The 72089-nt window shown below is 39.4% G+C and overlaps 2 protein-coding genes across 4 annotated transcripts in view; one reads left to right on the plus strand and one right to left on the minus strand.

The window, feature by feature from the left end:
* Positions 1-21795: 21795 nt before the first annotated feature.
* On the minus strand, positions 21796-49039 carry cep170ab (centrosomal protein 170Ab). Of its 3 annotated transcripts, XM_072916398.1 has the most exons (19): positions 48844-49037; positions 41069-41214; positions 40890-40979; positions 39004-39085; positions 38796-38851; positions 38378-38540; positions 35914-36042; positions 33381-33833; positions 31927-32297; positions 31719-31838; positions 31389-31518; positions 29687-31084; positions 29315-29549; positions 29003-29111; positions 28746-28907; positions 27677-27765; positions 27195-27288; positions 25957-26008; positions 21796-22367 (listed from the first exon to the last, which is right to left on the minus strand). In XM_072916398.1, the coding sequence occupies exons 2-19, from the start codon at positions 41171-41173 to the stop codon at positions 22156-22158; spliced, it is 4050 nt and encodes a 1349-aa protein (XP_072772499.1). In that variant the 5' UTR covers positions 41174-41214; positions 48844-49037; the 3' UTR covers positions 21796-22155. The 3 variants fall into 3 exon arrangements, with proteins under 3 accessions (XP_072772499.1, XP_072772500.1, XP_072772501.1); XM_072916399.1 differs by lacking the exon at positions 35914-36042 and having other exon boundaries at positions 48844-49036; XM_072916400.1 differs by lacking the exon at positions 25957-26008 and having other exon boundaries at positions 22216-22367; positions 48844-49039.
* A 9685-nt stretch (positions 49040-58724) lies between these two features.
* Positions 58725-72089, plus strand: part of LOC133624584 (B-cell lymphoma/leukemia 11A-like) — a 66215-nt gene continuing 52850 nt past the window's right edge. Inside the window, exons 1-2 of the mRNA XM_061988267.1 lie at positions 58725-59091; positions 61457-61843. Coding sequence (XP_061844251.1) covers positions 59037-59091; positions 61457-61843 — 442 coding nt within the window. The 5' untranslated portion in view covers positions 58725-59036. The remainder of the gene's footprint in view (positions 59092-61456; positions 61844-72089) is intronic.

Here is a 72089-nt window from a genome sequence, read left to right on the forward strand (position 1 = left end):
GCAACATCGCGTGGATATCGGGGGAGGTACCTCTGTATTGGCAGACCGGGGTGGTGGTTCCTCTCTTTAAGAAGGGGAACCGGAGGGTGTGTTCCAACTATCGTGGGATCACACGCCTCAGCCTTCCCGGTAAGGTATATTCAGGTGTACTGGAGAGGAGGCTACGCCGGATAGTCGAACCTCGGATTCAGGAGGAACAGTGTGGTTTTCGTCCTGGTCGTGGAACTGTGGACCAGCTTTATACTCTCAGCAGGGTCCTTGAGGGTGCATGGGAGTTTGCCCAACCAGTCTACATGTGCTTTGTGGACTTGGAGAAGGCATTCGACCGTGTCCCTTGGGAAGTCCTGTGAAGAGTGCTCAGAGAGTATGGGGTATCGGACTGTCTGATTGTGGCGGTCCGCTCCCTGTACGATCAGTGTCAGAGCTTGGTCCGCATTTTATAATTATTTTATTTTTAGTTTTGCCTTCTTGTAACTTTGAATTGCCTTGTGTACGAATTGTGCTTTATAAAGAAACTTGACTTGCCTTGAGATAAATCATCCCAAAATTATGCACAACCTCCCAACCTCCAATCCTTCCCTGCACATTTTGGCCAAATGTAATTTGATCAGTGGTGTACCGTCAGGGCCAGCAAGGCCTTCTCTGCTGGCCTAACATAACCAGAAATCATGATCATAATTAAAGATAAAAGTATTGTTTAATTTACTTTCCCTAAATATCTAAAAGTATTCATATTCTCTTCATGTCATATTATGACCCTTCCAGTGCTGTTGTTTTTAGTTTTAGTTTGTATCCAATCAGAATTCAGCTAGCTTATGTTGCCATGCTGTACCAAATCTGCCCGGGGCCTTCAGAATCAACGATGCAGGCGTCTTTGCACTGTAAGTGAACGGACACATACAGTTGATAGATAATTGCAATAGCCAATCAGATCACGAGTTGTTGTCAGTAAGGCCTTCTAGATGGCCTCACGTTGAACGTGACATTTACTCGTCCTCTGATTGGATACTCAGCAGGTCCGTTAGTGGTTGAATTTGAGAACACGTAGAGTTGATAGACTGTTGCGATAGCCAATCAGATCACAAGTTGTTGACAATAGCCTATCTAAGTAGCCTGATGTTAACGAGACTGTGATTGGATACTCACTTGTCATTCCAAAGTGAGTATCCATTCACAAGTTGCAATTTAGCAGGAAGCAGGAAGTGTTGCACCGTAGCCATACCGGGCTAGCAGAGAAATCACCGATACTCACTTTTTTAATCCACAAAGAAGGAGAACAAAACGTTGATTAGGTGGACATATATATATTTGCAAAGCCATTTTCAAGAAGGATATTTAAAGAGAAACTACATCTTGTGAGACGATGTTGGCCAACCCCGGAAGCTAGCTCAGCTGTCCCGGCGATGAAATGGGGAAATGCCTGCCATTTCCACTCGAATCAACCGACTACGAGCGGCCCCACTGGCTTATACGGTGTCGAATGGGTTCTACAAATTGAGAGTTCAAATATTTTATTTCTTTATTTTTTCACGTTTTATATATTTTTTGCAATTTTAATTTTGACAGTACCACATAAGATATGTTTTAAATGCTGACGCGGGTTTATTGATGTTTTAATGCGCCAGAAAATAACCTGTTTTGTACACTGTTGAGGTGGTTCAACTCCAAGTAGTGCGGAAATGTGTTCCTGTACAGTATTGCTCCAGCAATGGTCATGTGGTGACATCAATGATGGTATTTTGAGAGGTAATCTCTGAAGTGGGACATCACTGAAGGCCTAGGTGGGAAACGCACGGCCCGCCACTGAATTTAATGAACTCAAATAAACTAAACTTATCCTTATGTAGCTCGAACGCATGCATTAAACGGTCTAACCAATCACACGTGTCCACCCGTCCTCATTTTCTTGTTTACATTGACAAAGATTCCGACAACAAAAATCAACAGTTCTCAGCACTTTCAGAAAGTCTACAATCTGCACTGCGTTGAAAGTCGACAATTGATAAGCACTTTTCAACAACAAATGAAGAATGGACAATTTTTACTTTGTTCTCTATTTTTCTGTTTTGTATTATTTCCTGTTCTGGTGCTCCTATGTTGATTTTACTTTCTGTCGGATTCCTTGTTTTTATGTCACCTTCACTTTCTGTTCTGTTTCCTGCCAGCACACCTGCTTTCCATTAGTTAATCGAGCCTATTTACTTTCGTCTGCTGCTCCTCGCTGGTGCTCAATCATTGTGCTTTGTACCTTAACGAGTGTTTTGTCTACGGTGCACTTTCAAGCTGCACTAGATTTGTTTTGCAATACATGTGTTTTAATTAACCCTTGGATGCACAACCTACATTCTTCCACAAGTGGGGTCAAAAATGACCCGAAGCAGTTTCTATGGAATCTTCTATGAACCTTTCATTCAAAGCAACTCGGACTGTCTCCACTTACACATCTGATGTCATCAGAGGTGGGTAGAGTAGCCAGAAATTGTACTCAAGTAAGAGTACTGTTACTTTAGAGATTTATTACTCAAGTAAAAGTAAGGAGTAGTCACCCAAATATTTACTTGAGTAAAAGTAAAAAGTATGTTGTAAAAAAACTACTCAAGTACTGAGTAACTGATGAGTAACATACACACACATATCATATATATATATACACACACACACATATACATATATATACACACACATATATATATATATATATATATATATATATATATATATATATATATATACATATATACATATATATATATATATATATATATATATATATTTATATATACATACATTGATATATACAGTATATAATTTACTTTTTTTTTTTTTGCCGTTTTTGTTTACATGTTAATAGTGTTTTAATGAATGTTTAACACATATAGATTCCTTTCTTTCATGAAGACAAGAATATAAGTTGGTGTATTACCTGATTCTGATGACTTGCATTGATTGGAATCAGACAGTAGTGATGACAAACGGCCACGTTTTCAAATGGAGGAGAAAAAAAGTTCCTCCTTTCTGTCTAATACCACATGAAAGTGGTTGGTTTTTGGCATCTTATATGTCCAGCTTCCATATTCGTTTTTATACACTTTACAAGAAATACATTGGCGGCAAACTCCGTAGCTTGCTAGCTTGTTTGCGCAGGCTTTCGGAGATTCTTATTTTGAAAGCGCAGGCGCGATGGAGCGGCACTTTTATTGTGAAGACAGGAACTGTGCAGTCAGTCTTTAGGCTTTTGACGGGTTGTACGGTTGAAATAAAAAATGGTCTTTTTTCCTTCACACTTTTGATTGATTGATTGGAACTTGTATTAGTAGATTGCACAGTACAGTACATATTCCGTACAATTGACCACTAAATGGTAACACCCCAATAAGTTTTTCAACTTGTTTAAGTCAGGTCATGTGACCCCTGGCTCTGTTTGATTGGTCCAACGTCACCAGTGACTGCATCTGATTGGTGGAACGGAGTGAACGTCACCAGTGACTGTATTTGTTGAAACGCAGGCACTATGAAGGTCTGTCTGACAGACCAAAACAAACAAAGCGTGCATTAACAGATCGATAAAAATTAGTAGCGAGTAGCGAGCTGAATGTAGATAAAAGTAGCGGAGTAAAAGTAGCGGAGTAAAAGTAGCGTTTCTTCTCTATAAATATACTCAAGTAAAAGTAAAAGTATGTTGCATTAAAACTACTCTTAGAAGTACAATTTATCCCAAAAGTTACTCAAGTAGATGTAACGGAGTAAATGTAGCGCGTTACTACCCACCTCTGGATGTCATCTCTCACATCTGATGCAACTTTGACTGTCAATACTGTCCCACTTACACTGATGTGAGCAGTCTCACCACCTTGGAGGTCGTTTTTACCCAGCAACATACATGTAAGTAGGTGTTTGTGCATGTCAGCACTTCTTCTATTATATTATCAGACATGAACAGACATAAACAGCTTTCATGCATCTATTGGGGAGACAGTACTAAACCCAGGTGAAGGCCCTGGCCAACTACTTAGATATTGTGGCTCGGTAATTCAGCCTGGCTTGGAGGTAACGCTGCCCAGTAAGAGCCCTTGCGGCTTATTCTGTTGGATAGAATATCCTCTCAGACTCATCAGAGGACTCCTCTGTGTCTGACTGGCCTTGTTCAATGGGAGGAGGGGGGCACTAGTCTGGGTCCTCTACAACTGAGACCACAGATTCTGAGTCAATGCCTCCAATGGACTCCTCATCCTATCCGTTCTATATCATTTGTCGGGCAAGATCCACAGAAATACTAGCAGCCATGTTACTTCAGATAAATAAAACAAACCTTAGAAAGGAAAGTGTTTGAAATGCAGAGAAAACTATAAGTCATAAAAAAGCCAATATTACAGTCTACTTTTGAGTTAGCTAGGTCAGGTACAAAGTGCGAGTTTGTAAGCGTGCATGTGTATATTAGCTAACAATACTGTTAGCTTCTGTTAACCAACACAACACTGTTTTACCTACTGTTGCGTTCGGACCAGATGTTCCTCCCAGGGAATTTAAGTTGCTGGTCACTCCCAAGTTCTTTTGATGACACATAAGCTGAGTTCTTAGACCACCAGACAGAATGGGTATTTTGTGATTTATTTTCAAAGCTTTGAAAATAATTGTGAGACCAATCCAGTACAGAAGCATTCACTAGTGCAGCTAAATTAGTCTAATCTAAAATACGGAAAACTTCTCTTCTATAATGTGTCTCTCGCCCCCACCCTCGTTGTCCCTCCCTACAGCCCGAACACATGCCCATTGTCCTCCTTTCCTGGACACAGGAACAGATAAGAGAAGGAGTTATAGCTACTCCCTGCATTCCTAAAGTCAAGGTAACTCACAGTGGACTTGAGGATAACCAGAAATAAAATAAAATGGAAAAACACTCTCTTCTCCTATCTCTCCCCCCGCCCTCATCTCTCTCACCTTAACACAAGCCCATTGTGCCTCTTATCTAGAGCCGGCCTGAGACGGGAAGCAGAGAGGATTCCTCCTCTCTGCCTCCCATCCCCAGGTGGCCCCACAATGTAAGCACACTCTCATGAGATGAGAAGAAGAAAAGAGTACAATATGGAATATTAGCTATTTGTAATATGACTATGAAAGTAAAGAAGTAACACACAAATATGGATATATGTAATTATCTGTCTCCGTCACTAGCTACCGAATATTTCGGACTATAAGGCGCACTTAAAATCCTTTCATTTTCTCAAAACTCGACAGTGCGCCTTATAACCCGGTGCGCCTAATGTACGGAATAATTTTGATTGTGCTTGCCGACCTCGAAGCAATTCTATTTGGTACATGGTGTAATGATAAGTGTGACCAGTAGATGGCAGTCACACATAAGAGATATGTGTAGACTGCAATATGACGCCAGTAAACACCAAAACTTTATATGTTCCATTGAAAATAAAGAACATTACACACGGCACTCAAAAATCTGTCAAAATGTTTTAGTGTGACTTTGAAACCGCACCGCTTGATGGATTGTCGGCCTATTACGGCTACCGTAGTCAGACATACAAGTATTTCTGTGGTGTGTGTGTATAAGGACCGCAAAATGGCAACCATTAGCAGACATATTATCGGGCGTTTTGTTTCACAATATTATGCAAAATCAACTTTTCTTATCTTCTGATACCTGTTGATTGCATATTTGAGATCTGCATAAATCCTGAAAATTTGCGCACCGTAGTCAATAATCTTCTTCTTTTTCTCTATCTTCTTGTTATGGGAGATTCCCCCTCTGCTGTTGCCATTTCTAATATAAAGTAGCGTACATTTCTAACTTATACTTCAACATGGAAGCGCTAAAAACTACCAGTGTAGTGGGTTTACATATTTCACCCACGGAACTTTAGTTATTAGAGAGTTCCGGTCGGACGGTTTTTCACGGGACACATTTCCGTGAGCCACGGATGAGGAGATGCTGATCCGTTATTGATTGAAGTAAAGTCTGAATGTCATTAAAACAGTTAAATAAGAGTGGGTAGTGATACAAAAGTGCAATTTCTTAAAATAAAATAAAGATGTATGAGAAATAGACTTCTCTCCTGCACATCACATTCCTAGCTCTGCATCCTGGGGTCCAAACCAGAGAACAAAACATATAAATATTTATTTTTAACATTCCAGTTGTAAAATCCAGCCTTTTGCCACCTTTGGTGGGGTTTGTTTTACAAATTATGTACGCATTCCGGTGAATTTGTCAGTAAAATAAATAAATACAATACAGTATATTGTTTTAAATTAAAGTTAAATTAAAATAGCAATGATTGTCACACACACACTAGGTGTGGTGAAATTTGTCCTCTGCATTTGACCCATCCCCTTGTTCACCCCCTGGGAGGTGAGGGGAGCAGTGGGGCAGCAGATGTGCCGCACCCAGGATGGTGGTGATTTAACCCCCAATTCCAACCCTTGCTGAGTGCCAAGCAGGGAGGTAATGGGTCCCATTTTTATAGTCTTTGGTATGACTCGGCCGGGGTTTGAACTCACAACCTACCGATCTCAGGGCGGGCAATCTAACCACTAGGCCACTGAGTAGTTTTGATGTGGAAGGAAGTGTAGTCATACAGTTTGGAGTTAGTAGTAATGTAGCTCTGACAATATTCTCTCTAAAATCCTCATTTATTGGAGTCCTTCTTGCCACGGCAGAGACAGAGAGAGGCTGTGCGAGACCCAGCAATTTCGGAAAAGTGGGGCCCTCAGTCAAAGAGATGCACGCCGCAATATATGCACGCCACATAGCAGTGGCGGGCCGTGTGTTTTCCACCTAGGCCTTCAGTGATGTCCTACTTAGTCCGACTTCAATAAATACCTTTCAAAATTCCATTATTTATGTTGCCAAATGACCATTACCGTATTTTTCGGACTATAAGTCGCAGTATTTTTCATAGTTTGGCCGGGGGTGCGACTTATACTCAGGAGCGACTTATGTGTGAAATTATTAACACATTACCGTAAAATATCAAATAATATTATTTAGCTCATTCACGTAAGAGACTAGACGTATAAGATTTCATGGGATTTAGCGATTAGGAGTGACAGATTGTTTGGTAAACGTATAGCATGTTCTATATGTTATAGTTATTTGAATGACTCTTACCATAATATGTTACGTTAACATACCAGGCACGTTCTCAGTTGGTTATTTATGCGTCATATAACGTACACTTATTCAGCCTGTTGTTCACTATTCTTTATTTATTTTAAATTGCCTTTCAAATGTCTATTCTTGGTGTTGGTTTTGTCAAATAAATTTCCCCGAAAAATGCGACTTATACTCCAGTGCGACTTATATGTTTTTTTCCTTCTTTATTATGCATTTTTGGCCAGTGCGACTTATACTCCGGCTTGACTTATACTCCGAAAAATACGGTACTAAAATACTTTGGCTCATCACCCATCACACGACCATAAAATATACAAGACTAAAACTGGATAAAATGGCGGACTCACGCAAGGCTCCTCAAGTAAACTTCTACCATATATGGAGATATCTGACGACGTAACAAAATGTGTCACTTAAGTCTCAAATTCCAAACGGCTTGTTTGGAATAAGGCAACATTGTTTTATAAATATCTCTGTCATGACTCCATGGTTTGATTACACATTTTCGGGAGTTATGGGGACCCCAAATATACAAAAACAGGTACCAAAAAAGTTGGTTTCGCAAGATAAACTGTGGGACACTTTGGAGCTATTTTGCTCAGCAACTACAGCTAACCCTCAAACATAAGCCACATGCAGTGTAAGGACTAGAATTGCATGGTCTTTGCAATAAAAGACATTCAATACCACTAATTTAAAAGGGCCCCTATAATTCTGACAACATTGGCAGCTATTTCACAGTTCTGTACCCTATAAATGATGTCTAGAGGTCAGAGGCGGTCTTGGCTGGATTTACGCCCTGGGCAAACCATCCCTTGGCGCCTTCTGGCGTCACATATGTGAGTCACGTAGATGCCTGCCCAGACTTTTGTTTTATTTTTCATTTTTCACATAACCCAATTGATTGCATGTACTGTAGGTATATGGATCTTTTTTACATTTTGAAAGGAAATACAATTTATTTGGAGGCAGTTAGTGTTGTGTGGCCTCACTGACCTGGGATCCGTCTAACCCTTGCCCTCCTCCCCCATGCCTCTTCAGACCCTATACAGCAGTGGTCCCCAGCCTTTTTGTAGCTGCGAACCGGTCAATGCTTAAAAATTTGTCCCACGGACCGGGGGGAGGGGGTAATGGGTTTTTTTTTTTTTTGTCATAAAGAAATACAATCTTGTGTGCTTACGGACTGTATCCCTGCAGATTGTATTGATCTATATTGATATATAATGTATATATTGTGTTTTTCATGTTGATTTAATAAAATTTAAAAAAATATATATATATCAATCGGTCCACGGACCGGTACCAGGCCGCGGCCCGGTGGTTGGGGACCACTGACTTACACCATGTGTTGCCTTCATTATAACACTTATATAAGACTTTTAAAGTCATTTTGATAGTAGGCTAATATAGACACATCATGTGTTGCCTTTTTTTTTTTTTTTTTTTTTTTTTTTGTCATAAAGAAATACACTCATGTGTGCTTACGGACTGTATCCATGCAGACTGTATTGATCTATATTGATATATAATGTATATATTGTGTTTTTCATGTTGATTTAATAAAATTAAAAAAATATATATATATCAATCGGTCCACGGACCGGTACCAGGCCGCGGCCCGGTGGTTGGGGACCACTGACTTATACCATGTGTTGCCTTCATTATAACACTTATATAAGACTTTTAAAGTCATTTTGATAGTAGGCTAATATAGGCACATCATGTGTTGCCTTTTTTTTTTGTTTTTGTTTTTTTTGTCATAAAGAACTACAATCATGTGTGCTTACGGACTGTATCCCTGCAGACTGTATTGATCTATACTGATATATAATGTATGTATTGTGTTTTTCATGTTGATTTAATAAAAAAAAAATAAAAACATCTTTTTTTCTTTTTTAAATTGCTTACAGACTGTATTGATCTATATTGATTTATAATGTATATATTGTGCTTTTCATGTTGATTTAATAAAATAAAAAAAAAATACGGTACCGGGCCGCAGCCCGGTGGTTGGGGACCACTGCTATACAGAACACTATCCCACCATGCCCGTCATTTTGGCATCGTTTTCATAGAGAGGGCGGCAGATTGTGCGTCCAGTTTTGTTTGGCAGATCCCCCCCCTCAAAGGTTACACTTATCTCTACCTCGAGTTCTGTATAAAACCGAGGCGAAAATGTGTCGGCCCGTGGGTGAGAGGTGTTAATAACCTTCAGCAGAGGCGTCTTTTCGAAAAGGAGGGATATTGTCAGGCTTGTCACTGACAGTTTGGTTATGTTTTGGTTCTTCCTCTTTCTGTCAGGAATTGGTGGTGACGAACACTAGGATGCAGAGATGGCAGGCTTGTTGCAGGAAAACAATGATTTTAATGTCCAAAGAAAATGCAGGAAAACAAGAATCAGGAAACAGGCAAACTGGAGACAGCAAACAGGAAACACGTAGTGATGGGTTGATGAGGCGTCATGAAGCGTTTCGACACATTGCAAAACTGTATTGATACTGTGTCACTAAATACTGACATCTGCTGGACATTAAAAATCCCTACAGGCAACCTATGGACCGACTCAACTGACACTGACTTTATGACCTAGTACCGTATTTTTCGGACTATAAGTCGCAGTTTTTTTCATAGTTTGGCCGGGATCCAGTGCAACTTGTATATGTTTTTTTCCTTCTTTATTATGCATTTTCGGCAGGTGCGACTTATACTCCAAAAAATACGGTATATACAATAATATCATTGGTTGGGGCGGTATAGCTCGGTTGGTAGCGCGGCCGTGCCAGCAACTTGAGGGTTGCAGGTTCGATCCCCGCTTCCGCCATCCTAGTCACTGCCGTTGTGTCCTTGGGCAAGACACTTTACCCACCTGCTTGCCACCCACACTGGTTTAAATGTAACTTAGATATTGGGTTTCACTATGTAAAGCGCTTTGAGTCACTTGAGAAAAAGCGCTATATAAATGTAATTCACTTCACATTGTATTTCATTTAGGATTATTTCATATCTTCTTTTCAATAAAAATATATTTTTGTCTTTTTTAGATACAGTCAATAAATAATGTGAACATGTATCATAACATGGAAATCTAAGAGAACATGTTGTGAATGAGGATGCTTGTGGACTGGGATTTTTTATTTATTTATTTTTCTTACACTTTATAAAAAAAAACAACAGTTTTTCCAACGTATTAAATTTTAGACTGTTTCTCTTCTTAGTTATTATCCTGGGTGTTTCTGGAACTTAATTTTCCTGCCTGGCCCTATAATGCCTCAGCTTTGAGGAGGTGGGTTTGTTAATGTACGACAATTCTGTCGTACAAATGCGACATTTAACCTGCAGAATAAACTAAGAATCATTTTGAAGAGATTTTGAATTCTAATCAAGTGGAAACTTTGAGAGAACAGGACAAAGCAACGAGGAAATTAACACACATACATTTTTTTCTGATATATGATCAAAACATTCCCACACGGCGGAAATCTTTCTTTTTGCCTGAGGCTGCTCCATGATCTCCGACGACGATAAATTACAAATGACCGACGACAGAAGTGCGGCGATTCTGTCGGCAGCAGCATCTCGTTGACAGATGCGCTTCCTTATAAACACAGTTTGGCGCGCAAGCGTCAGTTCGACACCGTTCGCGTATCGGTCACGTGCACGATGCATCGGTGTTGCTGCACCCATCACTAGGAAACAGGATACCAGGAAAGCAGGGAACAGCATACATGATTCAAGGAATACTGGAGACGGCAAACAGACTTCTGCATAAAATTCTCCAGCACTGACTGGAGGGCGAGGCAGGTATAAATAGTAGCCTGATTGGCAATTGCCACCAGGTGTGCCAGGCTGCCAATCAGGGACAGGTGAGGGAAACGAGCGCTCGGGGATACGTGCGGGAACTGCAACCAAAATAAGAGCGCTGACCGGAAATAAAGCACAAGAACAGAGGAAAAACCAAAACATCACCAAACTACCAGTGACAAACCTGACAGATATTATGCCTCCGTTTTAGAAAGACAGGCCTGCAAATTCCCATCCCGTACCTTGGAGCAAATGTGCGGTCTTCTCTCCAGCATATAAAAAGGGCCACTATAGGGAATGAGCGGCGATAGTCTAGACCAGTGGTTCTCAACCTTTTTTCAGTGATGTACCCCCTGTGAATTTTTTTTTAATTCAAGTACCCCCTATTCAGAGTGAAGCATTTTTGGTTGAAAAATAGAGATAAAGAAGTAAAATACAGCACTATGTCATCAGTTTCTGATTTATTAAAGTGCAAAATATTGCTCATTTGTTGTGGTCTTTCTTGAACTATTTGGAAAAAAAAGATATAAAAATAACTAAAAACTTGTTGAAAAATAAACAAGTGATTCAATTATAAATAAAGATTTCTACACATCATACTTGTCAACCTTGAGACCTCCGATTTCGGGAGGTGGGGGGGCGTGGTTGGGGGCGTGGTTAAGAGGGGAGGAGTATATTTACAGCTAGAATTCACCAAGTCAAAGTATTTCATATATATATATATATATATACATATATATATATATATATATATATATATATGTATATATATATATATATATATATATATATATATATATATATATATATATATATATACATACAAGAAATACTTGACTTTCAGTGAATTCTAGCTATAAATATATATTTATTTTATTATATATATAAAACACATAACACTCATCTACTCATTGTTGAGTTAAGGGTTGAATTGTCCATCCTTGTTCTATCCTCTGTCACTATTTTTCTAACCATGCTGAACACCCTCTATGATGATGCATTGCTGTGTGGCACGCACAAAAGTGCTTTCATCAAATGCACTAGATGGCAGTATTGTCCTGTTTAAGAGTGTCACAACATTGCTGTTTACGGCAGACAAACTGCTTTACGGTAGACGAAAACGTGACTGCTGTTGTTGTGTGTTGTTGCCGCGCTGGGAGGACGTTAATGAAACTGCCTAACAATAAACCCACATAAGAAACCAAGAACTCGCCCTCTATCATTCTACAGTTATAACGTGATTGGGCAGTTACGCTGTTTATTTTGTGGGAATCTTGAATTTCGGGAGATTTTCGGGAGAAAATTTGTCCCGGGAGGTTTTCGGGAGAGGCGCTGAATTTCGGGAGTCTCCCGGAATATCCGGGAGGGTTGGCAAGTATGCTACACATAGAAGTAATCATCAACTTAAAGTGCCCTCTTTGGGGATTGTAATAGAGATCCATCTGGATTCATGAACTTAATTCGAAACATTTCTTCACAAAAGAAGAAATTTTTAACATCAATATTTATGGAACATGTCCACAAAAAATCTAGCTGTCAACACTGAATATTGCATTGTTGCATTTTTTTCACAGTTCTTTTTGACAGACATTTTTTTTTAAATCTCACGTACCCCTTGGCATACCTTCAAGTACCCCCAGGGGTACGCGTGCCCCCATTTGAGAACCACTGGTCTAGAAAACTGGTTTTGTTTTTGATTTTTTTGTGTGCTTGTACTGTCACTTAGATTGCGCCCTGGGCAGTCGCCCACATTGCCCATAGCAAAAACAGGTAAAACAGGTAAAATTTCCCACAATATAGACACAGTAGCAATGTTAGAATTGTTTTCTATTGAGTTTCAGCACATTTTGGAACGCCCAATTTTAGTTTCCACATGCGGGCGGACCTGCATCAGACTGCTGACGTCACCTACGGAAGACATATTGCATTGTATGTCATTGTTGGTTTTACGAGCAGACGAGCATGTTCGGCAGCGCACAATCACAGAGTACTTACAAGCAGACACAGTGTGGATACAGAAAAGGGAGAACGGATGCATTTTGGCTGAAAAACTAACGATAAAGGTGAAGTTATAACACTGAAACGCCCTCAGGAAGAGGTGCTTTAAGACATGGCTAGCTAGCTAGCTAGCGGCTAACGTCAAGCCGCAGTCGGCAGTGTTTTAGCTACTTCTAAATCACTAATCTTCACGTCCATGGCGACAAATAAAGTAAGTTTCTTACAAGTATCATCCCTGCAGGACGAGGAATAGCTAAACATGCTTCACTACACTACGTAGCTCACCGGCATCACAATGTAAACAAACGCCATTGGTGGATCTACACCTAACATCCACTGTAATGATACCAAGTACAGGAGCATATCTAGTCGATACTACTATGATTACATCGATATTTTTTAGCATCACAAATCTTTTTTCGTTTTTTTAAAACTTTTATTATGTTTATAAACTCAGGAAATATGTCCCTGGACACATGAGGACTTTGAATATGACCAATGTATGATCCTGTAACTACTTGGTATCGGATTGATACCCAAATTTGTGGTATCATCCAAAACTAATGTAATGTATCAAACAACAGAAGAATAAGTGATTATTACTTTTTAACAGAAGTGTAGACAGAACATGTTAAAAGAGAAAGTAAGCAGATATTAACAGTAAATGAACAAGTAGATTAATAATTTATTTTCTACCACTTGCCCATAATAATGTTGACAAAATAATAGAAAGATAAATGACACAATATGTTACTGCATATGTCAGCAGGCAAAATTAGGAGCCTTTGTTTGTTTACTTAATACAAGTTGTCTTGTATGTTCACTATTTTTTTTCAAGGACACACTTGCAATAAGAAACATATGTTTAATGTAACGTAATATTTTTTGCTAAAATAAAGCCAATAATGCCATTTTTTGTGGTCCCCTTTATTTAGAAAAGTACCATAAAGTACAGAAAATTATCGAAATACATTTGGGTACCGTTTACCGCTACCAAAATATTAGTACTGGGACAACACTAGTTAAGGTAAGTTAAGTTAAAGTACCAATGATTGTCTCACACACACTAGGTGTGGTGAAATTTGTCCTCTGCATTTGACCCATCCCCTTGTTCACCCCCTGGGAGGTGAGGGAAGCAGTGGGCAGCAGCGGTGGCGCGCCCGGAAATCATTTTTGGTGATTTAACCCCCAAATCCGACCCTTGATGCTGAGTGCCAAGCAGGAAGGTAATGGGTCCCATTTTTATAGTCTTTGGTATGACTCGGCCGGGGTTTGAACTCAACAACCTACCGATCTCAGGGCGGACACTCTAACCACTTGGTAGCATCTTCATCCCAAATCATGATATTTATGCGCAGAATTTGAAGGATTGATCAAATATGTCTATAGATGCATCGTTGCAGATTGAAGCAATACAACTAAAGAAGGTCAGCCCGCATACATTTCTAAATGATGGGAATGCGAGGAATGTATAAACCTCTCCAGTCAAACTGACTGGCGCAAAATGGGACGTACCAGGCGGGAAGAGTGTAATTTAAATCCTTGTAATCACTCTGACTTCGAATAAAAAAGGTTTAGGTCAGTTTGCATGGGAAAAATCTTGAAAATTCAACCACTGAGTCAGAATATGCGGAAAAACTTAGAAAGAATATCAGACCCGGTGCACAAAAACAAAACAAAAATAAGGTATACCGTTAGTATTGTATTTTGTATCCTCTTCTACTGACATTTTCATTGAGATGCTTGAGGAAACACAGGCCTTGGTTTCTATCGAAGAGGAGATGGAAGAACAGGGAAGTATGGAACTAGCGATTCTTTTTTGACCATTTGAAGTAATCGTAGACCAGGGCGACAAAAAAAACATGCAATTAAGGGATCAAAAATAGTTTTACATGCGTTTTATCCACACTGTCTCTGCGGGGAAATAGGTTCCACTTCTCAAGTCACGTCGAGTCTGGCAATAGAAAAGGGACGTTCCAAGTACAGCCGGATTCATTTTCAGGAGCAAAAAATACAAACCCCGTTTCCATATGAGTTTGGAAATTGTGTTAGATGTAAATATCAACGGAATACAATGATTTGCAAATCCTTTTCAACCCATATTCAATTGAATGCACTACAAAGACAAGATATTTGATGTTCAAACTCATAAACTTTATTTTTTTTTTGCAAATAATAATTAACTTTGAATTTCATGGCTGCAACACGTGACAAAGTAGTTGGGAAAGGGCATGTTCACCACTGTGTTACATGGCTTTTCCTTTTAACAACACTCAATAAACGATTGGGAACTGAGGAAAATAAATGTTGAAGCTTTGAAAGTGGAATTCTTTCCCATTCTTGTTTTATGTAGAGCTTCAGTCGTTCAACAGTCCGGGGTCTCCGCTGTCGTATTTTACGCTTCATAATGCGCCACACATTTCACATCTAACACAATTTCCCAACTCATATGGAAACGGGGTTTGTACATCAAGAGAACTGTTACGTTAATCTGGACGCTACGGGTCTTTTAAAAATAAAATGGACATTCTCATAAATATGTCTGCTTTAGCTCCCATGTCACATTACCGTATTTTTTGGACTATTAAGGCGCACGTAAAACATACTTGCCAACCTTGAGACCTCCGATTTCGGGAGGTGGGGGGTGGAGGGTGGGGGCCGTGGTTAAGAGGGGAGGAGTATATTGACAGCTGGAATTCACCAAGTCAAGTATTTCATACATATATATACTGTGTATATATATATATATATATATATATATATATATCTACATCCTGAAAATATGCAAACAAAACTGTGTTTGGATAATTGATACTTCAAACTTGCATAAATAAATATTAAGGAATATAACATAACTTGGCTTCTGAGAGCTTCAAAATGTAATGAATAAAATGCTAAAGTTGTTGATAAACAAGCAATTATTTTAATAATTAAATATGGTCATTTTAAATGAATTATTATGATCATTTAAAATTAATTATTTCAAATATGTTTATTTTAATGTATAATTCTATGGCTGGATGTAATAAGGAGTCAGAAAAAATACAAATAAAAAATACAATTAATTTTGATGTTTTTAGTAAAATATAGTAAAAATGTATTTAGTTTTTTTTTTTAAATTTATAAATATATTTATTCTTAGGTAAGATAAACATAATAATACAATTTGTCTCTAGTCTGGATGATTTAGTTCTTGTCACCCTGTTGTCCTCCCGTCGTGAAAAAAGGCTGTCCTCACTCAGGTCCGCATGGAGCTGGAGGGGGCGTGGCCTTCAGCTCGGCTGAAAATCGGGAGATTTTCGGGAGAATATTTGCCCCGGGAGGTTTCCGGGAGAGGCGCTGAATTTCGGGAGTCTCCCGGAAAATTCGTGAGGGTTGGCAAGTATGACTTAAACCCCTTTCATTTTCTCAAAAATCGACAGTGCACCTTATAACCCGGTGTGCCTAATATACGGAATAATTCTGGTTGTGCTTACCGACCTCGAAGCAATTTTATTTGGTACATGGTGTAATGATAAGTGTGACCAGAAGATGACAGTCACACATAAGAGATACGTGTAGACTGCAATATGACGCCAGTAAACAACACCAAAACTTTAAATGTTCTATTGAAAATAAAGAACATTACACACGGCACTCAAAAATCTGTCAAAATGTTTTAGTATGACTTTGAAGCCGCACCGCTTGATGAATTGTTGGCCCATTACAGCCACCGTAGTCAGAGATACAAGTAGTACTATGGTGTGTGTAAAAGGACCGTAAAATGTTACCCATTAGCAGACATATTATCTGGCGTTTTGTTTCGCAATATTATGCAAAACTAACGTTTCCTACCTTCTGGTACCTGCTGATTGTGTATTTGAGATCTGCATGAGTCCTGAAAATGATATAGACCCGCTCATCGGCAGTGCACCTTGCCCTATGGTCCAGAAAGTTCAGTATGTTGGTCCTGTGCTGCGTATTACAGATACACTTTAATGATTATCATGCGTTTTATTGGTAACAAGGCAAACAATACACACGTATTGTAAGGGTCAACAAGTATAACAAAAACACTAAAAAAAAGAAAACAAAAATACAAACCATCCAAATAAAACCCTTGCAAATCATCAAAGACAAAGTATACTAAGTACCACAGTAATCACAAAATGCAGTTAGTATTCTTTAGTAAGTTTGTTTGGCTAAAATGTGTTCAGGTTACATTCATGTGTAAACATTAGTACGATGATACACTGTCCCTCCTTTGCATCGTTGCAGCGTGAAGCTGCAGGACTTGGAGGTAGACCCTGTCAATGCTGGCTCGTACACAACAGTAGAAAATACCTTGACATACTTTTCCCAACAGACTGGAACCCTGCATACTTTTTGGTTTAAAAACACCACCGTAAAAGGAAGCTTATAAGGGGCGCGTCCTGGTTTGTCATATGTTCTTTACAACAAACACCAGCATCAAACTGTGCAAAGAAATGGTTTTATGATACTCCGTCCGTCTTATATGCGCTGTGATATTTCTGTCATGATTACTCGATCCAGGGCACTTGTGACAACACTTACACTATATTGCCAAACGTATTCGGCCACACATCCAAATGATGAGAATCAGGTGTCCTAATCACTTGGCCCGGCCACAGGTGTATAAAATCAAGCACTTAGGCATGGAAACTGTTTCTACAAACATTTGTGAAAGAATGGGCCGCTCTCAGTGATTTCCAGCGTGGAACTGTCATAGGATGCCACCTGTGCAACAAATCCAGTCGTGAAATTTCCTCGCTCCAAAATATTCCAAAGTCAACTGTCGGCTTTTCTATAAGAAAATGGAAGAGTTTGGGAACAACAGCAACTCAACCACAAAGTGGTAGGCCACGTAAACTGACAGAGAGGGGTCAGCGGATGCTGAAACGCATAGTGCAAAGACTTTCTGCACTGTCATATGCTACAGAGCTCCAAACTGCATGTGACCTTCCAATTAGCCCACATACAGTATGCAGAGAGCTTCATGGAATGGGTTTCCATGGCCGAGCAGCTGCATTAAAGCCATACATCACCAAGTACAATGCAAAGCATGGGATGCAGTGGTGTAAAGCACGTCGCCAATGGACTCTAGAGCTGTGGAAACGCGTTCTCTGGAGTGATGAATCACCGTGCCGAGTGTGAAATTTGGTGGAGGAGGAATTATGGTGTGGGGTTGTTTTTCAGGAGTTGGGCTTGGCCCCTTAGTTCCAGTGAAAGGAACTTTGAATGTTCCAGGATACCAAAATATTTTGGACAATTCCATGCTCCCAACCTTATGGGAACAGTTTGGAGCGGGCCCCTTCCTCTTCCAACATGACTGTGCACCAGTGCACAAAGCAAGGTCCATAAAGACATGGATGACAGAGTCTGGTGTGGATAAAGTTAAAAGTTAAAGTACCAATGATTGTCACACACACACACTAGGTGTGGTGAAATTGGTCCTCTGCATTTGACCCATCCCCTTGTTCACCCCCTGGGAGGTGAGGGGAGCAGTGGGCAGCAGCGGTGCCGCGCCCAGGAATCATTTTTGGTGATTTAACCCCCAATTCCAACCCTTGATGCTGAGTGCCAAGCAGGGAGGTAATGGGTCCCATTTTTATAGTCTTTGTTATGACTCGGCCGGGGTTTGAACCCACAACCTCCCGAACTTGACTGGCCTGCACAGAGTCCTGACCTGAACCCGAAGTAACACCTTTGGGATGAATTAGAACGGCTACTGAGAGCCAGGCCTTCTCGACCAACATCAGTGTGTGACCTCACCAACGCGCTTTTAGAAGAATAGTGGAAACATCCTATAAACACACTCCACAACCTTGTGGACAGCCTTCCCAGAAGAGTTGAAGCTGTAATAGCTGTAAAAGGTGGACCGACATCATATTGAACTCTATGGGTTAGGAATGGGATGGCACTTCAAGTTCATATGTGAGTGAAGACAGGTGGCCAAATACTTGTGGCAATATAGTGTATAAGGGAGGCAAAAACCTTTTTAGAAGCTACATTTGACTTACAGTAGGAAGGGAATTCATATGGTGGCCTTCGTCATGGTTTATCTGACACATAAAACGTGACAAATTTGGGGATGGGGGAATGCACTATCGACTTTAGCTGCCAGATGACAGATGAGTGTTGAACAACTTAAAATGTCTTTGACAACTTCGACCACAGCTTCAGTTGCTTTAGTGGCGCTTTGCATTATTTTCAGCAGACACCGAGGAATGGGATTATATGAATCCCTTCCCTAATGTATTCATACAGAGGCAGCAAATTAATATTGTTTTACAATGGAAAGGTAGGTTGTAGTTTGGGACTTGACCTGTGAAGTGCGGTGAGGCAGAAACATTAAATCACTGACAAAGATAACATATAATAAATATTAATATTTGTCCATTGAGCTCTGTTTTGAATATATTTCCACAGGATTCCAATAGTTTTAAACATTTTTTGAAGTAAATATCGCTGAATTTGGACATCTCCGGATCAATACAAGGCAGAAACATGAGATGAGGCTGTGCCGAAACGAGCCTGCCCGCTAATTGCAATTCTTCATAGCCTGGGATGGATGACTCATATCCTCAGCATGTTGCCAATATATTGTTTGCATGAACATATACTGTACACCATGGCCCTGGTCTACTAAAGGTTTGTGCGTATAAAATAGGTTCAAACTTGATAATAGTGCAGGCAGGATTGTGTCACTTAATTGAGCAAAATAGAAAGCACAATTCTATTTGGCGTGTATGTCTTCATTAATATGCAGATTATATGCTGATTATCAGAACGCCTCCAATACTGGGGTGAGGAAATGCAAGTATAATCATTTAGCCCTCACAATGCGATTTATCAAGACTAAAACTGTTCTGCGGCTGCTCTTTTGCATCTATATTTAGTAAGTTTGGAAAGTACATGCAAACTGGCACAGTTACGCGCATATATATATATATATATATATGTGTGTGTGTATATATATATATATATATATATATATATATATATATATATATATATATATATACATATATATATATGTGTATGTGTATATATATATATATATATATATATATATATATATACATACATACAGTATATATACACAAAACCCAAAACTAGTGAAGTTGGCACGTTGTGTAAATTCTATATAGAAACAGAATAAAATGATTTGCAAATCCTTTTCAACCTATATTCAGTTGAATAGACTGCAAAAACAAGATACTTAATGTTCAAACTGGTAAACTTTGTTATTTTTTAGCAAATATTAGCTCATTTGGAATTTGATGCCTGCAACATGTTTAAAAAAAGCTGGCACAAGTGGCAAACAAGACTGAGAAAGTTGAGGAATGCTCATCATTATTATACTTATTTGGAACATCCCACGGGTGAACAGGCTAATTGGGAACAGGTGGGTGCCATGATTGGGTATAAAAGCAGCTTCCATAAAATGCTCAGTCATTCACAAACAAGGATGGGGCGAGGGTCACCACTTTGTGAACAAATGCGTGAGCAAATTGTCCAACAGTTTAAGAACAACATTTCTCAACAAGCTATTGCAAGGAATTTAGGGATTTCACCATCTACAGTCCGTAATATCATCAAAAGGTTCAGAGAATCTGGAGAAATCAATGCACGTAAGCGGCGATGCGGAAAACCAACATTGAATGCCCGTGACCTCCGATCTCTCAGGCGGTACTGCATCAAAAAGCGACATCAGTGTGGAACATATATTGCTGCACATCACCACATGGGCTCAGAAACACTTCAGAAACCCACTGTCAGTAACTACAGTTGGTCGCTACATCTGTAAGTGCAAGTTAAAACTCTACTATGCAAAGCAAAAGCCATTTATCAACAACACCCAGAAACGCCGCCGGCTTCGCTGGGCCCGAGCTTATCTAAGATGGACTGATGCAAAGTGGAAAAGTGTTCTGTGGTCTGACAAGTCCAGATTCCAAAGGATTTGCAAATCATTGTATTCTGTTATTATTTACACAACATGCCAACTTCATTGGTTTTGGGTTTTGTATATATAAACAACATTCAATACACCCTGGAAAAAAGTGGTACATATTATATCTGTGTGCTGCATGCCAACAACATGACAAAACGCCACAGTTTGGACCATATGATACCATAAATGTGGAGGGAAATGAGTGTCTCCACGGTGACATTTGGTATACACACAAAATCCGCACATAAAAAGGGTGGTCAGTTGTCAATTGTACATGCAGTCTAAGTGTAGACCACACACAACATGCCCAGTAATAGTACACGCTATTATATACTTTGAGCAAGCTGTTTAGCGATTCCTATTTGGACCTTAGCAGATCATGCCCTATATATTTCTACCTCCTTTGTAATGTCTTTAATGTAAGTATGACATCATTATCCCTGCGGTACAGACAATAACCTTCAGAGAAATGTCATACGGTTAGGTTAACAGTCCTCTCGCTCACTGCTCGCTTGTTGCTGCTGTCCTTCAACTGAGAAGAAAACCAGCTAAGATGCTTTAAAAACTCAAATAAATTACAGCAAATGTTTACCATAAAGTAACAGAGCTTTTCTTGGTGAATCATATGCAGACTGACATATACTAATAAAGGTAAGACCACAAATTGTTTTCAAAATAGGGATTAAGAGGTCTTAAAAAACAATATTTTTACCTTACGTTAATTATTCCCTTCTTTTCTTCCTCTTAATGAGCAACTTGTGTTGATTAGAGCACAATCATTAAAAGAAATCAGTGCATCACCGGCCATGAACTTCACCGCGCCTCACTGCATGGATTTGACTGTAAGAAACGAAGGGTAAATCACGTACATGTTTTCTCAGGAAATAAACTTCTGAAAATTATTACTGAGACAGACCTTGCCAACATTTTTATAATGTATTTACAATTAGCAGATTTTGCATTTGCTCTATGTTACATTAGTAATGTATTTACATTGCAGACATGTTTAGTAACCACATACATACAAGACTTTGGGTAATAACAACATAGTGCAAAAAGATGAGTTGATACTTTGTTAAGTCATGATGCATATGGGTTTGGAAACTTAATTTGTTTGGTTATTTACTGTTCTCAAATCAGCGGGCAGATCACTTACTTTTCCTCTTTCAAAATCAAAATACCCACAGTCCTTTATTCTGAAATGGACGTTGGTTTACGGGGGCATTCTCCGATACAAAGAGTGCATTAATCAGATGCTTTAAAGGGTTGGTAGTTATCCAGACATCTGTTGGGATCCTGGGAATTGTTCTGCGACCTGTGAATGCTCTGTTTCATTTCGGGCTCCTCCAGAGAGCACCGTGGAGGAAGCTTCTGCTCCAGACGGAAAAGACGATTCTGCACTCTTTTGGTCAGTCAAAGGGCTGGTTAGGCCCAGGCTGGTCAGGGCATCAAGGGTACCATCTGGGTCCACCATCATATCAATGACTGTTGGAGCAAAACACATTTGATTTGATATCCTCTACATACCACGCACTTGATTGACACTAAGCTTAATTTTGAATGACAACACATTATTAACTACATACTGTATTAGTAAATGTGTAAACAAGTCATTTGAAACTGATGATATTTGTTATAAAATTGTCCGACATCAGAAAACACAGGGCCTAATTAAATGAGTAAGTTTAAGGATGCCTGTCTTGATACTTCCAATCCTCTTTACCACAGACCCATTTGACTAGATTTACTTTAATAATAATAGTCATTCATTTTTTTGATACAGCGCTTTTAAAAGGCACTCAAAGATGCTTACACAATAATCAAAATAAAACATGATCATAGTCATAAAAGCACATACAGTATAATATTAAAACAACCAGTAACCACATAAAAATGGGCAATTTGGATAAGAATGTTGCATTATGAGATGGTTTGTCCAGTTCTAAAAGCAGTTTTGAAAAAGTGGGTTTTTAATAGTCCTTCTGCAGAAAGGGGGAGAGAGTTCCAGAGGGTGGGGGCAGAGATGGAGAAGGCACGGTCCCCCCAAGTTCATCGACTATAGAGGCAAATTAATGACTTAATTGATCAACAGTTTTTATGTATGTATATTTTTTTAAAGGAAAGATCATATTTTTCTAAACACAGTGTTGAGTAAAGTAAAAATGTAGGCGTTGTGTAAACGTTAAAGTTAAAGTACCAATGATTGTCACACACACCAGGTGTGGCGAAATTATTCTCTGCATTTGACCAATCACATTTTGATCACCCCCTGGGAGGTGAGGGGAGCAGTGGGCAACAGCGGTGGCCACGCCCGGGAATATTTTTTGGTGATTTAACCCCCAATTCCAACCCTTGATGCTGAGTGCCAAGCAGGGAGGTAATTGGTCCCATTTTTATAGTCTTTAGTATGACTCGGCCGGGGTTTGAACTCACGGCGTACCAATCTCAGGGCGGACACTCTAACCACTAGGCCACTGTAATAGCAGAGGTCATGTTGGATTGCTTCAAGATGCAATAAATCTACCGTTTTCAACAATTGACCAATTTATTAATGGACATTTAATCAGTAATTATGGTCATACTTATCCACAGTATTTTTTAAACAGCACTTTATTTCTACCTATTCAACTCATTCCATTGTCAGACAAATCTCTGACAACGAATCGATGAACAGATGTGTGTCGAGCTCCATCCTCTACAAGCTTACCACTGATTGTCAGTTGTGGGACTATTTACTATGTGAAAGACATAACTTTAAGCCAAATTTATCATAAAGTTCATCATTAAGTTCACCAACAAAACACAAGCAGCGAGTCAAGCTGAAAGGAACAAACGTCTACAGCAGTGGCTTTTAAAAATGTTTCACCAAGTACAACCTCAGAAAAAACTTGGATAAGTACCACCATAATGACCAATATTAAAATACAGTAGCAAAGTAGGCCCAAGTATTCATTTAAAACAAGGCAGGGGTTTTATTTAACAAGTCACAAGTTTCATTTTTTGTCCACTGTAGCATTACACACAGTTTGAACAGTAACACTGTGTTTGAACATAGGAAAATGAAACACAAATCACTTAATTTGGTGATTTTTTGGCATACCACTAGAGGTACACAAGCTCCATCTAGTCGGTACCACATTTTGAGTATCAGTTGTCTACCTGACAAAACGCAACACTGACAAGAAGGCACACGAGTTGAGTAGGCATGGGAAAATTCAAGGTACTGAGAGAGCCAATTGTAAAATCTAATAAAATGGAGGAGAGGAAAAATTTAAAGTTCTTGTTGTCCAAAGACATGAAGGAACTAGACAAAGAGTGAACATGACATCTCCACTGCAAGGAAATACAGAATGCAGCTAAATAAAACAATTATTTAATAGTAACATAGATTCCGACAGTTTCTACAACATTAAGTTAAACATTACAATTATTTACTATCACCAAAAAGTTATTACCTCATGTACAAAACCCAAAACCAGTGATGTTGGCACATTGTGTGATTTGTAAATAAAAACAGAATACAATAATTTGCAAATCATTTTCAACTTATATTCAATTGAATAGACTGCAAAGACAAGATATTTAATGTTTGAACTGAGAAACTTATTTTTTTTGGCAAATAATCATTAGCTTAGAATTTAATGGCAGCAACACATTGCAAACAAGTTGGCACAGGAGCATTTTTACCACTGTGTTACATGGCCTTTCCTTTTAACAACACTCAGTAAACGTTTAGGAACTGAGGAGACCAATTTTTGAAGCTTTTCAGGTGGAATTCTTTCCCATTCTTGCTTGATGTACAGCTTAAGTTGTTCAACAGTCCTAGATCTCCATTGTGGTATTTTAGGCTTCATATTGCGCCACACATTTTCAATGTGAGACAGGTCTGGACTACAGGCAGGCCAGTCTAGTACCCGCACTCTTTTACTATGAAGCCACGTTGTTGTAACACGTGGCTTGACATTGTCTTGCTGAAATAAGCAGGGGCGTCCATGATAATGTTGCTTGGATGGCAACATATGTTGCTCCAAAACCTGTATGTACCTTTCAGCATCAATGGTAACTTACACAGATGTGTAAGTTACCCATGCCTTGGGCACTAATACACCCCCATACCATCACAGATGCTGGCTTTTCAACTTTGCGCCTATAACAATCCGGATGGTTCTTTTCCTCTTTGTTCCAGAGGACACGACCTCCACAGTTTCCAAAAACAATTTTGATGATATTATGGACCACAGATGGTGAAATCCCTAAATTCCTTGCAATAGCTCTTTGAGAAATGTTGTTCTTAAACTGTTCGACAATTTGCTCACGCATTTGTTCACAAAGTGGTGACCCTCGCCCCATCCTTGTTTGTGAATAACTGAGCATTTTATGGAAGCAGCCTTTATACCGAATCATGGCACCCACCTGTTCCCAATTAGCCTGTTGAAATGTGGGATGTTCCAAATAAGTGTTTGATGAGCATTCCTTAACTTTCTCAGTCTTTTTTGCCACTTGTGCCAGCTTTTTTGAAACATGTTGCAGGCATCAAATTCCAAATAAGCTAATATTTGCAAAAAATAACGTTTTCCAGTTCTAACATTAAATATATTGTCTTTGCAGTCTATTCAATTGAATATAGGTTGAAATGGATTTGCAAATCATTTTATTCTGTTTTTATTTATGAATTACACAACCTGCCAACTTCACTGGTTTTGGGTTTTGTATATTAAAGGATAAATTATGAAGTGTAAATAAATAAATACATAATACATGCATTGAGATTTATTCTTTTTTTCAACATCTTCCTTACTTTCATATAGGAAGTGAACTCGATTTAAATGTGGAAAAGTTATGATGTGAATTAATTATCAATACAAGAAACGGAGAACAGATTGAATATAAGTTATGCTTCTTCCTACTCCTTCTAGGATATGTTGAATTTCTTAATCTGACTTATTAAACATACCTGAAACAAATACATCACAACCATGAATTCAACTGTACCTTACTACTTGTTAAAAACGAGGCTAGAATATAGCCATCCTTCCATTTTTTTACAGAAATAATACATTAATCAGATTCATACCAAGCAGTTGTCTTTCCACTCGTTTTAGGTCTTGAATGATTGTGGAAATCTCCTGACGAAAGAACATAAATGACAATTAAATCTTGTTCAAATGAGGTAAAGTAATTGCAACATAATATTGTCAGCTGAATTAACGTCCATGTTTGGGCATTAGCTGTACGCACTCATTTATCCTCTATGAGCTATATTTCACTGCGAACAAGACAGGCAAATATCTTCTGGGGTTCACATGAGGCAACTGGAGAGTATTAATGGCCATGTCCTCGAGTGAAGCAGTACTTCTGAAAACTGTAACACGGTGCACCAGGAACTCATCAGTCTTTTTGCTCCCTAAGATATCTGGTGTTTTCTCTACTCTAAATAGGAGTGTAGCACAGCATCATCAAGACATTCAGAAGATTTATTCCCCCACACTAATGAAATACTGTCAACATGATCAACGTCTTCCTCTGCAACAAATCCAATATTTTTGTATTTACTATTGAGGACGAGAGAGAGGATTTTCTACTGTGCGCCATTATTGGATTATTCATGTAAACAGATTATAACAACATATTCTATTACTCGAGCCGTGACAAATTGCGTTTCACGCTGTGTCATTTTGTATTCATAGCAAAGTAATCCAAACAACGTACATTACAGTGCCCCCCACTACGGAGGCCAACCCACACCACCATGACGGTCAAGTTTATGTCATTTTATTTTATTTTTTTACTCAGCAAGTGTAATTTAACCCTTTCATGCACACAATATAATCAGCTACTTAAGAATCTTTCCCAAGTGGTTCAATTATTCTCAAGGCAAGAAACTAAATTCTACTTAAAGATTTGGTGAAATATGTGTTTTAAGTCATGAAAAACATATTTTCAGAAAAATAAAAAATACAAATATTTTTTTTATTTTTAGTGATATCATATTCCAATACTGTTAAATGTATTACAGAAATAATAATAAAAAATATATATTAATATTTAAACTATCAGGACTAAAAGCCACACAAATATTGCTACCCTGTACATTTTTAATAAAAACTACATTTACCTTCTATTGCTTTCTATTATGATAGGTGCTGGCCATTAAATGATAAAACCGACCGCAATACAGTTGATTAGGCCGTGTGCTTGTGTTGGCCTTCGTCATACCCCTACCCCTCATATTATTTGAATGTGAGACATGCAGAACGTAATGAAAATAAATTTAGCAAAATTATTAGATGAAATAATTAAAATTGTAATCACCTTGTTGGAACTCTTCAGCAGTAAGGAGTCATGCTCTGCCTGAAGTTTGCTCTCAATCTCTTCCCACTTCCTGTCTTTATCTTTGAAAAGTACCCTTTGGGTTGAAAGCAGCAAAAATACATTAAATAAAATACAATATATATTTTTTAAATATAGCTCTACTCACTGGGGAATTCAGATCTAGATTGCATTAATGTAAGGCATGTTGATGAAATGTAAGAAGGCAGTGATTTGTCATCCTTTGTGCTATATCGGTTATAATTTGCTGCTGGCTGTCAGTGTGAGCCCTTGTGATGTGTCACTTTATCTTGGTCAAGTTTGCCTGGTTTCAGCTTATACGAAGGAGATCAAAGGAAAAATAAATCACATTCCAGTATTTCAAGGTTTCCTCAGTGCATTGTATGGAAATACTACACTATACTTTACACATAACTGGACATAACGTTTTATATTTCTAACTTTGTGTTTGTCGCGATGCTTACCTGATCTTGCTGGCTGTTTTGTCGACTGATTGACGTATCCTGGTTGAGAGTTGATTCACAGATGGTAGAAGTAAACTTTCTAGCATTGCCTGAATGATGTAAACATGTTTTAACCAAACAGTGACAATATATTGCGGTTGTAAACAATATGATTAAATTATTACTAGTAAAAAGTTCAAATGTATTTATTTGGTACTACTTGTCAACAACAAATACAACTGTAATACACATTACTCAAGGGCACTTCTGCAGGAGTAGGTAAACATTCATAAAAGAAGAAAGTAAAAAGTAGGTAAACATAGGTAAAAGAAGGTAAAATTATCTAGGCATAAGTAAAATAAGGTAGAAAAATAGGTAACCATAGGTAAAAGAAGGTAAATGTGTATCTAAGCATAGGTATAAATAAAACATTGAGTAAAGGTAAACCTAAGTAAGATAAGGTTAAAGAGGTTAATGGAGTAGGTAAAATAAGGTTAAAAAGTAGGTTAATGTAGGTAAAATACGGTGAAAATAGGTAGGCATAGGTAAAATTAGGTATACATGGGTAAAATATAGTAAAAAAGTAGGTATACATAGGTAAAATAAGGTAAAAAAGTAAGTATAAATAGGTAAAATAAGGTAGTAAAACCAGGTAGAATAAAGTAAAAAAGTAGGTAAACCGGTAAAAAGAAGGTAAAAAATAAAGTAAGCATAGGTAAAAAAAAGTAAACAAGTAGGTAGGCTTAGGTAAAAAAAAAGAGGTACACATAGGCGAAATAAGGTAAAAAGTAATTAAGCATAATCTCCAATAACTAAGTGCAATTCGTTTTTATTTGCAGCGTACCCTGTAGACCTAGTCCTTACAGACTGCTCCTGCGACCACATTTTACTGCGTATGTACAGTGCTCCCTCTAGTGGTCAGTTTGTCTTAAATTATGCTGCAAACGCATACAAAGCTTTTACTTAGCACTGTATTGTTCATTGAAATAAATTATCATTCTATTTTTCTAAAACTGACACAACTTTTAGTCCAAAGCGGAAAAAACATCAGTATTACAGACTGGCATTGATTGATAATAGTGTAACTCACTTCATCTCTGTTCCATGTCTGTCGACGAATGGAGCGAGATGCCTGTGAACTAGAAGACCTCGGTCTCAGTTCAACTGACATCCCATTATTTTCCAGGCTGTTGTTATGATCTGTGGAGGGACCTCCTTTGTCCAAGCTGTCATCACAGCCATGACCCTCCAACTATAACACAATCGAAAGGATTCAGGGCATTACAACAATTTGATCTTATAATATAGAATCCTCTTTTTCTTGTACTCAGAAAAAAAATACAATACCAAGACTCCAGGGTCAGTGGCTGCTGGGCTGACTGTGTCAATCTCTCCAGCGACATCGTGAATCTCTCTTGCAAGCATGGCTAAGTCTTTGGCCAAGTCTTGGCTAATCCTGTCCATCAAATACAAATAGAACTTCCATCAGTTTCATACACAGAGCAAAATACAGGAACACCTCAAACGTTAAATGCCCCTCGGGTAAGACATGGTACAATTACAATTTTAGGGTAAAACACGTTTTTAAAGTTGCACAAAACTTTGGGAGTTTAAGTTTCCAAAACAATCCAAAGAGATCAGTGTTCTCAAACTGCAAACCTGGCTATTTCCTCACTGTGTGCTGTCCAGTCTCTCATATACTCATCCTGCTCTCTAGACTGTGGCTTCAGTCCAGCAGGATTAGGAGCACTTGGCCCTGAGCCACCTAGCTGGGCCACCCGTGTGGAAGGTACCAACCGTGCATTGCCCTGTTTAGACATATGGCGGTTGGAACCATACTCATCCTCTGAGGTGGAGGCATAGTCTACAGGCACACGGCGCCATCGAGTGTTGACTATGGAAAGAATGAAAGATTACAGTACTTGACATATTCGTAAAATCCAAGAAGCTTAAGAAGCATATAAGGGACAAACCAGACCAAACAAGAAAAAAATAATCTGTGAAAGATTAGAAGGTATATTTTACACCCACCTGCTGGTGTGACGTGTCCATGTGAGGAGGGGGCTTTACTTTTATCTGGCAGTTTGGAGGCACTGTTAGCTCTAGCTCTGGGTCCAGCTACTGAGGACACATTGCACCCTCTTAGTCCTTGTCGAATAGCAAACTCACCAACAGTACTTCTTGTTCCAAATCCTCTATTCCTGGTCACAGTGGCTTCAGAGTCACTCTGGGCAGAAGGTGAGCCAACCCTTGGCCTCCTCGGCTGTGCCAGAGCCTCTATCCTAGACATTCCCCTTTTTACCATCCCTGTTCTGGATGTGGAACTAGTGGTTGAGGCCTCAGAGGCCACAGACATCTTGTCCAGATCAGCAGGTTCGGTGTCGGTGGAGTCCCCTAGCCGAGCTCTCCTCAGTAAGGATGACCTTGTTGGTCTTGGTTTTGGGACACCTGTGGTTTTACAGGCTGGGACAGAAGCAGGGGGCTGGGTGGTCTTAGCCCTACTCGATTTGGTGCTGACCCCCACTGTTGTGCTTCCTGCCAGGGCTCTAGCACGTGAACCTCGGGTTTCCTGTGTGGAAGTGGGCTGCGTGTCAGAGAGAAGTGAGTTAGAATTGACATCATCATCTGTGAGGTCCAGAGACGTCCACGGCTGCGCAGGGCCAGATGTTCTGGTCTTAACCCTTTTGTCCACATTTAAGCCTTTATTGTTGGAGCAAACCACTGTTTTGTCTTTTTGATGTCCCACTAGAATGCGCCGTTTTTGAACCACTTTCCTAGCTCCATCGGCCTGGCTTACTGTACTAGTTGTGTCCACATCTGACTCGGGAGACATGGAACCTTCAATAGACTGACTTGGTGGATCCCCTTGATCTGATATGGTGCTCTCTAAAAATGCTGCCACTGCCTCAGAGTCTTTCTGTAGTGTGACACTGTCCATACCAGCCCCCTGACTCGGAGGTCTGCTACCTGTGAGTCCATCAATGCGAGGAATCAGCTCAATGGGCACATTGGAGCTTGATTTCTCCACAGTGAAACTCTCCTGTCTCAAAAAAGGTTTTCCACCACTGTCTCGGTTCTTCTGTTCTTCTTTTTTTCTCCTCTGTACCGCCTCTTTTCTCCTCTCTCCACTAGTCCTTGGACGAGGGGGTAGCTTAGCCATTGCCTCTGACTGGCTTCTTCTACTACTGTCCTGCGACCTGGCTGGCGAGGAGCGACAAGGACTGCCATGACCAGGCACATTCTTCCCCCTAGCTATCTTCTCTTCCTGGTTCTCCTTCTCTTGCAGTTCTGTGTCCTGTTTCTCTCCCAAATCTGTGCACATTGGGGTCCTCCTTACATGTGCAACCTCTTCACCAGGCACCTGCGGCAGAGTCCTTTTTCGTTCTTTTTGACAAGATGAGTCGAAGGAATGGCTGGATTCACTTACTTCTGCAGAAATAATAATAACAAATATATATAAAGTTGATGTTATTGTTCATCCAGGTCATTGTATTCTCAGGGCATTCAGTCGATCTCAACTGGACTGTTAAGTATGTCTTAAAAGAAGTTTTGCCTCTCATCTGAGCAAGCTTCATGAGTTCATGCTCATAGACTCATATTGGTCAGATTTAGTCTACACGAATGAGAGACGAAACGTCTTCTACACGTCTTCTAAGACTAACTGAACAAACAATCTTTTCAACAAATGCACTTATGGTTTTAATACCTCCTTGGTGCAACTTAAGATGAATACCTTTGTCCATAACTAAACTGTGACTCTCGCCACCCGATCCCTCTGGGTCTGTCCGAATGTGGCTGGCAGCAAGAATTGCCCACTGTGAGACCCAACGAGGACCGCCCACCACCAGCTCCTCAGGCAGAACCTGAAATAAGACAGCATGTACCAGTCAGGAGTACATGGTACATTTTCTAAAATAACAATGACAGTATTAACACCTCTGCCGAGTTAGTTAATTATTTCTCATTTGAGTTATACAAAAGAACAATAATTTCAACAATTACAATTAATTAAAATACATTTTATTTTAGTGGGCAGACATTGAATAAGAGTTTGTTTTTGTACCTCTGTTTCTATGCATACAGGCCCACAGTCTCTGGTAGCAGACCTCTGGGAGTGGAGGGTCTCTCGTAGCTCTGTACTGTCCCCTCCGGACACATGCACAGTTTCATCGACACCAAAAACCTAAAATATACAAGCAGATAAAAAATACCAAATGCACTGTTGAAATGACTTCAAAGTGTAGGACTAGAAGTTGTTTCTTGATCCCCACCTTGTCAATCATTTTTCTAGCCTCTTCTTCTTCTTGATCTCCATTTTCCAGCTCAATGGTGTATGTCCCTCTGTCACTACAGTCATCTCCGTGGTGGTAGCACTCATCTTGACTACTTTGCTGATGTGGCGCACCACCATGTTGCCTTTCCATAAAGCTAATTGCCACTTTTGTACTTGAAGACCTACGACGGCGTGCAGGGCTTTCTTCTTCTGCAAAGAGCCCCTCTGGAACATTAGCTCGCCCTTCCCTGATCTTCATTCCTGCTCCGCTCCAAAGGCCCCATGTACGCTCCTCCAGTGCAGCAGCCCTGCGTTGCTCACCAAGTGCATTCTCTGAGTCACTCTGTGTTCCATCCTCATGTTTGCTGTCTGGTAAGGAAAAGTGCACGTGCGCTTAAAGGAAAACTGCACTTTTTTCTTAGATTTTGCCTATCGTTCACAATCATTATGAAAGACATGACGATCGATGGATATTTTTTTTTTATGGATTCTATCTTGTAAATAAATGTAAATAAAAGTCCGCTAACAGCGGAGCTAATGGGAAGTACTCTATTTCGTCCAAACACACACAATAAATAACCATTCAAAAAACCGCCAAAAATACTACATTTACATTTTGTGATTTGAATATTAACCAAGTATTGGTGATATTGTTATTACAAGCACTAACGCAGACAAACTATTTATTGCGGCACTGTGATCACAAGGCTGTGTACAATAATGACATGATCGACTGGCGAGGTGTTTACTCGCTTACTTGTTCCCTGGATGTTTATTGTGGATCATAAATCATTTATCTCACCTGGACAGAAGAAGTCTGAGGACATATTCCGAGAAGTTGGTACACTAGAACCTGGAAATGGCGAGAACGACACGAAAAGACGCTGGGCTCCCATCCAACCCCACCCCGTTTCTTCATGAGGATTATGGTGATTCTTCATCTAAATACAAATGTATGAACATCCTAGCAGTCGGCATCTTAATGACAGCAGATCTTGCACAGTAAGTGATGTTGTATTATACGTGTTGGCTCTCATGAAGACTGCAATGAGTAGTAAAAAAAAACAGACGTCGGATTCGTTTTTTAAATTAATGTGCCGCGTAAGCTTAAAATGATCAAAATATGTAAATACTAAATGTTATCATAAATGTGCCCGTTACTTCATTACATATATTGCATACTTACATCATGTATATAAAACCTCAATGGAGGTGTTTGGATTTTTTAAAGGGATTTATAGGCGGAATTGCATGGCTCCCATAAGCTCCATTGTAAGCAGACTTTTGATCGCATTTATTTAATATTTAGAATGCAAAAAAATATATAATAATAACATCCATCGTCATGTCTCTCATAATGATTGTGAACAATAGGCAAAATTCCAAAAAAGTACAGTTCACCTTTAAACTGAGGTATAGCATATCTATATGGTCAAAAGGTGAATTACATACCCTTCAGACTCCTCAGCTGTACAGGTATATCGCTCTTCACACTTTCTCCGCCATCTTCTGCAGCTGTTTCTTTGAGAGTCAAAGGCAGCTCATTTTGGGCCAGCCAATCTGCAACTTTGACCTCTGATGCCACCATGGCTGTCTGAAGTGGACTCAGCTCCTCCCCCACGCCCTTTTTTGGGCGTGGTCTTGTGTCTAGGGCCAATTTTGCCACGCGATCTTTTACCGTCACTTTGCTTGATGCTCCAGCATCAAATTCAATGGTGAAGGAAGCATGCCCATGGACAGTCTCTGCAGTGGAGGAAGAACCAACCTGTTGGTCTTGGGATGCTCCCTCAGCACTAGATTTACCCGCTGATGGAGCATCCTTTGTGGGGATTTCAAAGTAGCTTGGCTCCTGAGTAGAGGTTATTTGCTTGGCAGACTTTGACATTTCTGCACTCTTCTTGGTGTCTGTAAGACATAACAAAATGACATGCATTTAGTACTTCATTTACCTCTTTCGGTAATGTACATTATTAGCTTATCACCAATGTTGGCCAAATTGTTTTTAAAAAGTAATTATTTTTAGTTACTAGTTACTTTCCAACAACAATATTTAATTTGTAAAGGAAATACAGCATCATACATGTCATTAGTTACCAGGGAAAGTAATTATTGTGTTAATTAACAACATTTCTGTTGAGAAATGTTTCATGAGAATAAAAGTTAGTCACAATGGATGTGGACACAAGTGTTGCTCTGCAGGGTACATAATAATTCACATATGTGTTCTTGACTTTTACATAATGGACTTTGAGTGCCTGTAGTTCGATCCTGAAACCGCCCGTTTTTTCCTGGAAGTCTGTGAATGCACCTCACGTGAGTGTAGTTGGTGAAGAATGAGTAAGTGGGGGTGTGGCGAGGATGGAGAGTGCAAGTGGGAGCTAGAGGTGGGCGGTAACATTATATCGTATATATATATATATATATATATATATATATATATATATATATATATATATATATATATATATATATATCATATAACGTATTATTTTCGGGCCTCCCTATGTCTAGCATTAAAAGATTACAGTTGGTACAAAATGCGGCTGCAAGACTTTTGACAAGAACAAGAAAGTTTCATCATATTACGCCTATACTGGCTCACCTGTGCACTAAAGATGCGACTTTAAAGTTTTACTACTTACGTATAAAATACTAAACGGTCTAGCTCCATCCTATCTTGCTGATTGTATTGTACCATATGTCCCGGCAAGAAATCTGCGTTCTAAGAACTCCGGCTTATTAGAGATTCCCAGAGCCAAAAAAAAGTATGCGGGCTATAGAGCGTTTTCTATTCGGGCTCCAGTACTATGGAATGCCCTCCCGGTAACAGTTAGAGATGCTACCTCAGTAGAAGCATTTAAGTCCCATCTTAAAACTTATTTGTATACTATAGCCTTTAAATAGACCCCCTTTTAGACCAGTTGATCTGCCGTCTCTTTTCTGCTCTGCCCCCCTCTCCTTCGTGGAGAAGGGGGGTACAGATTAGGTGACAACAGATGACGCGCTAGCTGTTCAAAGTTGGGACCACTCATCTGTGCATCAGTTGGGGACGTCTCTGACTTGTCTCCACTCAAGATGATCCCCTGCTGGCCCCACTATGGACTTGACTCTCACACTATTAACTAGATCCACTCGACGTCCATTGCACCGGTCGCCTCATCTGCGGTCCCGTCCAAGGTTTCTCATTGTATCCCATTGGGTTGCGTTTTTCCTTGCCCTGATGTGGGATCTGAGCCTAGGATGACGTTGTGGCTTGAGCAGCCCTTTGAGACACTTGTGATTTTGGGCTATATAAATCAACTTTGATTGATTGATTGATTGATTGATATCATGTGCTGCCATCTATGTCAGTGGAAATGTTTATTTTTTGAGCTGACAAGAATTACATTTCCAACTAGAGAAAACATGTTGCAGTAAGTTGTAGCTGTTTTTGGTGTTTTAGCTGCACATATGTTAACATAAGCCCTGTTATAACATCATAAGTGACTGTAAAATGTGCATTTTTTGTGGTGCATGCTGTAATATTGTCTGTCTGTATTTCACACACACGCATGCACACACAAGCACCAACTGCGATTGTAGTGTAAGTACCATTAAAAAATAGCTCCTAAATAAATCAGATGTTACTTACCAATTCCTCAGTACTTGAGTATTTTTTCCTTAAACACTTTTATTCAAGTAAGTATTTTATTCACTATTTTTTACTTTTATCTGAGTCATAAAACACTAAAGTAACAGTACTCTTGCTTAAGTACAAAATTTGGTTAGAATTGAGCACTAATGAAGACATGTTAATGTTGGAAAAAGAGTGTCAGACTGTGTGCTTTTGTCGTGATGCTACAATAACAATGTGGCACATTTCACTGTAGCCGCTTTAAATAAAAATGATTACATTACCTTTTTTAAAATAATAACTGTGTTAGTAACGTTATTCCCAACACTGCCTATAACAGTAGCTGTAACCTTACAAAGTATAGTATTTTACCAGTTTGAGCTTTATCCCGCTTCAAATTCTTTTCTGCAGGCCTTCCAGGGTGTTGGTCATTGTCTCCATCTCCCCACCAGGCAGGTTGTCCGTATAGGGGTGTTCCCCTGTGTAACACTGCTACATCCCCTGGAGGAATATATACTTGGAAACTTACAACCGAGAGGCAGCAAAAAGAACACTAAAAGTAAAGTTCTCACTGGCAGGTAAGCACATAACATTGGACGAAAGTTGGATTTCAGAAGTGGGGGGGACACAATTGGCTTGAGTACAGGAGGCATGGTTTGAAGGATTAGATGCATGTTTTGGATTATTAAGAATACCTGATAAATTATGTATTTATTTACAGCGCATTAAAAAGAAAAAAAAAAAAAGGCCAGTCTGTTCCTGTTTCCTGCTCTCTTTCTGTTCCATATAATGTACTATAAACTACACATGTAGTAGTACCATATTTTTCGGACTATAATGCGCACTTACAATCCTTTCATTTTCTCAATACTCGACAGTGCGCCTTATAACCCGGTGCGCCTAATGTACGGAATCATTTTGGTTGTGCTTACCGACCTCGAAGCTATTTTATTTGATACATGGTGACATGATAAGTGTGACCAGTAGATGGCAGTCACACATAAGAGATATGTGTAGTCTGCAATATGATGGAAGTCACACATAAGGGATACGTGTAGACTGCAATATGACTCAAGTAAACAACACCAACATGTTATATGTTTCAATGAAAATATAGAACATTACACACAGTGCTCAAAAATCTATCAACATGTTTTAGTACGACTTTGGTAAGCTATGAAGTCGCACCGCTTGATGGATTGTACTGTGCTTCAACATACAAGTATTATTATGGTGCGTGTATAAGGTAAAACATATTATCTGGCGTTTTGTTTTGCAGTGTTTTGCAAAAGCAACTTTTCTTATCTTCTGGTACCTGCTGTATTTGGGATCTGCATAAATCCTGAAAATGTGCGCGCGTCCGCCTTTGTAGTCCGTGCCGAAACCGTAGTCAATACGCTTCTTCTTTTTCTCTATCTTGTTGTTATGGGACATTCATCCTCTGCTGTTGCCATTTCTAATATAAAGTAGTGTAAAGTTCTTACTTATGTCTGTCAGTAAACTCGCCATGAAAGCTATAAAACATACCGGTGTAGTGAGTAAACATTATTCACCCAAGGAACTTTAATTATTAGAGAGTTCCGGTCGGATGGTTTTTCACAGGACACATTAATGTTATTGCACTAGTGAGGCACGGATGAGGAGATGCTGCTCCGTTATTGATTGAAGTAAAGTGTAAATGTCATTAAAACAGTTAGCTCCATCTTTTGTCACTTCTTCCACTCCCGTCCTTGCACGCTACACCGCTACAACAAAGATGACGGAGAAAAGGCGCCTCCAATGGTCAGCCACGTAAATAAGACCGCGCACCAAACGGTGCATCCTGAGGCGACTGTCAGAAAGCGGCTTGAAGATGATCTGTAAAACATAATCTATGCAACATTTTGACTAAAGAACCACCATTACATGTTATGTAGACCACAAGGAAGTGTTTTCCATTTAGAAAAAAAAAATATATATGACTCCTATAATGCGCCCTATAATCCGGTGCGCCTTTTGTATGACCTGACTAGACCCGCTCATCGGCAGTGCGCTTTATAATCCGGTGCGTCCTATGGTCCGGAAAATACGGTACTTTAACAGTATTTGAAAAATGGTATGATCTCACGCACCAGTTTAATAGCAACACAGCAAACATTTTTAAATAATTTCTAACACAAATATCTCTCTCCTGTGAATGATGGCAACTCGTTCATACCTCACATCTGACCTCTTATTGGTCAGCTGCTAATCCTGTTAATCATTGTCAAATTGGCAAGATCGCAGCGCCAGTAAGCCACTCAATGAGCTTGTGGGCGGTCTAAAGGAACAGGTTTCAGTCTGAGAGTTGGTTTTCTGCCTGCCACAAGTGTTTGACTTGTCTCTATTCAATAGTGTTACATCATTTTTGGACATTAAAAAGTGCAAAGCACCAACACTGCCCTCTACAAATATGCAGAGGACATGTCCCTCTTGACCCTTATCCCCCGAAAAAAATACGTCCATGCACATAACAGTCGCCAGTTTTGGGAAACAACAACTGAAATGTAAACTACTATAATAGAATCATTCAACTCTCTGCTGAAATAAACATGTGTTTCATCATAGCTAAGGATGGTTAACGCATAGCCTGAACAGTAGTTCAGTGGTTTAATCTTTTGCCTGACAGCGATAGGGTCTCTTGTTTGATCCGGGACTTGGGAACTGCACCACTCCAAACATCAAGAAACTATACTCCTTTAATGTAGCTAAAAAGTGAAATTGCAATTTCGACGACAGCGCACAGTATGTGAACTGCACAAAATCAGTGACACACTGAATATTATTGCAAGATAATCATCACTCAGTAATAACTAACCTGTCATCTTTTCCTCTGCCCTGCTGGGCTCCGGTGGGTTAGCAGAGGATCCCTCACACTGTGGTGCCGCCGCCTCAGGGGGTTTGCCTTCTGATTTTGACGACTCCCCCTCCACAGGCCTCCTGAGCTGACTGAGCTGAAGCTGGCTGCTGAACTTCTCATGCTGACAGTGGGGAAAAGAGTAGCGAGGTGAACCGACAGTAGTGAAATAGTGAATTAGTAAAATACTAAGGTATTTGGAAAGCCTACGTGTTTGGGATGTATGTTGTATACTTTGATAAATAGCTCTTGTAATAGAAATAATGTCCAGGTACCTAATGAGGTGGACATTATTCCCTTTATCTCAATCACTGCTGTTTCACTTAATAACCAGAAAAAAATCATGATTTTGCCACTTCCTCTAAGCAGGTCGTCTCACCTTTAAGGCCTCCTCTGGGATATGTAGCTCTCCACGAACCACAGTGAACAAGTTAGTATGTGGGATATGTTAAGGTGAAACACAGTAAGATGTCTGCATAGCGAGACACTTGTGATGTATAATGCAGAAGAGTGCAACGCTAATCATATTACAGTGTTGTTCAAGTACACTGACCTTCTGGTGAAAACACAAGCACAGGCTCAAAGGATATCGTAACCAAACCTCAATTTGTCATCGATCTTCAGTGTGACATACATTTGCTCCTCTATTCTCACATCATTGACAAAAGTCTGCAAGCAAAAACAATGTTGCTTTGACAAGATTTTATACTGTATACTGCATGTTATTTCAAACTGATTAACAGGTTCATTTCATACAGAATGTTAGCGCACATTACACTTACACAGAGGGAGCAAGTGGAACAGAGAGACAGCTTTTACATACATTTGTAATTACTCCATGCTTTGATGTAATTTTAAGACTGGTCCGTGAGGGAAACCTGCGAAACAGGCTTGTAGGGATGATATAGCCTCTGTGTTTTTTCCCGACCTAATGTATATATATATATATATATATATATATATATATATATATATATATATATATATATATATATATATATATATATATATATTTTACAAGCTCAGACATCATGAAAAGCTATATATATATATATATATATATATATATATATATATATATATATATAGCTTTTCATGATGTCTGAGCTTGTAAAAATAGCATAATATAAAAACAACCAACATTTTCATTTCAACAGACATAATTTTATTTTGGTATATTTCTGTTTCATCACTTATTAAGCTGCCATACCGTGTTCTTACTATATGCTCATATGTTTTTTTATTTTTACTGCGTAGCCTTTGGTCCAATTTTGATTTATTTTTGGACTTTTTAGTCCAGACCGAAGAGGAGTTATGGGGATAACATTCAGAAAATATTCTTTTTGTTTGATTTTGTATTTGAAATATTTGTTTTCTTACATTTGGGTCAATATAGCAGTTTTTGATTTTATGGTGCACCAATCAATGTAGAAATTCAAAATACGTCTACAGTAACATTCATAACAAGATGGTACTCGTAATGACAATTGCGCTAATCATTAGCATTATCAAATGGTAAACCTAATGTACATGTACATGTATATATATATATATATATATATATATATAGTCGAGGTTACTGGGGTATATCCGTTATACAGTACTCAATACCGGGGTAGAGCGGAATATACGTTAGGTCAGGAAAAAACACAGAGGCTATTGCATCCCTACAAGCCTGCGAAACAGGCTTGTAGGGATGCAATAGCCTCTGTGTTTTTTCCTGACCCAATGTATGTATATATGTATATATATATATATGTATATATATATATATATATATATATATATATATATATATATATATATATATATATACATACACTTAAATATTATAAATAAAATCTTACCTCAACTTAAGAGTGTTTGAGATAAGAACTGTCTCTCAGCTAATTGTTACCCTTTAAGTTGCAGCCAAAAATCTGAGTTACAAACATTAGTTGGTGTAGCAAACGTCACAGTGAACCCTGTAAGATCCGACCAAAACATCGGGTTTTACTCTCCAGCATTAGCTTAAATCGACATAACTTTGGTTTCCAACCATGGTAAGGATAATAGGGACTGTGAGGGACAGTGCAATTAAAAACGTGACCGAGTGTGTCGCCAACTTGGTGGAGCAGTTGGAGCGTTTCACTGCTAGCCTGCACCATACTGAAGCAGAAGGAGTCTAACACCAGCCAAGGACGTTAAAATAATATCCAAACGGCAGACATTTATCCATGAAAATATGGAGTACTGATGGTGCGTTTGACTGCGATAACGTAGAAGTCCACTTTCTATGCTGTACATTATTATTACATGACTTCAGAAAACTACTGTAGTTGTTTGTAGTACATACTAGTTCTTCATGTCACAGATTAAATTAAGATCGTAAATTGAGGTACTTCTGTTTAATGAAAAATCCGTACCTCTATTAAAATAATGATAATTACTACAGACCGTTACAATAACATGCTGACAAAAGCCAAAACTTTACCCCATTCAAGCTTCCCAGGTCCTTAACTTTGTGTTCATCTGTATCTTCCTCATAGTTGATGACAGCATGTTGTTTGTCAACACTGCGGGACTAAATTACACAAAGTCACTGTTAGTCATCCTCCGGCTGGATTGCAATGAGATTATTGTGACTGACAACTCAGTGTAGTTCATCTTTACCTGCAGCATGAGTTCACAGTCGTCCCTTCCCACAAAGATCATTTCTCTGGGGAGACGATGGCGTGTCCCCCCGCCACTCACCAGGAACCAGGATGTCAGACTCATATCTGCCCTTCAAGACCACCTTAGACCTTTATTGCATCCTGCTGAAAAACACATATCAGAGGGTCAGCAGGTACTGTAAATCTACACCTGCCCGACTCAACATTGGTGAAAAATGGCATAAGATTTCATACAAAAGAGGTATGACAAGTATGCTTAATTGTGACACAGTGGGAGAGATTTTTGAAATTTTTAGTGCACGACCTTCAGGATACAGTACTACACTCTTAGAAATAAGGGTTCTAAAAGGGTTCTTCTACAAGGGCTGAGGTTCTAACTGGAACCATTTGCTTCTGAAAAACCCTTTCCCGAAGAAAGGGTTTTTCAAGGGTTCTTGGTAACGCTAATGGTTCCAGTAAGAACCATTTTGATCCAGAGAACCCTTTAAAACCCCTTTTCTGAATAATTGGTTTTAAAAGGGTTCTCACTAACACTAAGGGTTCCAGTAAGAACTATTTTGATCCAGAGAACCGTTTTTGGAAGAAAGAGTTCTTCAGGGATTGTTGAAAGCATGGGTAAGATCCTGTGTCACCAGGGACATACTTCCTGATAACATTTGCCAATAATGGTGCCTATCTTTAAATAAATGTTTTTCTCATTAAAATGTTTTGAATGTTTGTTCAATGTCAACATGATAAATGACCACAATATAATATGAACTAAACTGATCTGTAGAATACAATATGGTTATTTATAGAACCCTCAGAAGACAAGACGGTTATCGGTGAAAACCTTTGAAAAGGGATGTTTTTAGAACCCCCTGTGTCAGGTCTAGATGAAACCCTTGAAACATGAAAGAGTTCTTTGTGGAACTACCTGTGTGGGTTCTAGATGAAACCCTTGAAACCTGAAAGGGTTCTTAGTGGAACTCCCTGCATGGGTTCTAGATGAAACCCTTGACAAACGAAAGGGTTCTTAGTGGAACTCCCTGTGTGGGTTCTAGATGAAACCCTTGAAATACGAAAGGGTTCTTAGTGGAACTCCCTGCGTGGGTTCTAGATGAAAGTCTTGAAATACAAAAGGGTTCTTAGTGGAACTCCCTGTGTGGGTTCTAGATGAAACCCTTGAAATACGAAAGGGTTCTTAGTGGAACTCCCTGTGTGGGTTCTAGATGAAACCCTTGAAACATGAAAGGGTTCTTAGTGGAACTCCCTGCGTGGGTTCTTTGTAGAACCTCTCATGGGGGGTTCTGGGTGGAACCTTACACACACAGTTCTAGGTAGAACCCTCCAAAAGGGTTCCAGGTGGAACCTTTATAAAAAGGTTCTACCTGGAGCCAAAAAGGGTTCTCCTATGAGGACGAGCCGAAGAACCTTATATGGTTCTACTTAGCACTTTTATTTCTAAGAGTGTACTACTGCAAATAACAGCACTCGTAGTAAACGAATTTGAATATAAATACAACAAAACAAAAAGACCATCTTAACACCCACAGAGGCCTTTTGCGGTGCTCCACACCATGGTCTGCTTTGTTGGGGGCAGCACGGCCAGAAACAGGAACAGACCCAACAAAGCAACCAAGAGAGCCAACTCCATCCTACACTGCCCACTAGCTCGCGACCATTGTCCGGACAAGCAAGAATCCGTCCAGGGAGACCGAAGTGTCTGACATGCTCATCCAGCCGTGACGCTTGTCCATCCTGACGCTCATTGCTAGCACCGCAGCCATGTCTCTTCCTCCGCAACCCTTCCAGTCTCTCCATGCAGGCTCCGGTGTGGTAGAGAATGCTAGCAGCTTGTCTCTGGTGCCAACATTGTCATGGCCAACAGGCAGGCCCCCAAGACATTCAAAAAAGCACAATAAAGCAGCACAAAAGTCACAAATGTGCCACCCCTTGTTGCGCAGTCCCGAAAGGGGACCGAACCAAAATGCAAAAAACACATAAAAACAAGATGGAATCATCAATAACACAAAGTAATACATAGAGCACAAAATTCCTGCAATTAGCAGCCACTACAGCAGCGCCATCTTGAAAATAGCCATGCTTGCTATTTCTACAACAATCGTACTTAGTTTTCTTACTCCCCACAATTTGTGAGGTTCAGTCTGTTTGCCCAAAAACAATAATATTGTCAGCATTATTTTGAGACTAATTGAGCACTAATGCAGGAGTTTTTATTGAGAGCCACATCGCAGGGATGGCTGCCCATAGAGGACTGCTTGTAACAGTGAATATATATGAATATAAACATATAAGGATTCGGCTCAATAAATTACATAATGGCCTGAATATTATATATATATATATATATATATATATATATATATATATATATATATATATATATATACACATATATATACATATATATATATAATATATATACATATATACATATAAATATGTATATATGTATATATATATACATACATATATATATATATATATATATATATATATATATATATATATATATATATATATATATATATATATATATATATATATATATATATATTAGGGCTGGGCGATATATCGATATACTCGATATAGCACGGGTTTGCCTCTGTGCGATATAGAAAATGACTATATCGTAACATTCGAGTATACGTTCTCACGCAGTTGCTTTTAGTTGCTGGCATTACACTACAGGCTTTTTTCACTCTTTCTTGTCTCTCCTTCTCACAGAGACTTAAAACAAGCGCACTTTCTTACATACGTCACATACTGTCACGTCATACGCCCTCGCTGAGCAGAGAGGTAGCAGCATGGGTAACATTACCATGAATTGATTAACGTGGACCCCGACTTAAACAAGTTGAAAAACTTATTCGGGTGTTACCATTTAGTGGTCAATTGTACGGAATATGTACTATACTGTGCAATCTACTAATAAAAGTCTCAATCAATCAAAACAGATGCTAGCGGAGTGGTGCGAGTGGTAATACGAGAGAAAGAAGGTTCGAATCTGGTAACAAATGAAGGAAGAATTAATTCCTAAGAAAAACAGCACGGGGTCCATCGTCTGGCGGTGGTTTGACTTCAAGCGGGAAGATGTCGAACAAGTATGTGCCAAAAGCGTTGCTACAAAAAGTAGCATTACTGCTAATTTGTAGCATCATTTGAAAAGTTACCCGCTAGAGAATGAAGAGTGCTTGAAACTCCGCATGTCAACATCTCTGTTTGGTGCCATACCCACAAAATGCCGAAGCAACCATTTCCAGATCAACACAATATGAAAACAATTGTCAACAACAGAAGGAGATAGCGTCCGCAGGAACCTACCACATGACGAAGGACATAGACCATTTGATTTCTTATTATGCAGCTCATTTTTATTTGACAGTTATTGAAATATTTTGTGCGACATCATGCACAAAAGTGCACTTTATTTGTTTTAAACTATTGTAGTTGCGTTCTGTACAAAAAGTGCACTTTAATTTAGTGTTGTTTTGATATGTCATCTTAGTGACATCATGCACAAAAGTGCACTAATAGCTTGTTTTAAAATGTCTCTGACAATCTTGCCCTTTCTGTTTTGAAATGACATGAATGTTTGTGCCACTGCTTAATAACTGTTTAATAAATACAGTATTGGTGAATTGACTTAATTGTGGTTTCCCTCTCTGCATGAAAGTTTAAAATGAGCATGTATTAATGCAGTATGAAGAATGTTTTAATGTAGACACATATAATCATCATACTGCTGTGATTATATGCATCAAGTGTTAATTCAAGGCTAAGGCAACATATCAAGATATATATCGTGTATCGTGACATGCCTTAAGAATATTGAAATATTAATAAAAGGCCATATCGCCCAGCCCTAATATATATACAATATATATATATATATAATATATATATATATATATATACAATATATATATATATATAATATATATATATATATATATATATATATATATATATATATATATATATATATATATATATATATATATAATATATATAACCCTGGGCCACACCACATGACAGGTTGGACACAATGGACATTACATCACTAAAAGCAACATTAAAAGTTGTTCCATTTATATAAGAAGTAAACCACTGGAGAACTGCACCAGAAAACCCCATCTCAGATTTGAGGAGATGTATCAGTATACTGTGATCCACAGTATCAAAGGCAGATGTCAAATCGAGTAAAACCAAAACTGTGTAGCGACCAGAGTCAGCAGCCATCATCACGTCACTGGAAACTTTCAGAAGAGCAGTTTCGGTGGAGTGAAATGACCTAAAGCCAGATTGGTACTTATCGTAAAAATCCTGCTGTTCCAAAAATGAGGTTAGCTGCTTTGCTACAACTTTTTCAATGATTTTTGACATGAAGGGAAGTTTTGATATGGGCCGATAATTATAAGCTCCACCGGATCAAGATTAGGTTTTTTAAGGATGGGATTCACCACAGCATGTTTAAAAAAGCTGGGGATCAAGCCAGACTGAAGTGAAAGCTTAATCAATTTTACCACCCAAGGACCAACAGCATCAAAAACATTTAAGAAATGTGGAGTAGGAACAATGTCCACAGGGCTTGATGTGGGTTTCATTTTGCCCACTAAAACCTGAACATCCTGTAGGCTGACGACAGGAGTAAAGGAAGACCATGATGAGCACACAGGGGATGGAGTAGTGCACAAACCATCCAGGAGAGGACTAATACTGGCCCTTATGTCTTGCACCTTGTTCACAAAAAAGTTCAAACAAAACTATTACAGTCATCCTGTGTGTGTACACACGCACCTGAGGAGATGGAGGTGCAACAAGATTGTCAATAGTGTCAAATAAGACTTTAGGGTTTTTCTTATTACCGCATTATTCGGAGTATGAGTCGCACCGGAGTATAAGTCGCACCTGCCGAAAATGCATAATAAAGAAGGAAAAAAAACATATATAAGTCGCACTGGAGTATAAGTCGCATTTTTGGGGGAAATTTATTTGATAAAACCCAACACCAAGAATAGACATTTGAAAGGCAATTTAAAATAAATAAAGAATATTGAACAATAGGCTTAATAAGTGTACGTTATATGACGCATAAATAACCAACTGAGAACGTGCCTGGTATGTTAACGTACCATATTATGGTAAGAGTCATTCAAATAACTATAACATATAGAACATGCTATACGTTTACCAAACAATCTGTCACTCCTAATTGCTAAATCCCATGAAATCTTATACGTCTAGTCTCTTACGTGAATGAGCTAAATAATATTATTTGATATTTTACGGTAATGTGTTAATTTCACACATAAGTCGCTCCTGAGTATAAGTCGCACCCCCCAAACTATGAAAAAAACTGCGAAAAATACGGTATGCAAAATGATATTTGAAACGAAAGCCGAGCGAGCACGTTTCATCATTTCATTTAGCTCCATTATTATCAGCATCTGTATTGACTCACACAACCAGGCCCACTCTCTGCAAGCTGCAATAGCATCACAACAGGCCTTGCTGACTCACGGCTGAGTTAGTGGGATTTACAGTAGTGCAATTCAGTGACTGGGACTCCTTTAAGAGCATCAGCTCCTTCTGAACTTGACATCCTCCCTCCTCATAGGGAGGATGTATTTTACAGTGCCCTGGCTTCAGCGGGCTAGAAGCATTTAAGTCCCATCTTAAAACTCATTTGTATACTCTAGCCTTTAAACAGACCCCCCTCCCCCCTTTTAGACCAGCTGATCTGCCGTCTCTTTTCTGGTCTGCTCTCTAATGTAGAGGTGAGAATCCAATTCAGTATTTTTAAAGGCACCGACCGTATTGATTCACGTAAAATCCAACGGCGCCATATTTTGACAACTCTTTTGCTTTAGATGTCACGTCCAGTTGCAGACTAAACAAAACGTGTGCGCACCCATGGTCTGGTGTATCGAGGAATTCAGTTATTCCTACAGAAGGAAGGGGATTTGTAAGGCTCCATTTGTCGTGGTTTACCTGACACATGAACCGTGACAAATTGGGGGTTTGGACAATCCACTTTAGCCGCCAGATGGCAGTTGAGTGTTGAATATCTTAAAATGTGTTTTGTGGCAATTCCAACTTTGCCCACCGCATCAGTTGCTATGTAGCCTTTAAATAGACCCCTCTTTTAGACCAGTTGATCTGCCGTCTCTTTTTTGCTCTGCCCCCCCTCTCCTGCGTGGAGATGATTTGCTCGCTGTTCAAAGTCGGACCCGGGGTGGACCACTTATATGTGCATCAGTTGGAGAGGTCTCTGCGCTGCTGACTTGTCTCCACTCAAGATGATCCCCTGCTGGACCCACTATGGACTGGACTCTCACACTATTATGCTAGATCCACTATGGACTGGACTCTCACACTATTAACTAGATCCACTATGGACTGGACTCTCACACTATTATGCTTGATCCACTATGGACTGGACTCTCACACTATTAACTAGATCCACTATGGACTGGACTCTCACACTATTATGCTAGATCCACTATGGACTGGACTCTCACACTATTATGCTTGATCCACTATGGACTGGACTCTTGCACTATTAACTAGATCCACTATGGACTGGACTCTCACACTATTATGCTAGATCCACTATGGACTGGACTCTCACACTATTAACTAGATCCACTATGGACTGGACTCTCACACTATTATGCTTGATCCACTATGGACTGGACTCTCACACTATTAACTAGATCCACTATGGACTGGACTCTCACACTATTATGCTAGATCCACTATGGACTGGACTCGCACACTATTATGCTTGATCCACTATGGACTGGACTCTCACACTATTAACTAGATCCATTATGGACTGGACTCTCACACTATTATGCTAGATCCACTATGGACTGGACTCTCACACTATTAACTAGATCCACTATGGACTGGACTCTCACACTATTATGCTTGATCCAATATGGACTGGACTCTCACACTATTAACTAGATCCACTATGGACAGGACTCTCACACTATTAACTAGATCCACTCGACGTTCATTGCACCGGTCGCCCAGGGAATGGAGGGGTCCCCACATCTGCGGTCCCCTCCAAGTTTTCTCATTGTCACCCCATTGGGTTGAGTTTTTCCTTACCCTGATGTGGGATCTGAGCCGAGGATGTGTTGTGGCTTGTGCAGCCCTTTGATACACTCGTGATTTAGGGCTATATAAATAAACTTGGATTGATTTGTAGATACGGTAGATTGACGTAAATACGGTTAGCCACACATTCATGCTCAGATATGTTTGAAAATGGCAAAATATCAACTGTGCTGGCAAGAGGAGGCAGCTGACGGCTAATTAGCCAATCACGGCGGCTTAAAATGAGCCCAGTGCAGGCAGGCCGCGTTTCATTCGGATGCGTTCAATAGTCCATAAAGAAACATGTCATCTTAAATAAACAGACGAGATGGCACAACACTGTGTTCATAAGCGGTAATATTGATAATAAACATGACCGTTTGTTGCGATGTTTAATCCGGAATAGATGTAATGATCCCTCTACGCATAACTAACAGCGAAATAACGCGTATTATAGATACATTCTGGCTCATTTAGAGAGAAAAAAAGAATGAACCCGTTTACGAATGCGCTCTGGTTAGCCCTTTTTATGGCTGACGTATGAGCTGTTAGCCTGGTCATAGAGCGATGTTCAGCTCAACAGCATCAGGACCAATAAGCAGGAGGTTTATTTGAATAATAAAAAAAAAAAAAAAGCATTTATAGAAACATTTGACTCACCAGCTGCTGTGCGAGGATGAAAACCATCCGAAATGCACTTGATTTCAGCACCAACCTGGAGCTGCTCGTCCTGCTCTCCGAGAGCTGGCCGCCCAGCCCAGCCGACGTTACGCCGTCTTGGCCTCACGGTGGCGCTGCGGGCTCATGCCAGAAAAAAACATGATATGGTTACATAATAGTGACAAACTCTGAGTGACCCATATAGTATAAACTCGCATAGTGAAGTGACTCTGCATTTAAACAACTTGTACCCACGTGGAAAATGGCGTAAATATGGAGTAAACACTTTACGTGTCAAACCTTATGACATCCGGGTCACAAAAATGTACCCCTAAATCGTTATGGAAAAATTTGATCCAAAACATCAATTATAAAATATTACTATCAGGATATATTTTATTATAAATAGAAACATATTTACAGGAAATGTACCCTTTATTTTCAAAAAAGTATAATTATTCACCAATGAATACACTAGATGGCGCCAAAATATCAGGTAATACATGCATGCAAAACACTTTGGAGACACGTGACTCATAAATATTTTTTATCCATATTCATTTAAATTATTATTAAGACAATTTTGTCTCAATATATATATATATATATGTATATATATATATATATATATATATATATATATATATATATATATATATATATATATATATATATATATATATACATATATATATACATATATATACATATATATATACATATATACATATATATATACATATATACATATATATATATATATATATATAAAATCTCCTGATGATTGAGGGTACCCCCCCTCATGAAACAGGCCTGTAGAGATGAAATAGTCTTGTGATTTTTTTCCCACACATACATATATATATATATATATATATATATATATATATATAAATCATATATATTATTATCATATATATATATATATACTTTTTTTTTTTTTATTCACCCCACACAGGTAAATAAAATGTATTATCAAATATATAATTATAATATATAATGTATATATTATATAATATATAATATTATTCCATCCATCCATCCATTTTCTACCGCTTATTCCCTTTGGGGTCGCGGGGGGCGCTGGAGCCTATCTCAGCTACAATCGGGCGGAAGGCGGGGTACACCCTGGACAAGTCGCCACCTCATCACAGGGCCAACACAGATAGACAGACAACTTTCACACTCACATTCACACACTAGGGCCAATTTAGTGTTGCCAATCAACCTATCCCCAGGTGCAGGTCTTTGGAATATCCATCCATCCATTTTCTACCGCTTAATCCCTTCGGGGTCGCGGGGGGCGCTGGAGCCTATCTCAGCTACAATCGGGCGGAAGGCAGGGTACACCCTGGACAAGTCGCCACCTCATCACAGGGCCAACACAGATAGACAGACAACTTTCACACTCACATTCACACACTAGGGCCAATTTAGTGTTGCCAATCAACCTATCCCCAGGTGCATGTCTTTGGAGGTGGGTGGAAGCCGGAGTACCCGGAGGGAACCCACGCAGTCACGGGGAGAACATGCAAACTCCACACAGAAAGATCCCGAGCCCGGGATTGAACCCAGGACTGCTCAGGGCCTTCGTATTGTGAGGCAGACGCATTAACCCCTCTACCACCGTGCTGCCCGTCTTTGGAATATAATATATATAATATAATTATATATAATTAATATCCATCTCTCTCTCTCTCTCTCTCTCTCTCTCTCTCTCTCTCTCTCTGCATACACACACACACACACACACACACACACACACATACACACACACACACACACACACACATATATATATATATATATATATATATATATATATATATAGTATCTCAGTATTGTGGCCATTGATTGGCTCAGCTTCAAGAAAACACCTTTATATTGCTTTTAAACAGTGTAAAGGTGACAGAAGGGTATTATTTCATGTCTAGTTGGCTCTCATAATATTACATTTAAATAGTTCAGAAACAGTTTTTTATGCACTATAGGTATGATAATATTTACATTTTAGATAATGATTCCTACTTCGCAGGAAACAAATGCACCACAGTCAGGCTAATTAACAGCAATGAAGAAGGGAGGTCTTTACTGTAGTATTAATGCTCTTGTCAAATACAGTATTTTAATACTTACAACACTGTGCTCAATATTTCACTGAAAAACACATTTTCCACAATCAGACACTGGCCAATTTTTATTTTATCATGTCATTGAATGTCATGGTTTAATAATAAGTGTTTTGTATAGTTAAACACACACGTATATAAAAAAAACATGATACATTGCAGTTCTACATTACAACAAACTACAACCACAATAATTATTCTTAAATTATGACCTCTCTGTCAATATCAATCTAAATGGACAATTGTTTATTTTGTTGAGAATTTTAGTATGGCAAAAAAAGACAATTTGTCAATTCAGCCACTGAAGTTGTTCTTTATTGTACTGAAAATAGTTTCCAATATTTAGGTGACCTTATTTAGTTACCTGAACTAAACATAAATGATAAGAATCACCCCACCCACCCCATCCTTATCTTTGAGGCGCCCCCTAGAGAATGCTACCCTGGACAATTGCTCAGATGGCCCATATACTGTAGCTAAACCACCATCGTCAACCCACACCTCTGCAAACCACAACCGGCACAACAATACAAAACATATCAAAACTGAACAAATAACATTGTAAAATAGCTGCGATGCACAATCTACCATGCTTTATCAAGCTGAATTTGCTTTATGTAAGTCACTTGCTTTACATTTGGAGTTGTACACAACATATATATATATATATATATATATATATATATATATATATATATATATATATATATATATATATATATATATATATAAACATGCACCTGGGGATAGGTTGATTGGCAGCACTAAATTGGCCCTAGTGTGAGAATGTGAGTGTGAATGTTGTCTGTCTATCTGTGTTGGCCCTGCGATGAGGTGGCGACTTGTCCAGGGTGTACCCCGCCTTCCGCCCGATTGTAGCTGAGATAGGCTCCAGCGCCGCCGCGACCCCAAAAGGGAATAAGCGGTAGAAAATGGATGGATGGATATATATATATATATATATATAGTCAAGGTTGCTGTGGTTTATCCATTAAAAAGTGCTCAATTCCGGGGTAGAGCGGATACAATCCTGCGAAACCTGCGAAACAGACTTGCAGGGATGATATAGCCTCTTGTGTTTTTTTCCCCGACCTAACGTATATATATATATATCCATCCATCCATCCATTTTCTACCGCTTATTCCCTTCAGCTACATATATCTACAGCTACATATATATATATATATATATATATATATATATATATATATATATATATATATATATATATATATATATATATATATTATATATATATATATATATATATATATATATATATCTTTTCCCCGGACATGTCTTCTTTTGCGGGGCTGTCCGGGCTGTCCGGGCGGGGTTTCTTATATGCCTCAAATGTCCGGCATTTTGAGTCAGGGTTGCGTGTATTTTCAATGTACGTCCAGGGTTAAGAAGGGGTTACAAACAAAACAAATTGTGAAGGGGTGTGCACTCAGCAGCATTCGTGAGGGAGGGGCAGAGACAGAGAGACAGAGAGAGCAAGAGAGCGAGGGAGTGGATTGATTGACGTACTTGCCAACCCTCCCGATTTTCCCGGGAGACGCACGAATTTCAGTGCCCCTCCCGAAAATCTCCCGGGACAATCATTCTCTCGAATTTCTCTCGATTTCCATCCAGACAGCAATATTGGGGGCGTGCCTTAAAGGCACTGCCTTTGCGTGCCAGCCCAGTCACATTATATCTATGGCTTTTTCACAATTATACAAAGCATACTTGGTCAACAGCCATACAGGTCACACAGAGGGTGGCCGTATTAACAACTTTAACACTGTTACAAATATGCGCCACACTGTGAACCCACACCAAACAAGAATGACAAACACATTTCGGGAGAACATCCGCACAGTAACACAAAATACACACAACAGAACAAATACCCAGAACCCCTTGCAGCACTAATTCTTCTGGGGCGCTACAATATACACCCCCCGATACCCCCCCACCTCATATATATATATATACAATCAGAATCAGAATCAGAATCAGAAATACTTTATTAATCCCCGAGGGGAAATTCAAACTTAGAGGTTATTTTGAATATTTCTATCTCTGCACTTTTTTCCAAAACTGTGAATGTTACAGAATATAAGTGTGACTTATTTTGTTATGCTGTCAAGCAGTGTTGGCGTTAACGCACTTTTTGTGTCTTTTTAATGCATTGAAATCAGAAAGGACGCAGATTTATTTATTTTTTTACCATTTGCGGCCCACAGCTAATGTTTTAAAGGCCCACGGAACATTCTAAAAATACTATTAAAATAAACAAAAACATAACAAAAGTGAAATAAAAACGCTTAAAGGTGAAATGTAATTTAGAAAAAGTTGCAATGTTGACTAATAAAACAAAGCTGTTTTTTTTTTTCTTTCAAACTGTCATTGCTCAAAACATAATATTGAATCAAAATCAATGTTATTATGAATTATTGACCTATCCAAGGCTCCGATTACGTCCACTTTGAAAAATATTTTTGGTGGAAGATTTTGCATATTTTTTGTGTTTGCCAAAGAAAACATAGTTTTGTTTGACAAAAAAGGGTGGGAAACAAACAAACAAAAAAACAACATAAAAAAGACTAAAACATTTTGAAATTAGGAATATATCTGAAGTTGATGTAGACTCCAGAGGTTTAAGCGTTAAATATAAAATGTATGTATGCCCTGGCACACCATTATCATCATTTCATGACCGAAGCAAAACACTTTTTACACTTTTATACTGAAATAAATACACCTACAACTTATTAAATAAAAACATAGAAAAAACTACCAGCAGCAGTAAAGTTTAGATCCATGAAGGAAATAAGAAAGTGAATGAATGTTTATAACTGAATACATTTATATATGTCTATATGTACCGTATATACAAATGTGTCTTCTTTTTTTATTATTTATTTTAATGAATTAAGTAACGTTTATGACAACCTTTTTCCAAAACACAATATAGAATGTGAGATATAACAGGATAATGCATACGTTTATCATTTGTTTTCAAAACGCTTACAAAAAAGTGGGACCCCAAAAATTTACTGTGAGACCCCATTTTTATGACTTGATGGGGTCCATGGAACCCCATTTGGAAAATTCCTAGCGCCAACACTGCTGTCAACAGAGGAGAAAAAATGCTTTATTTCAATGAATATATTATTTATAAAGCAAGTTCATGTGTCATTGGCAAATTTTCACCTAGTCCCGGCCTTGGCGTGCTGCCCGCCTTGGCACACATATATGTGTCCTCTTTTTGGGATTTCAGAACATGGTCAGCCTAATATATATATATATATATATATATATATATATATATATATATATATATATATATATATATATATATATATGTAACAAAATGTAAAGCCATAGGCTCACACAAGTTCCGTAAATAATTTAAATTTGGAACACAGCTTCATAGTTTTCACAGCTTTTTGGTTGTTAGAGGTAGAGAGTGTTTTAAAGTAGTGAACTTAAGTGAATTATATTTTATATAGCGCTTTTCTCGAGTGACTCAAAGTGCTTTACGTAGTAAAACCCATTATCTAAGTTACATTTAAACCAGTGTAGAGTTCTAATTCTTTTTTAAAGGCACACAAAAACAGGTCGGGTATTGAGAAACTTACATTTGTGAATATAAAACTTAGCCAATAGTATAATGAGGTTGCAAAGGCCTTTTGGAACATGTTGAATAGAGAAACTGGAAATTGTGATGCATCATGTTGTATGCGTGCATGTTCCAAATAAACTCAAACTCAACTCAACTCAACTCAAATATATGTTTTTGAAACTCTCCGTGTTCGTGTGGACATGGCCTAAGTCCCGCCCCCTCCGTTCTCTGTGCACTACTGTGCCATCCGGGTACCCCCTCCCCAATTCCAATAGGTAGCCTATATTAGATAATCTTACTCATCTCACCATATGAAATATAACTAACTTACTTCACCAATCACTTTTTATTTATTCGAAGATAAATTATTTAATCCCACCCCCAGTTCTCCATTCAGTGATTATTCCATTGAGTTTCACTGTTACTTTGTTTAAGGATTACACACGTGTTGTATCATAGTGGCATTACCACAGGTAACAATAATTATTACACTGTTACAATAATTTGTATCAACAATGTAGGAAGAATGAATATACCAACAATGGCAATAGACAAAATACCAACAATGGTAATAGACAACATAGCAATAATGGTAAGGAAACATTAACATGTATTTTCATTGTCATTACTTATGGAGTATATTGTGAATAAATGAGAACAGGAAGTGAACAAAAGTTTTAGCAACTGCTATGTAAAGGAAAAGGGGTAGGATTAAATAAGCTCTGCTTCTTCCTACTCCTTTTCGAACATGTTGAATAGAGAAACTGGAAATTGTGATGCATCATGTTGTATGCATACATGTTCCAAATAAACTCAACCTTAACTCAACTCAACTCAAATATGTGTTTTTAAAACTCTCCGTGTTCGTGTGGACATGGCCTAAGTCCCGCCCCTTCCATTCTCTGTGCACCACTGTGCCATCCGAGTACCCCCTCCCCAATTCCAATAGGTAGCCTATAGTAGATAATCTTACTCATCTCACCATATGAAATATAACTAACTTACTTCACCAATTACTTTTAATGTATTCATTTTTTAATTTTTAAAAAAATGTTTTCATTCATTTACTTATTTCAGGCAATGACATTAAAAAAAAAAACACAAAATAATATGAATTAATATAGTGCAAAAAGTAATGTACAGTATGTAATGCATGATTGTCCAGTTTTGCCTGAAAGGGGAGAAGATAATCTATCTAATACCACCTCCAGTTCTCCATTCAGTGATTATTCCATTGAGTTTCACTGTTACTTTGTTTAAGGATTATACAAATGTTGTATCATAGTGGCATACCACAGGTAACAATATTTATTACACTGTTACAATAATGTGTATCAACAATGTAGGAATAATGAATATACCAACAATGGTAATAGACAAAATACCAACAATGGTAATAGACAACATAGCAATAATGGTAAGGAAACATTAACATTTACTTTCATTGTTATTACTTATGGAGTACATTGTGAATAAATGAGAACAGGAAGTGAACAAAAGTTTTAGCAACTGCTATGTAAAGGAAAAGGTGTAGGATTAAATAAGCTCTGCTTCTTCCTACTCCTTTTTGAACATGTTGAATAGAGCAGTGTTTTTCAACCTTTTTTGAGCCGAGGCACATTTTTTGCGTTGAAAAAATCCGGAGGCACACCACCAGCAGAAATCATTAAAAAACAAAACTCAGTTGACAGTAAAAAGTCGTCACAATTGTTGGATATGACTTTAAACCATAACCAAGCATGCATCAATATAGCTCTTGTCTCAAAGTAGGTGTACTGTCACCACCTCTCACACCATGCCGTGACTTATTTTTAGTTTTTTGCTGTTTTCCTGTGTGTAGTGTTTTAGTTCTTGTTTGCGCTGCTATTTTGGTGGGTTTTTCTCTTTTTTTGGTATTTTCCTGTAGCAGTTTCATGTCTTCCTTTCAGCGATATTTCCCGCATCTACTTTGTTTTAGCAATCCAGAATATTTCAGTTGTTTTTGTTTTTCTTTGTGGGGACATTGTTGATTGTCATGTCATGTTCGGATGTACATTGTGGACGCCGTCTTTGCTCCACAGTAAGTCTTTGCTGTCGTCCAGCATTCTGTTTATGTTTACTTTGTAGCCAGTTCAGTTTCTAGTTTCGTTCCTTAAGCTTCAATGCCTTTTCTTAGGGGCACTCAACTTTTGTTTATTTTTGGTTTTAGCATTAGATACCTTTTCATCTGCACACTGCCTCCCACTGTCGTCTGCATATTGGGATCAAGACATACCATGTTCCGACATCTACAAAGCAATTAGCTACCTGCTGCCACCTAATGATATGGAAGAGTATTACACGGTTACTCTGCCGAGCTCTAGACAGCACCGACACTCAACAACGGCACATCATTTGCAGACTATAATTACTGGTTTGCAAAAAATATTTTTACCCCAAATAGGTTAAATTAGATAATCTCCCACGGCACACCAGCCCGTATCTCACGGCACAATAGTGTGCCGCGGCACAGTGGTTGAAAAACACTGGAATAGAGGAACTGGAAATTGTGATGCATCATGTTGTATGCGTGCATGTTCCAAATAAACTCAAACTCAATTCAACTCAACTCAAATATGTGTTTTTAAAACTCTCCGTGTTAGTGTGGACATGGCCCAAGTCCCGCCCCCTCCGTTCTCTGTGCACTACTGTGCCATCCTGGTGCCCCCTCCCCAATTCCAATAGGTAGCCTATAGTAGATAATCCATACTTGCCAACCCTCCCGGATTTTCCGGGAGACTCCCGAAATTCAGCGCCTCTCCCGAAAACCTCCCGGGACAAATTTTCTCCCGAAAATCTCCCGAAATTCAGGCAGAGCTGGAGGCCACGCCCCCTCCAGCTCCATGCGGACCTGAGTCCGCTTTCCCACAATATAAAGAACATCTACAGTAAAGCAGTCCGTCTGCCGTAAATAGCAATGTTGTGACACTCTTAAACAGGACAATACTGCCATCTAGTGCATTTGATGAAAGCACTTTTGTGTGTGCCACACAGCAATGCATAATCAGAGAGGGTGTTCAGCATGGTTAGAAAGATAGTGACAGAGAATAGAACAGAGATGGACAAATCAACCCTTAACTCAACAATGAGTAGATGAGTGTTATGTGTGTGTATATGTGTAAATAAATGAACACTGAAATTCAAGTATTTATTTTATTTATATATATATATATATATATATATATATATATATATATATATATAATTCACTGAAAGTCAATTATTTCTTATATATATATATATATATATATATATATATATATATATATATATATATATATATATCCATCCATCCATCCATCCATTTTCTACCGCTTATTCCCTTCGGGGTCGCAGGGATATATATATATATATATATATATATATATATATATATATATATATATATATATATATATATATATATATATATATATGAAATACTTGAGTTGGTGAATTCTAGCTGTAAATATACTCCTCCCCTCTTAACCACGCCCCCGCCCCAACCACGCCCCCCCCACCCACCCCCACCCCCCACCTCCCGAAATTGGAGGTCTCAAGGTTGGCAAGTATGAGATAATCTTACTCATCTCACCATATGAAATATAACTAACTTCACCAATTATTATTTATTTTGTATTGTTATTACTTATGGAGTATATTGTGAATATATTGAGAACAGGAAGTGAACAAAAGTTTTAGCAACTGCTATGTAAAGGAAAAGGGGTAAGGTTAAATAAGCTCTGCTTCTTCCTACTCCTTTTCGAACATGTTGAATAGAGGAACTGGAAATTGTGATGCATCATGTTGTATGCACGCATGTTCCAAATAAACTCAAACTCAAAACTCAACTCAACTCAAATATATGTTTTTGAAACTCTCCGTGTTCGTGTGGACATGGCCTAAGTCCCGCCCCCTCCGTTCTCTGTGCACTACCATCCGGGTACTCCCCAACTCCAATAGGTAGCCTACAGTCAATGGCCATTGGTGCATGTGTCGGCTGTCCCCGCCCACCTTACGCCTCGACCACGCCCACATTCCCCCCCCTCAAGTCTCACTTTTGCCCATCTCCTGACGTTCAAGTTCGCGGGAACGTGACGTCCGCACTTGAACTTGCAGCTCGGGGGTTTGGAGAGGGGAGGAGGTGAAGGAGGTAGGACGAGGGCGGAGGAGGGGGTCTTCTCTCATTGAAACCCCCCATCATCATCATCACCATCATCATCACCAACCAGTCTCTCCGTGCGCAAAAAGTCATGAGGATCTCCTCCACGCAGCCCGCTGCGCGCTACTCCGCCTCGGCCGTGTTCGGTGCGTGATAGAGCCGCCGCCGCCGCCTCCGCTTCGTGATCCTGCCGCCGGACCCCGCCGGACGCGTCCATGAGGAGCTTTTCACTTGGAGTCTACCTGGATTTCCCGATGTGATATCCGCCGAGAAGCCGCCACTTGATCCAACATGTCTCGCCGCAAGCAAGGCAAACCGCAGCACTTGAGCAAACGGGACTTTTCGCGTAAGTGTTTTTTTTAATTTTTGTATTGCTTTATTTTAGCAGCGAAAGAGAGAGAGAGGGTGGGGGGGCGGGAGGGTACTTTCTTCAGACATGTTTTTTTTTTATGCGTGAAATAACTCTTATCCAAAGTGTCAAGACAACGTGACAACTTTCATTTAGTTCACATTGATTGTGTTTTCAAAGATGAATGAACAGGTTGTAACGTTTATTCGGCACAAACGCAACGATGTCACAATTATTCCTGTTTCGTTCGCTGTTTGGAACCAGGAAGTACACAACGCGGTACTTACAACTATATGACGCTTTTTAGACGTCACAAAGTCCACGTGTTGACCTTTTTTTTTTTTTAACGTCGGAAAAGAAGTTAACATTTATTATTGTTTTTATTGTAATGGTCACGCCATGTAGTGTTTCGGTGATTGAGTGTTGACACCGCGCATGTGCAAGTAAACACATATCATACGTTCACTTAATGTGATATTTAGCAAATATACATTTATAATTTATATTAAATTTTTTCCTCTTAAATGTTTTTGACATACATGTGCCCCCGTTCCTTCCGGGTCGGCTGAAACCAATTATGCTCTCGCAGAGCGAATGCTTTCATTTGGGAAGTGGCCGTCACTGTTTTGGCCAGTAGGGGGCGCGCTATGCTTGCAGCTCCTGCAGAGGCTTCTATGAACTTGAACTTGATCCACTTTTTTTTCTCTCCTATATTGTCTTACTAAACCGATGCAGATGAGCAATTGTATAGGGATGCCATATGTTATGTTTGTAGAGATATGGGGATAATAATAGGGGATAATATAGTAAACAAGCGAGGTTAAATTTCATTTCATTTGATATATTTTACACAAGCATAACGTGAATAAAGATAACCATCCTCTCCATAAATATGATTACTTCAGTTTGCATATTGAATTAAATTTAATTCAGGAAATCATGTTGACACAGTTAACTTATTTGTGCACTCACTGGTTAAATTATAACCTATAGCCTTACATCTAATTGTTATATTTATATTTTGCAAAGCAAGGGTGCCTCTATGTATTAATAAACACATCAAAAGGCTGGAATAGTTAATTATATATTAAAGTAGCATGGGCATTAATTTTGTTTATTCATCCATTTTCTTCCGCTTATCCGAGGTGGGGTCGCGGGGGCAGCAGCCTAAGCAGAGAAGCCCTGACTTCCCTCTCCCCAGCCACTTCGTCCAGCTCCTCCCGGGGTATCCCGAGGCGTTCCCAGGCCAGCCGGGAGACACAGTTCAACGTGTCCTGGGTCTTCCCCGTGCCCTAAACACCTCCCTCGGGGGGCCTTCGGGTGGCATCCTGATCAGATGCCCGAACCACCTCATCTGGCTCCTCTCGATGTGGAGGAGCAACTGCTTTACTTTGAGCTCCTCCCGGATGACGGAGCTTCTCACCCTATCTCTAAGGGAGAGCCCCGCCACCCGGCGGAGGAAACTCATTTTGGCCGCTTGTACCCGTGATCTTGTCCTTTCGGTCATAACCCAAAGCTCATGACCATAGGTGAGGATGGGAACGTAAATAGACCGGTAAATTAAGAGCTTTGCGTTAAACACTATTCTAAACCACTTTCAATTCCGGCCTTGAAAATAAACAATACATTTTAGTGTTCAAACGTATTCACATCACTCCGGCTTTCCATCAAAAATGTGATTATTTGGTTTTGAAGGAAATCGTTCTCCTTAACCCAACCTCACACACCTCGCTGATGTCCGTGGCGTAAGCTGGTTAAGATAAGCTTCAGCAAAAGCGTGGCAAATTCCCTCATCTTTAATGCAGCTGAACATACAGGTAGCAGGCCCTATCTTGCATAGTCCCCCAACACCTTCTCGTCTGACCTGACATGGAATTAAAGTTTGAACCGGTGGCAAGAATTCATCACATCTTATCTCAACATCCCAGTTGGCGGGTCCAATGTCATTTACCATGTGGCTAGATGAATTTTCTCTCTCTCTACTCTCTGTTGGTACTTCAGGGACCTACTCTACATCCAACCCTGAATGTCTAACCATGGTTCACAGGATCCCAGCACTTTCCACAAAATGGGGTCCAATCATCCTGAACTCAAATGAGAATCTATTTTTTGATTCTCTGAGGTGTTAGGTTCATTAAAACGTGAGATTGGCAGCACAATAAAGAGGGTCAAGCGTCTTAATCGCTTGCTGAGCATGTCAGCCCTTATCGAAGTTCTTTCTTTTCTTTTTGTCCTCTTTCTCAGCAGTGTTCTTACGTGCTACTCTCAGCGGTCTGTGTAGACCATGTAATTTACACATTTGTTTACATCTCCCTGCACAGCATCTCACATTCTGTTTACTTGTTTGCCCCCCTCCTTCCAGCTGAGCCACTATCAGGCGTTGTTCCAGAAGACAACTGTCAGGACTCCCCCAGACTGGGAGTTGCTCAGGGCGAGCCCCTAAAAGGGGACCAGGACCTGCTGACCTGTGGCCAGTGCCAGTCCCGCTTCCCCTTGGCTGACATCCTGCTGTTCATTGAACACAAACGGAGGCAGTGCCATGGGAGCCTTTGCATGGACAAACCTTTAGACAGACCGCCGTCCTCGCCGCTCTCCTCGCCCCTCTCCACGTCATCCACGCACTCAAGAACCCACTACCCACGAAGGGCGTGTCACCCTGTCGAGGTGGCCGTTCAGGTCTCGCCGCAGGACGAGGATTGTTTATCTGCACCCTTGCAAGGAATAATCCCCAAGCAGGAGAATATCACAGGTAAACACGCCTTGGAAGAGTTAAGCACGGAAGGTTTGGGCTATGGGTTAGAAGTGTTTAAGGCCGTTGAATGTCCTTCAGCTTGAGCCTTGAACTCACTTAAAGAGCAACCATCCCGACAATTATTGTGAGGAACGGAAACATTTTCAGTGAGAAACGACAGTCAGAGAAAGAAACAGATTATGTGAAGAAAGAATGGATTACAGATGTGCATAGATCCTGTGTCCTCATGTGGTGCAGAGACATGCATCTCTCCCTGCCAGCATTATTCCACTGTCCTGTCTCCTGTTCCATAAAACATATGCAGACACAAACTTACCGGTACAAAACATAAACAGAATTGTGGAAATGGTGGCATTTTCGGATCTCATATTGCCTTGTGACTTGAGTAATTAAGGGCTTGTTAATGCTGCTAGTTGGTTTATTGGCGGTCTACCGGGACTCAATCGGCCTGTAGTGATAACAAGCGTGGGTGTCTTATGTCTGGTTTTACATGCCAGGGTTTGATTTTGCCCAGCAAAGCCTATTCAGATGTTTATTCATTTCCTTACCATGTGCCAGTTTGGCCTGGTTGACTTGGATGAGGCGGTTTAATTTGAAGCCAATTCAGGCTAAATGCGCAGAGAGCAGCACTCAACAATGTGCACTACTGTCCTGCATTAGTGAGGGCCGCAGTTCCGCAGATGGTGAGGCTGTTAGCAGTTGTTAGCTAGTTAGCTCTCTGCCGCGCTGAATGACCACTGTTCATTAGTGTGCAGTTTGATAAACATCTGCCCTCTGTGTGAGTGCACACAGGCACACACACACACGCAAACACACATACAGACACATCCTCATATAGCCCACTTGCCTCTTGGCCTTGTCAGCTGCTTGAACATGCTTTTCTTTGCTCATTTAGATCCTCATGCAACAAAATTCACATGATGTCGTAGGGTCAGGAGCTCGCATTGGGGGCAGAGATTTATTTATAGGCCTCATGGAGCTGGATATTGTGAAATAGAGACACCGTTTGGTTGGATAATGGACAGTTCTATTAGGTCCAGGTTGTGTCCTGTTAGATAGAAGCATGTTTGTAAGATGGGAAATATCATACATTAAAAAGAAGATGCAGTCATGGTGTGAGAAAGACTCCATATCATCAAACCCGTCTCCTCCCACCTCTGCTGTGCTGCATCCGAGATGATGGATCCTGACTGGCAGTGCCAGTGCGCCACCCTGAACCACATATGGTCGCTGCCATGTTCTCTCCCCCTGCTCTGCTAGAGCGTCACACAGATATTAGACATTTCTATGCACTCTCTCCCCACTCAATTCCAGTGGATTATGTTATATGTACAGGCCACTGTATCTTCAGGTGATGCAAATAATACTCTGTTATAGATGCGATTGGAATTAGTGAAGATAATGCTTGAAGTTGGGAGGGGTTGAGGGGGGGGACGGTCCAAAAGACCCAGCCCTAGAGCTGAAGCTGTGCCTCAATGGGACAGCTGAGGCTGTCTGGGAAGTCTCATGGATGCAGCTGGGGCTGCGGTCTGCAGTCTGGAGCCCTGGGCCGTTAGGAGAGGGCAGCGCAGCCTGCGTACCATCATTTGCATGATAAACAATTTAAGATATGCATAGGGACAACATAGCTTGTCTCCAGATTATGGATGGCCCAGAAACCGAGCAGATGACCGTTTCTCACACACAACTACATTGCTACAGTTTCGTGCAAAACGGGAGTCTATTACACGCAACGCAATCCAGAAGAAACTGGCATTTGTGTTTTTCCAATTATGTAAATGCTTATTGTCGTGAATTAATAAACACGACCACACAATAGCACATTTAGTCACATTACAGTCTAAGCCAGAGGTTGGCAATCTTGACTATTAAAAGAGCCGTTTTTTTTACCACCTTCAGAAAAATAATATGGAGATTATACGCTTTTTTAAATTTCACCTGAATTTACGGCAGAATTAGGCTATTCGTCCCCGTCGGTCATCAATGACGTAAATATGTCGATTTACGAGCCTTGCAAGGGGGAAAGATGGCAGCCAAAGCGAGCCTTTTGAGTGGGAAAAAGGTCATAGTCGACCAGTGTCATAATCATAGAAAAAACCCCCCAAAAAAACATGTTGCTCTCCGTGCAAATTATAAATGGCCTTTCACAGCAGCAATGTCTGAGCACTTAAAAAGAGGCCATTCTCCAGCATAAGAGAGGAAGTGAAGCAACATGCATTTGAAGTTTCTAGACATTTTATTCAGTCATAAAATTTGAATGACAGTTTGAAACAATAGGACATTTAATACACATACATTGATTAATAGAAGAAATATTCTATAGAGTCATTGTTTAAGGAATCATTTTTATGCGTGACCTTAAACGGGAAACCAAAAAATGCAGTGTGCATGTTAGGCCGGCTTGAAATAAATGACTACTTTTCAGAAACTGCTGAGTGCTTGAAAATGTTACATATTTTCTTGTCGCTAATTACAAGCGCACAGTTAAAAAGCCAGCGTCGTTGGCAGCGGAGATAAAGGAATCTGTCTATGCAGAATTAAACTCTCTATCTTTCTTTTTTGGGGACGTATTCATGGTTAGCTCACCGCGAGCGTCGCACGTTCAAGAAGCTGACATCTCTCTCACAGTACACACACACACACACACGCGCTACACATCCTCCCTTGTCCTTGCCTTTTCCTCGCTCATCCAATCACCTGTCAGGTTCCTGTACTTATTCACGGCCTCACAGATGTTCGGAAACTATAGGACTCTTTTTAAAAATGCTCAGCTGTTTACAGTCAGTTTCTTCATTCTTTCTACCGGTTCCCAAGTTTATTAAGGCCACATTGCTCATGTCGAAATGCATTTATCCACACTGACACCGCTTGCATCCTCACCAGTGTGTTAATGAGGACAACAGAGCCCAATCGAACAACTTCTGCATCCTCCCATTATTGAAACCTTGACTTTCAATCAATACGAAGTTAATTATGGCTGCCCTTTTTTTCTACTGTGCTGAGGAAGACCGCACTCCTTGCAACATCTCTCCGAGGCTGTCGTGTGTCTTCGTGCGGCAGCTTGCCTGTCCTGTTTGTTGTTGAGACAAAGGTATTTAGCAGGGTCAAAATTGGCGTCGTGCCACTTTTCTCCAAACCACCAGTCCCCCTGTCCTTCACCAGCGTACACATATACTCAATGGGTGTCTGTCAGGGGGCCGGGGGGTGAGTAATATGTAGTGTTTGTGTGTGTGTGTGTGTGTGTGTGTGTGTGTGTGTGTGTGTGTGTGTGTGTGAGAGAGAGAGTGGTGGGACGTCTTTTGCCTGTGGCCGATGTGTGTGCATATGGTTCGCTTTGTAAGTTCACATACAGTGCTTTGTTTGGGTGATCACTTTAATTGATACTGAAAAGACCCAGATGCACACTATTGTAATTACTGGACACCAGCTAATAATTTCAGCATACACACTCCATTGTGTGCAAAAAATGACTGTAATTGGATCCTACAGTTACTCTGAGCTCTGATAAATTCAGTTCTATTTTTAGCTGTAGGCTCTTACAATTTTTAATAAAGGTAAACAGCAGGGGCGGCGAGAGGCACAAATCTTGGGAGAGGGGGGCTAATTACAGCAGGATGAAGAGGGCTTTTCTTAGAATTAAACGAAGAAAATGATGGCACAATTATCTGCAAGTTACAACATGCAAGGTGATTTTTGAAAGTATTTTCACTTTCAACAAGCTGTGTAATCCAGCAGTTTATATGCTTTGTGGTCTTTTCAGACCTATGTTTTTATATTTAAAATGTGTTGTAATTGTGTGCTTACACTATTTTTAAAAAGAGGCTCACACAACGTTAGAATTGAATAAATTAATTGAAGCTGTATAATTAATCTATACATACTGTAATGCAATAATAACAACATGGATCCAGTTCTTTTCAATATTAGGGAAATGCATGAGTGCAGTTAGGATATCATTATTTCTTTAAAGTGTTTGTTTACCTGGAGAACACTGACTTTCTAACATGCTTCCAACTTGATATCCTACTTGTTGGCGTATCACCCATACAAACACTGGAGATCAGTGAGAATATAACATTATGCTACAAAAGAATAGTTTGGAAAAGCATATGATTTAACTCAGCAATATAGCAACCATAGCAAGCGTTTTTAAATCCTTCTGTTTTCGAAGAGCTCGCCACTTGCTGCTTTTATTATATGTGTGTGTACGGGACAGCCTTAATCATCGTAATTTAATTCTAATTGTGAAAAATAGTATTAGTCCGTTCTCTGAAACCACTAATGTCAGCGTTTTATTTTCATATTTTATGGTTTCAATGTTTTAAATTTTGATCCAATGTATGTGTATGTGTATTTTACTTAAAATCTTTCAGTTAAGCGCAATGAATACTTAAAAATGAAGTAAATGATATCGTTTAAATAACATTAATTATAATTAATTATAATTATAACCGAGTAATAAAATAAAAAAAACTACAAATTATTAATTTCAGTTGCGTCTTCTGCATTAAACAAAAGCAGCATAAATGAATACTACTGCTGTCAAACGAGTACATTTTTAATCATATTAACCACACTTTTGCATTTTGATTAATCACAATTAACAACAGTAAATTACTTGCTTCAAAAACACTCCAATATTTTGACACAAATGCAATTTTATTGCAAGAATTTCATACAGGAACATTGAAAAAAAGGTTTTACTTGGAATAGACATCATCTATTTGTTCAAAAGTTTTATCTAAAGCATCGTCAGGGTTTGTTCTGAACTAAATATAGCAAGCTGGCACACCTGTGACTCATCTTTGCACCGACGTATGCATTCACTTGATCACTGACCGTAAAGCAACATGCTCCGTCTAGGTAAAAGAGCATGTGCGCTCAAAATAAATTGCGCAACTAATCTGTGTTTAAACATGATTAATACAATATTGTTTTGTGATTAAAGCGTTAACTTTGACAGCTACTACATGCATAGATATTGTGTGTTCACTGTGCAACTGTGCAATGTGCATGCCATGCTGTTGCAAACTAATTTTATTTTGCAACTTTACCATAAGAAGTGTGTGTATGTGTGTGTGTGTGTGTGGGTTCTTGTATTTCTACCCTTCTTGAGACATCAACAAGGGAAAGTACCTTCCATATGAGGACCGGTGAACAAGTTAGGACCGAAATCATGGTCCCAATACGGAAAACCATTGCATCTAATAGAGAATGTTTAATTTGCACCCCTGGTGGTGAAATCTATCAACATTAGGGTGGTCCCAAAAAGGAGGGATTTTTCAAATGGACTGTGTGTCGGTTCTAAAAGTGCTCCCCCTCTGGGCAACATATGAAATAACAAGTGTGTGTAAAAATTTGAAGTGCGCCACCTCTGGCCAACATACGTAATAACAAGTGTGTGTAAGAAATTGAAACGCGCCCCCTTTGGCGAAAATTAATAAAATAAATATGTATATAGAGACATATTATAATACCGTATTTTTCGGAGTATAAGTCGCACCGGAGTATAAGTCGCACCTGCCGAAAATGCATAATAAAGAAGGAAAAAAACATATATAAATAGCACTGGAGCCCGGCTAAACTATGAAAAAAACTGCGACTTATAGTCCGAAAAATACGGTAACTTGAAGTAAATAATGAAGAATAAAAACCGATTACAAACAAACAATTCAAAATAAAGATAAATGAACTAAAAGCAGTCTTTTTCTCACAATGTGTCGACTTTATTCTTATAAAATTGTGAACAATTTCTCATAGTCTTTCTGTTTCTGTAATATTGCAATATTTTCTCGTAAAATTATTACTTTTTGATGTAAAATTATTACTTTTTAATACAAAATGGTGACATTTGTCATATCAAATTCAGACTTTTATCACAATAATGCCAATTTTTGTGTTGTTCTTGTAAAATGGTGACATTTTTTGAGTAAAATTATGAGTTTTGTCATAATTTTGTCAAGTAAAATTCCGATTGTTATTATAATATTGACAACATTTTAAAGTTTTCTTATAAAATTGTGACTTTTGTCGAGTAAAATTACGACTCTTTTCGTAAAATTGTCAACATTTTAAGCTTTTCTTCTAAAATTGCGATTGTTATTGAGTAAAATTCCAACTTTTATCATAATATTGCACAAATATTCAGTTTTTCTTGTAGAAATTTGACTTGCGTTGAGTAAAATTACGACTTTTGTTATAATACTGCCAAAATTCTAGTTTTTCTTGTGGAAATTGTGACCTTTTTCTTGTGAAATTCCAACTCATTTTTCACTACAATATTTTTTTATATATGCATCATTTGTATACATTATTAATGTTGTAAATACAAATCTTTATATATCTAGAAAGGGTGGTCCTAAAGAGGTAGGCATTTTTCAGAGGTGTCAAGAAGGTAAAGAAATACAAGAATGTGTGTGTGTGTGTGTGTGTGTGTGTGTGTTTGTGTGAGACAAGAATAATACATTTGACTTCAGCTATAAAATGATTGTAATGACACATCAATTTTACCTCAGCCATTGCCCACCATAGTTTGCGTTGCATCAAGTTTTAGCAGTTTTGGCTGCACGCGAGTGCCAAAGTGAAGTGTATGTTAACATCTTGGGTGTGAATCTGCTGTCGTAATAAAACTTGTGCATATGTGTGCAAGTTAGTGTGCAAGTGCGGTTTTGACCACTTAAACTGTTTATAGCTCTGTGTGCATGTGTGTGAGGGCTGTTTGTTAAAGCTTTACTACCCTGAGCATGCAGGCTGAACATGAAAGGGTCTTTGACTTGGCAAGCCGTGCCTGAGGACACCCCTCTGTGGACCATGCCAGCCCAGACTTGGCACAGAGCACCGGTCCTGAGGGACGGGCCGGGCCTAAATACTTGCGTGCGAGAAGGAGGGGAGAGAAGGTGTGTGCGCGCGTGTTTAAGTGATGTTTTGTGGGCTTAGGAAGCAGAACCTATGGTGAGATGGCAGGTGTGTGTGTGTGTGTGTGGCAGACAACGGGAGAGTGCGTGGTAGGTATGCAATAATGTGTGTGTGTGTGTGTGTGTGTGTGTGTGTTGTCCTCAGGGCTGCTGGCTTGGGCTTCCTGTGTCTCTGTTTGTCTTCTGACAACCTTGGTACCACAGCCTCAGGCCATTCAGGTGGAGGCTAGTTGAAGTATGCACACACTCACACACACATGCAGGGCATGCACACTAAAAAGCTCAAATACATGCATTTACCAACAAACGTGCACGGACACACACCTGTGTTATGGGCGTAACAATGCTCCCTTCTCCTCGAAAGATGTACACACACACCTAGGGCTGAATATGGCCTTTTATTAATATCTCGATATTTTTAGGCCATGTCACGATACACAATACATATCTTGATATTTTGCCTTAGCCTTGAATTAACACTTGATGCATATAATCACACCAGTATGATGATTCTATGTGTCTACATTAAAACATTCTTGTTCATACTGCATTAATATATGCTCATTTTAAACGTTCATGCAGAGAGGGAAATCACAACTAAGTAAATTTACCAAAACTGTATTTATTAAACAGTTATTAAGCAGTGGCACAAACATTCATGTCATTTCAAAACAGAAAGTGCAAGATTGTCAGACATTTGAAAACAAGCTATTAGTGCACTTTTGTGCATGATGTCACTAAGATGACATATCAAAACAACACTAAATTAAAGTGCACTTTTTGTGCAGAACGCCACTACAATAGTTTAAAATGAATAAAGTGCACTTTTGAGCAAGATATTTCAAAAACTGTAAAATAAAAATTAGCTGCATAATAGGAAATCAAATTATGTATGTCCTTCGCTATGTGGTAGTTTACTGTGGATGTTATCTCCTTCTGTTGTTGACTAGTTTTTGTTGATGTGGAAATGGAAGACGCCAGGCTCAATCGGGTCAGGGCTGGTTGCTTGGGCATTTTGTTGGTGTGGTACCGGCCGGAGATGTTGACATGCAGAGTTTCAAGCACTCTTCATTCTCTAGCGGGTAACTTTTCAAATGATGCTACAAATGAGTATTGCTGCAACTTTTTGTAGCAACACTTTTGCCGCATACTTGACATATGACGGTTGTCTGTTCAACATCTTCCCGCTTGAAGCCAAACCACCGCCAGACGATGGATCCCGTGTTGTTTTTCTTGGGAATTAATTATTCTTCCTCCATTTGTTACCAGATTGGCACCTTCTCTCTCTCATATTACCACTGGCTCAGCTCCGCTTGCACCACCTTGATTGATTGATTGATTGCCACCGCTAACTTTACCCATGCCGCTACCTCTCTGCTCAGTGAGGGCGTATGACGTTGCACGCGCGACAGTATGTGACGTATGTAAGAAGGTGCACTTGTTTTATTACTCTGTGAGAAGGAGAGACAAGAAAGAGTGAGAAAAGCCTGCAGTGTATTGCCTGCAGCTAAAAGCAACTGCGTGAGAATGTATATTCTCGAATACTCACGATATAGTCATTTTCTACATTGCACAGAGACAAACCCGCGATATATCGAGTATATTCGATATATCACCCAGCCCTACACACACCACACACAATGTAAACCCCCCCCTTCTGTGAAGCAGTGTTTTGTCAGTAATAAATGCATTGTGGCAGAGGCCCCATGATGTGTAGTGAGTTGATAAGATCTGTCAGAAACATATGATCCTTATTTCAACCGTCTTACTCCCTTCTCCCTCCCTGGCGCTTTTTCTGTTCACTCGCTCTCTTTCTCTTGTTTTAAAGGACTGCAAGCTGTTGAAGATTGGGTTACGTTAGCATGTCTGCACTTCCTTAAAACATCCAACTTCAACTCTCGAGCTCATTAACACTGCAGCAGATTTGGCAAAGGCACAAACGTGCATGTCTTCTGCACAGTCATCTCGTCCATCGAGTGTCAAGCAAAGGTATACAACAAAACCTCCCGTGTTGGATGACAGTCGTGTCACACGCGATAAAAATGTATCCTTAGAAAAAGCCCTGTCCTTTGTCTGTCCTGTCAATAGCGTGGCAGACATCTCAAGGTCAGGGGTCATCTGACAGCGTCAGGGCCTGTCACGCCAGCCGCCAACTTACCCACCTGCAGGTTAATGACTTTATTTTTAGATGGAACAGAAACAGAACACTAACACACACACAAAAAAGACTTAGCTACAGCTCTACCTCCGGAAGTGGCAGGTGAAAGCAAAAAAGGAAGTGGTGGGTTTCGCTTTACCGTTCGAGAAAGAAACAGACTTTGTCGAAATAATTGTCAACATGATCACTCGAGGTAGACATTGCAAAACTTGTTGTTTTAGTGTGCCTCGCAGCATGTCAGGTCATCCTCTTCTTGTGACTTGTCATGTTTAATGCTTTAAGGCTAAGGCACCTTTTGCTTTGTCTTCCTTTGGCGCCATGATGATAATGAGAGTCACACACACCAGGGCGTTGTGATAATGTGAACCCACTGATCCTGGTCACTATTGGCCTTTAGTCTTTCTTCCACCACTATCTTCTTCACGGCAAGTCCCAGGGCGAGATTTGGCCTGTGACTGTATTTGAATGGGTGGTCGTCTATACAGCTGTGTCTTGCCACTCTTATCGCACACAGATATGAGACATAGAGGGCCCCTGCCTGTGTCTGACTTTACACTTGTGAAAACTCACAGCCCCCTCTCTAAATGTGTGCATTAGAGCAGTGTTTTTCAACCACTGTGCCGCGGCACACTAATGTGCCCTGAGATACAGTCTGGTGTGCCGTGGGAGATTATCAAATTTTACCTATTTGGATTAAAAATGTTTTTTGCAAACCAGTAATTATAGTCTGCAAATGATGTGTTGTTGTTGAGTGTCTGTGCTGTCTAGAGTTCGGCAGAGTAACCGTGTAACACTCTTCCATATCAGTAGGTGGCAGTAGAGAGCTAATTGATTTGTAGATGTCGGAAACAGCGGGAGGCAGTGTGTAGGTAAAAAGGTGTCTAGAGGTGTCTAATGCTTAAACCAAAAATAAACAAAAGGTCAGTGCCCCTAAGAAAAGGCATTGAAGCTTAGGGAAGGCTATGCAGAAGGAAACTAAAACTGAACTGACTACAAAGTAAACAAAAACAGAATGCTGGACGACAGCAAAGACTTACTGTGGAGCAACGACGGCGTCCACAATGTACATCCGGACATGACATGACATGACAATCAACAATGTCCCCACAAAGAAGGATAAAAACACCTGAAATATTCTTGATTGCTATAACAAAGTAGATGCGGGAAATAT

The sequence above is a fragment of the Nerophis lumbriciformis genome, linkage group LG27, assembly GCF_033978685.3.
Source record: "Nerophis lumbriciformis linkage group LG27, RoL_Nlum_v2.1, whole genome shotgun sequence".
Taxonomy (NCBI): Eukaryota; Metazoa; Chordata; class Actinopteri; order Syngnathiformes; family Syngnathidae; genus Nerophis; species Nerophis lumbriciformis.

Excerpts from the sequence above, each read along its gene's own strand:
- cep170ab (XM_072916398.1), bottom strand. The coding sequence starts at position 41,173 with ATGAGTCTGACATCCTGGTTCCTGGTGAGTGGCGGGGGGACACGCCAT. Across the intron at positions 36,043-38,377 it reads GGCAGAGGAAAAGATGACAG|GGGATGTAGCAGTGTTACAC; the intron begins GTTAGTTATTAC and ends ATATTCCTCCAG. Across the intron at positions 29,550-29,686 it reads TGGACACGTCACACCAGCAG|TCAACACTCGATGGCGCCGT; the intron begins GTGGGTGTAAAA and ends TTCTTTCCATAG.